We start from the raw sequence: 72089 nt of genomic DNA on the forward strand, positions 1-72089 counted from the left end.
TTTTGAAATGGGTTTGTGGTTCGGTCTCTGCTCTTTGTTCTTGCTTAGCTTGTGGATGTTGTTGATATAGGATGTGTTAATGATAGTCATATTCCTATTGCTCTTGTGCTTAGCTAAGTATTCCTTTCATTTCAATCTGATCTTTGAGCTGTTGAGTTGTTACTATTGGTTCTGTTTTGAGGTTGTGAGTTTTCCTTTGCTAAATTTGCATGTCTTAGATTGTTAATCTGTGGGAAGATTCTGTTAGGCTCAATATATTGTGTGTATGTCATATCATTTCTCCATAATCTGCCTCAATGTCATTTATTTGCCTTCAGGATAGCTTCACCATGTTGTTCATGTGTTTCCTATCCTAGGCTTGGTTTATCCATATGTTTGAACTAAATTGCTTGCTGTTTAAGTATTTGAAGTTCACTTGTTTGGTTGATATCTCTCTCTGTTTACTACATGGTCTGACTGGTTCTGCACATATATTGCTATATGTTGTTGTGGCCTTTTCTGATTGTTCACAGATGGCTCCTTCACCCCAGAAGAAGAAATCTACTGCGAAAAAGGCTGACAAAAGACTTAAGATGGATCCTAGATTGTTTAGGTCAGTTCATCATTTTGAGAGATACAAGGATAACTTCTTGAATGCAGGAATCATTCAAGAGAGATTTGTGGATTTGGAAGATTTAAGGCAAACTTTTATTCCCAGTTGTTTTGAAGGAAGAGGATGGGACAAACTTTTGAGTGATTTCCCTTTGGTGTGTGAACCCCTGATTAGAGAATTTTATTCAAATGCTGTGATAAAGGAGAATGAGTTAAATTGCTGGGTTAGAGGGAAAGAATTCATTTTGGATGCACATGTCATAGATGATGTACTAGGGCTTGAGGGTTTGGATGATGAGGAGTTTATCAATTTCAAGGATAGGAGTGTCTCTATTGAAACAGTTCAACAGAGGATAGGTGGGCAGAGAGAAGGGAAGTGTTTGAATACCACTGCCTTTCCAGTGGACATGAGGGTTCTAACCATAATCATGATGTTTAACCTTTATCCTATTAAGAAGTTGACCACAATCAATTGTGCTAGAGCAATTTTTCTGATGGATCTCAAAGAGAAGAACTTCATAGATATAAGTTCCCACATCTTTGACATCATTGTGGATGAGACAAGAACAACATCTAGACCAAAACTGATCTTTCCCAGTCTCCTAATGAGGATATTTCGAAGGAAGGGTGTTCAAATTCCTCAAGACATCAGTCACATGTCCACACCCTCTGCAATCAACAAACTTACCTGCAAAAGGATCAGTGTTAGGCTTCCAGGAGAAGAAGATGAAGGTGATGAAGGAGAGGAAGTCCCAATGGAGACTGATGCAGAGGCAGCAGGGCATGCATCCACCTCAACACCAAGGAGGAGTGGCAAGAGGTCCAGAGCTTCAACTTCTGCAGATGCACCTCCAGATGCTTTCCAGATCATTCTGGAAAGGCTTGATGGGATCAGGGCAGTCCAGACTGAGCATTCTGACAGGATGAGAGCCATGCAAGACCAGATTGATGTCTTGGCTGCTACACTTGACAGCTTCACAACTCAGCATGACCAGTGACCCTTTGGCCATTCCATGTCAAAAAGGGGGAGAAAGTTCATTGATAATTGAAGCAGAAAAGCAGCTCTTGAGGGGGAGTAATTTGTTGAGGGGGAGTAATTAGTGTTTTTAATACACTGGGTTTTGGTGTATAACTGTTTCTAACTCTTTTCATATACTCTTGGATAAACTTTTATATATGTTTGATGATGTTATTCAGGTATTTGTTGGTTTGTACCCATATGCTTTTGTAAGCTTTGAGGGTTTATGTTTTATGCATAGTTTGTAGGCCTTGTGGTATGTACCATGCTTAAGTGCAGCCTTTATGCTATGTTGAAATCAGTATTTTAAATCTAAATGTTCTGCATTGTGGTTTATGTACTGTCACTCTTGTGCCCTCGTAGGATTGTTCCTAGATGCATATGCCTTGTGTGCTATGCATTGGTTGAGTGTTGTACATACAAGTGTCTTGCCTTGTGCTTGTTAACTTGTATGTCCTTGTGTTCATTCCAAGTGTGAATGAACACTGTGATCACTACTTTGTGGTGTTCACTTGGTTGATCAAGCCATGGTTTGTTTATTAACTCCATCTTTGCTTGATCTCATATTGCCTGTTTCATATGCATTTATAATTTTCTGCTTACAATGATCATGGTGTATTGTTGCGTTTCAGGAGTTTATGTTCATATGATTCAAGTGCTTCACAGCTTCTAGAATTAGGTGTGAGTGAGTTTTGATCAACTGTTCCCAACTCACATGTTAAGTCTAGAGTCTGTTTTAGGGTTTTGTCACGGAATAGCCAAAGGGGGAGATTGTAAGGTTGAATTTATTTAACCATCTAATTGGCTTTATTCCGTGCCAAATTTGCTTGTAATTCAGCATTTAGTAACCCTGTATTTAGGTGGGATTGTTGTAAGGGTAGTGAGTGAGATAGTGTGAAGATTGCTCAAGAGTGTGCAAGAAAACAGAGTGTCGCGGCTGGGACTCGCGGCTGGACTCGCGGCTTCAACCCGCCAGAAGATGCACACGTGCCAAGCATGCTGGAAGATGAACAGTCATGCTAGCTGGAGCACTACAGGACAAAACAAGACAACTGGCCATACGGTTAACTCGCGACTGGAACTCGCGACTTAGTCAAGCCGCGAGGTCAAGCCGCGAGCCACCCCTGTTTTGGAAAAACTTGACGTTTCGCATTCCTCTTCACTCCAGTATAAATACCCTTTTAACCCACGTTTGAAAGAGAGATTCCAGAGAGAATTTTGAGAGAGAAACCCTAAAGAAAAACCAGATTGTTTCACCCACAATCTCTACCTTAGAGTCTCATCAAAATCCCTCACTCTCTTCCTCTCCATTGTCAAATCCTTGAGAGGCCATTATACCAAACCTGGTTCTCACCATTATCATCTCTGTGAGACAGACGTTTGGAGTTCTGGGAAGCAGTTAGGAAGGAGCCAATATTCATTGGTTGATGCTACGGTGTAGTAGCGGAATCCGGAAAGCTAGAAAAGAAAAAGGTTCGGCGCAACCTCGTTGGAGCAAGAAGCTTGGAGGGCTTAGGTGCATTGGGTAGATTAGGCTTGGAGGGTCTATTGCTGTCCTTGTATCCCAACTGTATTTTCTAGTGGATTGATTACCGCTTGGAGGGCGGCGGAGAGGTTTTTCGCCGAGGTCTTCGGTTTCCTCTTCGATAACATATCTGGTGTTATCGCTGTGTTTGCATCTTCCTTCCTCTCTATCTTTGCCTTTATATTATCTGCTGTGATTTTATTATGTTATGGCTTAGATAGTATTTAACCTATTTCACATTATAGCATATGTTAAGTTTCCGCACACTTGTTGTTTAACATATTGCTTGTGTTGGTTAAGTTAATTTTTGGGGGTCTAAACGTTCAAAAGTGTTTTTGTACACGTTTTTGAACTTTCATAGAGCAATGAGGTCTTCAATGACCAAACACACTACAATGGTGGCAAGTTGGAACAAACTTAGATCCATCCAAAACCTTAGATTGAAACCTAAACGGAGGTTTTGGCTTAAGAACCTTTCTCTCCACTTTTTGGTTTCTTTTGTGTGGAAGAATATATACCGATTTGTCTTTAGAGGTAGAACTCATAATAGGCACAAAATCGGGTACCATAACATGATTGCAACAGACATTTTCATCATTTTTAGCAATAGATTCAGCAATCAAATACTTGGCATGCATCTTAAGAGATTCATTTTCACATTTTAGCTCATTAACAAGTTTGTTAAACAAAACAAGTTTAGCATCCAAGTCCACATTCAAACATTCAAACTCCTTTAGTTTTTCAAGAGAATATTTAGCAAGTTTCTTATACTTTTCAACCAATTTGTTGAATTCATTGAGTTTAGCAATTAAATCATCCTTTTTACAAATGAACTTGCTCAAATTCACATGAAAATTCTTAGCCTTTTTTCTTTAAGAGTTTGACATTTGGAATTTTAACGACACCCATAAATTTATGTAACATGTCATCACAATCATGAGGATTAATACTCATAGAGGCATTTTCACAAACACATGGCATTGTTACAATCAACATCATCAAAAACATTCATTGAAGCATACAAAACACTATCCATATCAAAACTCACAAGGGGTTAAGGATCACACTTAGATAATGAAACCAAAATAAGTGTACCCGCTCGGATACCAATTAAAAGTTCGAATATGTGTGAATACACAAAAGCTTGTTTAGACCCCAATTTTATAATTATGGCTAGATTGCTTTTAATCTAACTTATCTAAGTGCGGAACAAGAATAAATGAAGCGCAATAAACTGATAACTACTCTAGTGCATAAACATGAACAACAAAGAATAAAAGTAAAGCACAAAAGTAAGGGAAGAGAGATGCAAACACAAGATAACACCAAGATGTGTTATCGAAGAGGAAACCAAAGAACTCGACGAAAAACCTCTCTAGGACCCTCCAAGTCGAAATCAATCCACTAGAGAATAAAATTGGAGTACACAAATAACAAAAGACCCTTCAATCCTAGTCTACCTAATGTACTTAAGCCTTCCAAGCTTCTGCTACCAACAGACTTCTTGGAGTTATGTCTTCTCTAGCTTTCCGGATCCTGCAATACGCTTGATTGCATCTGCCAAAACTCACTGGCTTCTTTTGGTAAATCCCCAAAACTTCCCAAGCTCCAAAACATTTTCTACACTCTAAATAGGTGTAGGTTGTACTTGGGTACAAATCTCCTCTCAAGGTATGACAATAGGAGAAGGAATGAGAAGTTAGAATGATTTCTCACTAAGAATGAGTAGCTCTCTCTCTCTCTCTCTAAAAGATGGGTGTGTGTATTGTAGAAAACCTATCTAGGATTTTTCTCTCTGAATGGCCTCTCATACTTTTATGGGTAATAAGGGTATATATAGTATAGGTGAAGGGTAAGAAAGTCACACTTAAAAATCCTCTAGACAGAATGTTTCGTGGGTATCTCTTGGGTTAGCTCTTCTCACGAGACACTTGCGAAACTTACAACCTGGCACAACTCTTCAACTTTCAGCATGTGTTTCTCATGTAACTCTTTCGCAGGTTAGCTTCTAGCGAGACACTCACAAAATCCACTTGTTCATCTAATACATGCTCGATTCTTCACCAACTTAATACTAAACCCAATACAATAAAATTTCACAAAATACAATGAATAAAATTAAAGAAAATACAACACTTTTTGTCATGGAATAAAACCAACATAAAACAGTTGTAAATCACAACTTAACAATCTCCTCTTTTGGTTATTCCGTGACAAAACACCCTATAACAAACTCTAAACTTAAACGTGAGTTTGGAAATAGTGGCAAAACTCACTCACACCTAAATTTAAAACCTGTGATGAACTTAGAACAAAATACTTGTAACCTGAAACACTTGCACAAAACGCATTAGACCCTCAAGGTAAATCAAGTGATAAAAAGACAAGTAAAATGTAACAAGTAAAATGCGATCAAGTAAACATGATGTGAAACATATGAGCAACTTAATCAAACACATGACAGTCATATGAAAATGAGTACAATGATCATATAGCAAAGCAAATGATCATCCAAACATGCAATCAATAAAGCACAATCGCATACGGATACAATACATAAACACGATGCGATGAGAGCAACAAAGCATAGATACTAAAAGTAACTCAAAGCACCATAAAGTAACGAGAAAACAAGCATAAAGTAAAACAAGACAAAATAAGATTTTCTCAAAAAAACAGTGTCTTCTCCCCCTTGGTATATGCATCTCTCCTATGGCTTTCTCTCCTTACGAATGTGCACAAGGTAGAATTTCTCCCTAAGAATATGCACATGAGTCATATAGAAATGATGATACACTTTGGTATACTCTCCAGTATAAATTGTTAAAATATTCATTATATATATATATATATATACTATTACTATTTTTAAAAAAATTATGTGCAGGGGAGGGGGGGCCATAGGCCCCCTCAACCCCTTAATAGTTCTATCTATGTTTAGATAGATTACTTGATCTAGCATCCGAGTTTGAAAATTGTGAAGCTTAGGGGTTGTTTGGATTTGTGGGTTTCCATCACTCATCACCCAAAATAAGTGGGTCCCATGGAGAAGAAGCTTGTTTGGATGAGTTTTGGGGTATTGTTTCCATCACTCAGTTCGCACAAATCTGGGTGATGAGTTACTAAAAACAAACAAAAACAAAAAAACAAAACAAAACAAAAAAGACCAAAAAAAAAAAAAACACACACACACACACACACACAAAAGTTTTAGGTGTTTTTGAGTTACAAAAATAGAGTAACGGTGGCATTTTCGTAAATACACACATCATTTGGGCCCATGATCAAAGAGGAGTCAAATTGGGCTCTCCTTTTCGTACTTCCCACCAACGGCTCTAATGACAAATATTGCAGTTCACACGTACAACCACATCACTTCCTCTGCACAACCACATCCATTCCTCAACATAGCCCCATCTTCACATAAATCCCCTCAGCCCAGCCACATCTAGCAAGCCATCTGACCTGCTTCAACCCACAGCAACCATAGCTCAAACCAATGAGAAGGACGACGGCAAGATTCACAAGTTAACCTTCGAGCATTTTTTTCAAAGTTTTAGAAACCCCAAGGTAGATCCACCACTCTCTCTTCCTTGAACAAACACGAATGGGTGCCTAGGATGGAGGAAGGAGGTACAAACGTAGGTTGTGGGTTTAGTTTTAGGGACAAGGAAGGAGGAAGAAAGCCCATCCATCATCGGTAGCATCGGTGCAATTGGGTGAGGATTGAATAGAGGACATTAGAGGTGTTGAGGCGCAAAAGGAAAGTGAAGAGGAAGGTTTGGTAAATTTGGGTTTTGGGGTAAATGGGGTGAGGAGGGGACGGGTAGGGGTTCTGGAGCAATGGTAGCATAGGTCAGAGTGTGGGTCCCACATTTTTGAGTTTTTGGATTTGAAAACATAATCGGGTTTAGGTGCCAAACCAGGCTTAGGTGATATTTGGGGGTTTTTGAGTGATAGGAAATGAGTTATAGGGTGATGAGTAATTAGTGATAAGTGATGATATTTGAATGATGAGTAATGAGTAATGATATTTTTACACCCAAACAAGGCCTTAGATCCTAGATCCCCAAAACATCTCCTTTGTATTGCTGAATCATATTCTCAATGCTATTAAAGCACTCTATTCTCTTACGATCAAGACTCTGAGGATTCTCTCACTTGGGTATACTCTATTGATGGCTTTCTCTCCCTAAAGTCAGCTTATCTTCTGGCAAGGGGTTCAAACCCCTTGAACCTGGATACCATGTCAATGACATGGGTATAGAAGACTGAAGTCCATCCTTGTGTCCAATTCTTTCTCTGGCTATGCATGCACAACAGTATACCTACTAGGGTAGTTCGAGTTCAAGAGGTTTAAATCTCAATCCAATATGTACTATGTGTCACAAAAATAATGAGTCCATTCATCACCTCCTCAGGGGCTACAAGATAGCTCAAAGGTTCTACCAAAATCTAAGATTTCCTTACTGCCTAAGGGATCCTTTTAACCAAACGGTTTGGGACTGGCTCAAGACCACCTGTAAAGCTAGAGTTAATTCAAATTTTCTAGGCATACCATGGAAGATTCTATTCCCAATAGGAGTTTGGCATTTATGGCTGCACCGAAACAACTTTATTTTTAGAACAGGAGTTGCCGATCAAAAGTTTTTCAAGAGTTGCATTAAAGCAGCGCAGAGTACTTCTCCATTGTTGTGAAGGCAAAGGTTCTTAGCTCCAAAACTATTGTCCCGGTATCTTGGAAAAAACGACCAGAGGGATGGGTGAAGTTAAACATAGATGGTTCGGCCTTAGGGAACCTTCAGAAGGCAAGGGGAGGACAATAAGAGGATATGCTAGAGCGCTCAACAACACCAACAGCTTTATGGCAGAGCTGTGAGCCTTAAGGGATGGTTTAATTCTTTCTAAAGAGCTTGGATTGAATAATTTAATTGCTAAACTGGATGCCTTAAGTATTGTGATTCTCATGAAAAATAACTCTATCAACTTGTTAATAGAACATTTGTTATTTAACTGCAGGGACCTATTGAAAACTATCCCCAACAAGTGGATAATGCACATACCGTGAAGCCAACCAATGCGCTAATGACATCAGATATAAGAAAACTAGCTATAATATCACATTAGAATCTATACCACTGTAGCTACATTTTTCCAACAACTAATAATTGATAACAAATAAAAGTAATTTTCTCTTTCACAAAGTTGTATGTTCTTAACAACTAAGTCCACAAATATCTTGTCCATGAATGGCATCCAGCTTGCCCTTAAACGTTCCTGCTTTGGCTAATGACTGGCTTGACTATCCATCTAAAAGTGAAGAAAATGTATTAGAAATCAATAATATGCCAACTAACATAACAGATCAAAAACTTCTTGCTAAAAGGCCAAGATTTTCAGGTCCACAACATATGGTGCTGAGCATATAGAGAAAATATGGTGCCGAGCAAAATTTAAGTCTACAACATAGAGATGCTACTTTTACACTATATAAAATTATAATCTAATTGACATGAAGTTTGCCAATGTTTTCTCCTATAAGTTTGTTTATTGATCATATAGTTTTAACTAGTGAAATTCATTTATCTTGCATCAGGTATTCATAAAAGAGAACTACTCTGTGGGTTCCACTTAATATAAAAATTGGATAAACAGGAGAAAAAGGACACGGTATAAAGCTGACCCCACTGCCTATAAAGCTGGCAAAAATATTGACATAAAACTGGGTGTTAACGGGCACAGTAAAGGTGCCCGTTATCACAACCCTATCCACAAAACTCAGTATTATAATGAAAAAGAAAATTATAAATTTGTTTCTTTAAAACAAAAAGTTCGAATGACGATGTTACATCAAATAAGCGGTACTCCATGCATGACTGGCTTGTCTGCAGTACTCTAAAAGTGGCAAATCTTTCGTTTTATAGCTCCTCGCTGGTTAGATGAAAATGAGGATGCCTCAACATTTACTTTGAGCCTGTTGGTAGGACACTGATAGATTTCATACATAGATAACTGAGGTAATCAAGGCTAATTAAGTGGCTATTGCTGACATCATTACATGGACAAACAAAGGCAAAATTTTAATTCATGAAAGGTGCTAGAAGAGTTGTCAAAGTGATGATTGGGGAAAAACCTTAGATGTCCTGGGCCCCAAATGTAATGTATACATGACAAAAAAATTTCTGAAACCGTGACTCACATGGATCTCATATGCAGAGTCAACAAATTAAATTCAAGTTTTCCAAAGTCTAGGGACTCGAAAGAATCTCAGCCATTGATTACCACTTTACATACAATGATCAGCTTTGTAATGGTTTTAAAAATTAATTAGCCACTATATATCAGCAATAAACCTTCAAATATATCTACCATCATTGAGATAGCATTAAATATAAATAAATAAATAAATAAAAACCTACTAGTACCTGCTTTTAGTACTGCAAAGTAGCAACAGGATCCTGCTACAGCTCTGGTCCTAAGGCAAATATGAGATGTATACTACAACAGCTCGGACCCTAAGGAAAATAATTTGCAATGGCCAGTTTACCCAACTGAGGCAATCACAGTAGACCTAGTGCACACCATAATCTTTTCAGTAAGGACTATCTTTCCCAAAGCATTGAGAGCTCATCCAGTAAATTCGAGGTCCAAAATGAGTAAAATGTTTTCAAAATTTAATCACTTCTGCAGCAAACAACATTCAGAAATCTATATATATAGGAAAAACTGCCCATCAGTTTCATTAGGCTTACTAACCAAAATCCATTTTAGATATAAAAAAGCATCAACAACAACAAAGAGAATAACGGAAAATAATAAATAAGTAGTTGGAAACAGAGGCAATTAAGAACCTCATATCCACTTAATCCTCAACTTTTGATCCCCATATTCCAGGTAATGGCAAAGTTCTTTCCTACAGCAAATGACAAACCCTTGATCTCTACCATCAATGTCTTCACCTTATTTCCACCATCTTCCTGTTCCTCCAACACGTTTTGCTTGGTTGTGCTTAACTCTATGTTCGAAGCACCCGTCACCGGTTTTCCATCAACCTCAAGTGCAGATGCCTGACCACTTCCATCCAATCCCAACACCGTAACCTTCTCAATGTACAAACCCTGAGCTAAAGCAAACTTGCCCTCCTGGACTTCTGACCACACCTTCACAGTTCCCTTATTAATTGTTGCATAAAAATCAATATATGTGGAATACCCATTTCCAAGTTTCATTTCTGGCAACTCATCATCATCAATGAAAAGGTTCCCTTTTGCTTCCCCATCAGGCACCCCTGCTGGGAAGGTCACTATGAGGCTGAAAGGTGTCTTTCTAGCTTCCTTTGAAATCATTCCACCCTGCTGCATTGGTAAAATGGTATTTTGATATAAATGTACATTAACCACATGCAAAGGCGCATCAAGGGTAACATTGATCCCGCCTTTTGATGTGATAGTCTGCGTCATATCAAACAAACTGTACCAAGAACCTGGGGGAAACAGAGCTGTAACCTCTGATTTCCCCTGCTCAAGAACTGGAGATACCATGAGACTGCTCCCCAGCAAGAATTGGGTGCTCAGCCCATAAACCTCAGTGTAAGTTGGGAATGAGAAGAAAAGTGGCCTGGCAATTGGGGCTCCACTAATATGAGCCTCGTAGTTCAAGGTGTACAGATAAGGCAGGAGCTTATACCTCATGCCCAAAGCATTTCTGGCAGACTCAGCTACTGATTCCCATTGATAAAGCTCCTGTCTTGGGGAGTAGTAGTTTGCATGATCCCTTGAGAACGGGTAGAAAGCACCAACTTCAATCCAACGATTGCAAAGCTCTTCTGTTGGTTGTGGATAAAACCCACATATATCTGATCCAACCATTGGCACCCCAAATATACCAAAATTGAGCATTGTGGAAATTGAGTACCTCAAATTCTCCCAAGTGCCTTGGTTATCTCCAGTCCAATGGGCAGCATAGTGGCCTGAACCAACATAAGTCGAGCGAGATAATATAAATGGACGCTTACCCTCAAGTCCTTGAAGGCCTTTGTGAGTTGCAATGGATTGAGAGAAACCATAGAGACTGTGAGCATCATACTCCAAAACGCCATTGTAGTGAACTGCACTAGTCGCTATTGTTTTGAACCCTACTGGTGCCTGCGAACCTGAAGCATTTATCTTGTAAGGAGGATCATCCCATCTTGTCTTGGTAATGTTCTTGCAGTCCAAGCAGCATACCCAGCCAGGTCCTGTCCCAGTGGGACACTGCTTACCCTTTGGGATTTTGCACTTCCCAGAACAGAAATTTGAAGCTTCATTCATGTCAATCCATAAACCATCAACAGGGACAAGCTCGTGAAAGCGGCGGATTTCATCACCCCACCATGACACGGTTTTTGGGTTTAGGAAGTCAGGGAAGTTTACAGCCCCTGGCCAAACTTGAGCTAAGTAGGGTTCACCCTCATACTTGATGAAAACATCATCAGCAATGCCCCTTTGATAAACTCCGTAACTGGAGTTAACAGCAATTCCAGGATCAATAATGACAACATATTTCATACCAATGCTATGTATTTTGTCTAAGAATGCCAAAAGCTTTGGACGAGGGTAATTTTTGGGGTTGAGGGTGAAGTCCTTTTTCCCATCCGTGTGATCATCATCATTCCAAATCACATCAAGTGGGATTTTAGCCTTTTGGTAGTTCTCAACAACGTCTTCAACTACAGATAGGTTATGGTAACCCCATCTGCACTGGTGGAATCCTGTAGCATCAAATATGAGCAAGAAATTAATAAAATGAATCATACTTTCTTAATTTCTTAGTGTAGCTGCTTTGGCTGAATTACATATGCATCATTAGACCCTTTGATTAATCAAAACAGTTGGAAGAGGAACATGCAATGCATAGTTCATGATGCAGAGGTCTGGCTGTTTAGAACAACTTGAGGTGTGATGGTACTTTTATAACAAGAATTGCTCTTGCTTGGAAATTCAGAATTTTAGCCAGCTAGATTATAAGAGAGAATAGGTTAAGAAGCCTAAGAATTAACTCCTATTCCACCTTATTAGCAGGTCATATATCAAGATGATCAAGTAAACTACTTTTTATCAATTGCGTTGTTGCTTTTATTCTTTAAATAAATCTATTTGTATAAGTAAAGAGGCCATTATATTGTTGAGATTTCAAAAGGCTAAAGAAAAAGAAGCCTAACAATTTGAAAAATGAACAAAGAGTAACACAAAATTAGGTTAGTCATAACTTTACATTTAGTTTTATTCATTTTTCTAATTGTAGGTATATTGAGAGTAATTAGCTAAAGTCATGATATACCATAAGCAAAATTGTAGATAGTACCAAAATTCAATCAAACTTTATTAGCATGAAAAGATTAATAGATATTAGATGTACTAAATATTTTTACTGAACAATTAAATTTTTATAATTATTAATTTATTTAATCTTTTCCCTTGAATTAGTTTTAATTGAAATATGTTGCACATATGGCCCCTGGAGTGTAATTCTTGCTCTGCCACTGCTCTACATTTTCCAACTGATTCTTACATGTCAAGATATTAACTTAGAGAAACGAACTTATAACATTGTCCACTAAATATAGAAACATTAACATTTTCACGTGTAAAGTATGCAAGATGAGATGAAAGTTATCTATAAGAAACATTTAACTTGTGCAGATATGCCTTCTCAAAGATAATTTAGAATGGAAGATGTAACCAATTTATGCGATAGATGAATTGGCCCATTTATTGGCATGCCGGTAACCTCTTACAAGCTGACAACACGTTGGCACCCATGTGCTGATTCCAACTTTCAACTGTTCTGAACCCCAAGAAAAGCCCAAGTAATCACAGAGATTTAAAAGAATCACTTTAAGGCATCATAAAATGGAATAATTATCATTAGTACTTTCTAAGTTTCTAGCCTAAAAAGGCAATATGCTTTCTAAGTTTCTAGCCTAAAAAGGTAATAAGCTTAAGTTGCCAAGGGCTTTGTAGCCCAATGGCATGTCAATTCGAAACTAGGGTCCATTTCACTTAAGGTTTTATTTTATAAATAATATAACATTAGATACACTTTTAGAATTGTCATATTTAATGGACCCGTCAAGATAATGATATGCGGCCAAAAGTGTACAAATGTTATAATCATGACAAGTCCAATACACAAGAACACGGGACCCAATCTTTGCCCATATTTTATCTAAACCAAAAAATGAATTCATTTCGAGTTGCTTGAGAGAATCCTAAGCCACACAAGAAAGAAAAGGTTAATTCATAAGTCATTTTGTCTTAAGTCCACCAATTATTTCTCACACCGACATGAGACTAGCTGTAATGCAAGGGGACAACAATTACACGGGTACACATTCCCTACAACCTAAGGCAGTCTCCCTTCACAAGACATGGAAGTGGTAGATGGAAAGTATTGGCCCAGATAGAGGAATGCTGTTGGAAATGGCTGCCTAGAATTAGAATCAAATGGGCCCTTACCACACAAGCATCACAACATTTTCTGATAGAAGTTGGACAATGATGATGATGATGATTCAATTTCCACCTCATGTAGGTGTAGCGAAGATAATTTTAGAAGGAAAAACATTGTATGAAAAGATTAATAATCATGTGCTTTCTGGGGTCCACCAGCTCCTTTGTACAAAAGTGTGAAAAAAAGGTCCAAATTTTTGGCTTTGAAAAGTCGGTGCAAAATGCAAGAAAAATATTAAAATACGTGAGAAAACTAGAGATTCCAACTTTATGTGTGGCCTCATCAGTAGCATGGACCTTAAAATATGAAAGATAAAAGATAAACCCGGTTTTTTTTTCCCCTTGGATAAAATCAAGAAGACCTTTTTGCCTTTTTGGTCTACAAGATCTTGGTTTTATAAAAAGAAAAACATGTTTCCTTAACATGTTAATTTTTGTGATTCTTCTAAAAATGCGTGTTGTGTTCAATGTCAAATATTCGAGCGAAGCATTGTAAAATCTTGTAGACCTAAAAGGTTGTTTCTGAGCATGACCAAGTAAATAATGAGAAGAGAACAAGATAACAATATAGTAAATTAAACAAGGGGGGGGACCAACCCACCAACCTCAATTAGAAAATAACAAAGCATCCCGATCCTATGGCTTTAATCAACCACTAATCAGCATTTACCAACAAACCAAATCAATAGGTGGCTCTAATTCCTTACATATCTTACAAATGGGTTTGCCAATATGATATTATATTTGTCTGTAGCAAGATTTTTTTTTTTTTGATTGCAAGATTATAAATGACATAGTTTACAAAATGACCCAGAGTTTACTAGAACATAGTACTGATTAGAGAATAAATCAATCCACCAAAAAGTACTACTTTTGAGATGGTGAAAACTTTTCCTGTCAGTTCCATCATTTTATTTATTTATTTATTTATTTTCAGTCTTTTGACCAAACTATTCCATTCCTTACACATGATACATGCCAAAAACAACCATTAACCGGCTTCTCCGGTTGTCTATACATGTGTTACCTAAACCTGTCAATTTCCAACACATTCATTGCCTAATCTTCCTTACACACAAATTAATTAGCGAATTAAAACAAGGTTCAAGCCTGTGACATTATTCACCAATAATTCACCAATAAAGTTATGAATGCAGTAAATTAAAGGAAGAGGAAAGTAATGGGGGAGAGAGAGAGTGAATCATACCGAGAGACCAGTAAGGCATTGGAGCTGGTCTGCCTATGAAAGAAGTGTACTGATCAACCACACCTAGAGGTGTAGGGCCAGCAAAGAAGTAAAAATCAAAGACACCACCAATAACCTTGTATGTCAATGAAGTCCCTCTGTAAAACACATCCATCCCATTGCTGTTTAGCAACAAAACCGAGTGTGCATAAGGCCTCCCACCGACATTCCTAAGATCCATGTACACCGGGTGTGACCCATATAGATCAGCATTAAGATTGATAGCCGATATATCAGTGGTATACAGAGTGTATGGATCATTTGGATACAGTTTGATCCCATGTGGCTGTGTGTTCTCTCCCAAGCCGTACAGTGAAGCATCTCCTGGTAACTTAGTGGAAATCTCGAGGTACTGGTCCTTGAACACCAAATTGCCAAATGGGTCTGATTTATCTGAGCTAGAATTGAAGAGGGTTTGCCCATTTGATTTTCTCTTCACAGCGAACCCAAATGGGTCTGAGGTGTAGCTGAAAATGAGCTCAGAGCCTGTGTACTCAGACACTGTTATTGGGCTCTTCCTTGACCTCCCAATAGTCTGCCTTAATGGCGGTGGTTGGTCCCTAGGCAAAAGACTGTACGGTACCTCCCACCTCTGCTTCTGTGCATCAGTAATGTGGACCCTCAATCGATCCTGCGTTTCATGCCTGTACAGAAATCAAGAAACATCAAACGGCTGAGAGGTGCATTTTCAAAAAATAAGAGAACCAGAGGAAGAGTAGTAGGGGATAACATACTTGACAAAGAGCTGCAAGTGAGGAATATCAGGGCCGTAGACATTGTTGTTCTTGATGACAACGAGGTGGCCCACAAGGCCTCCATCAGGGGTCTCCTCAATGGAGATGAGACGGTAGCCTTGGCCAATCTTGGTTGGTGGGTTGGACTTGGAGGATGAGTTTACTACAGAACTACTACATAGTAGCAAGACTAGTAGAAGAAGAGAAGAGAGAGTTAATAATGGAGGAGGAGTATGAGAAACCATGGCTTATATTAGTACTGTGAGTGAGAGTGAGAGAGTGTGACACTGAATAACTGTTGAAGGTTGGGTTTTGATATATAGAGCCGAGTGATAGTTGTGATTTGTGAACTAAAGACTAACTAAAGAGTCATTGGATACACGTGTGTAGTAGAAGATAACACGGTGCGTGGTAAATGATGATGATGGTCATTGGTCAGTGGGGTCTCCCTTGTCTCACTCAATTTCTGACTGACAAGACAAAAACTTTAGATCTGAGTAACTGAGAGATTCCAAGAAAATCTCATGATTTGGGAAAAACTCAGATCGAGTTTGAAAACCAAATGAAGAACTCTGCATTGCATTGAAAGATAGAAACTTCGAATGTGACCGTGGAACTGGGAATTTTGCCGAAATGGGATAGGATTATAGAAAATTGAATTACACAAGAGTGTTGCACAATTAAACTTCTAGACATACGAATCTAAAGTGAGAGCATTCAGATTGTATTCCTAAAATTTCATTTCTTCTCCATTTTTCTTTTTTTTTTAACTACCTAAGTGTTTGGGAAATCAACAATGTTCTCTATAGGTCTATATATAAGAAAGCAGTCAAAGCACGGTAACAAAATGATATTTTAAGGAATGATTAGGAAACTAATTATAGCATTTTTTAGGTTTATCCCCTAAATTGGTTTTTTTTTTAATCCTATTTTAGAAAGATGAATTGGGAATGTTGGACAATGTTAGTATTGTTGTTTAAACAACAGTTTTTGTTGTTTAAACACCACAACACGTATTTGCACATTTCCATAACACTTAAACAATGTTACTAGAAATTTCTTACTAAACAGACCCTAAAAGATTACAAAAGGGAGCCATAAATCTCATCCTTAATAACATAAACAAAATAAGGAGGGCTAAAACCTACATCAAAAGACCCAAACATGTTGTTCCTCGAGGACCAATTGGCTAAGGCCCATTTGCACACCCAGAAGATACAACAATTTTGGATTTGAGACTTCAAAGCCAAAATATCCGAGTAGATACAAGTAATTCTCCATGGAATTTCCATACTAGGGGAGGATAAGGCATCAACACAAATTTTAGAATTAATTTCAATACAAATTGCTTCAGCATCTAAATCTAAGGCCAACCAAAGAGTCCATTTGATTGCGACTTGGGGATAGAACCTCAAATTGAACTTGATTTCTAGTCCTCCAAACAACATCACAAACCGCCACCCCAAATAAAAGGAAATCTTCTTTGTTATCTTGACTCAATTTAACACCAGTAGGGAATAACAAAAATTGAATAAATGGGAAGAGGAGGAAAATCTTAGCCCATCAAACCTTAACCCCCACTTACTTTTAAACCATATGGCTCTTACCCGAGGACATTTGATATGATCTAATTAGGTAACAAAAAACATGACCAATTTCACCAAACAAGTTATGATTGATGCATAATACAAGTGATATCATAGTGTTTCATATGAAAGTGAAATTCTAATATGTCACTTCATATCTTATAAAATTTATTTTTTTGCTATTTATATCTTATGAAATTCGTTTCCATATATTGACCCCAAAAAAAAAAAAAAAAAAATTACTATGTCTTTAGCATGAAAGGGTGTTTATTCTTATCTATGATGGGTTGTTCAACTGAATATGGACATTAATTTTTACATAAAATAATTTAAAAAATTCAAAATATATTTCTAATATATTCTTTTTGCCTTTTTTTTTTTCTGAATAAATTAAACACTCAATAATAAATAATACATAAACCACTTAAGTTTATTGATATTCACTTTTAATATTTCACTAGTCCAATAATTTCACAAGAAAATATGTACAACTATCCTATATGAAATTTGAACTAAAGTTAAATCACCCACAAGCATAATTAATTATAAAAAGCTTAAGAATAAAATATAACATGATATTTAAATAAATATTGCGTGGGGGCAAAAAACCGAGGCCCAATGAGGGATTGGGCTTAGATCGAGGCCCAATGGGAGATTGGGCTTAGATCGAGGCTGACTACAATTAATTTGCAAAGATGAGAATGCAAACCAACACTGGGACTTCTTATCTAGCGGGTAAAAGTCAAAAAACGTGTATAGATAGAAAAACGTAGTCTTAACAAGTTAAAGTTAAGTGTAAATAGTTATATTAATGTTTCCTCTGGCAGTTGAGGAGCCCTACTACACTTAAGGTATTATAAGTTAATGAATGATTTTCCCTCTCTACTCTATAGGTTTCAATCCTTATTCATTGGGATTCTTCCTCCTTTTATAATGGTCTTCTTTTCATCCTGATACTGGATACTTGTCCCATCCCATCTTTGGAAGATGTGCTGAGTGAACTACAAGTTGTCTTGACACTGTTTAGATGTCATTCAATCATAAATGTGGTTGAAATAGTTGTTGCAATGTATTCAATGCAGAGGTGATAGATGCTTCCCTAAGAAGCTTTCCTCCCCCCACCCCCCCCCCACCCACCAAATCCACAATTGTTACTGTTGCCTCCCTCGGTTTCCTGCTTTCCAACCTGGTGTGGACTTCAGCTCAACCTCTTCTAGTGGTTCATGTCCGATGGCCTTCCTTGGGCTATCCAGATTTGTCCACCAAGCTCCTCTTCTAAGTCATCTTGGATTACACAGGTCAAGGAAACTATCCATTACGCTTGCATACTCCTTGGGCATGGCCCAATAAAGGTGATACTCTCGGATCCCACCCGCCCCCCCCCCCCCCCCCACCACACACAAAAATAAATAAATAAAAGGTAAGAAAAATTATAATGAAGAGTTAAAAAAAAGAAAAAAGAAAAAAAAGAAAAAAAAGCACTCAATCATAATAGTAGAACCAATGTAGTAAATATTTGCAAATGTGAATTATCCATCAAGTTTATGAGTTATATCATTAATATTTTTATCTACTATATAGAAAATTTTGCATACTGACTATACACTGAAAATAGATCAATAAAAAAAATTAAAATAGTTTAACAAAGACTTAGAAAACGGGTCATTCCAATCCAAGTCTGAATCTAGCCCAGTTGAGTTGGATCAAAATCAAGTATGAGTCTAGCCCGGTTGATTCAGATCAAAATTGAGTACTTGCCAAAAACTAGTCAAACTAAAATAATGTGCTACTCTTATTATCCATATCATTTTTTGGGGTGAATCAATAGGTTCAATTTTGCTAGATCTATTTTTCCATTGCCATTTAAACATAATTTGATAATAAGTGACAATATAAATTGCATGCAAGTAAAAATTATGATATTTTTTTTTATTACTTTTAAAAAATCAATATAAATAATATCAAGGATGACACAAATAATGAAGATGTGAAACTGGTAAATAATTTATATGAGCTATTTTTTTATCCCAAATTTTAAGGGAGGGATTGTAAGGCACAAAGGGGGATATTTCTTCTTAAGAACATCTATTATAAATTTTTAATTACTTAATAGTTATGGGTTTTATAATTTTTTTTTTATTAACAATAGCTATGATTATTTTCCCCTCTTTAAATAATAACTATTATAACTAATAGTTAGGCTTTTATAAATTTCTTCTCTTTGAAAAGAACATATATTGTAGTTTTTTTTTTTTTTTTTGTTATATCGATAGTTTGGAGGAGGGGGGATTTTAAAATGTAGATATCTCTGTTGGACACACCATATGTGTCAGACTAGTTAAGTTTCAAGGGTCTTGGAAAAATCTATTAATTATTAGGGTTTTTATAAATTTCACCCTTGCACTTTGATGTAGGGTTTAATTCCACCAATAAAATTTTAAATTTAAATAGAGGAAAAAACACTTCCCCCTCTATGTTTGAGGTAGTTCACAATTCTTGGCCTTATTTTTTAAACCAACCAATTTCCTCCTATATATTTGGGAAATAAGCAAATACATTCAATTTGTAACTTTCTTAGTAAAATCCAATGAAATAAGCAAATGTTTTTTGAGGATTGCATTGTTATTTTGTTGGAATATTGCATTTGTAATCATTGTGATTCCATTGGATTTAACTAAAAAATAACATATTGGGGGTATTTGCTCATTTTTCAATCATAGAAGGAGAAATTGGTCAGTTTCAAAGATAAAAAGGGGGAATTGTGAACTATCCCCAACATAGAGGAGAGAAAATATTTTTTCCCCTTTTAAACAATTAATTCCCTCAACATGAGGTTTGTGACAAATCAAATTTCTAGTAATATTTTATAGTGATTTTTAAAAATATCGTCCTCGAATTTTGGCTTGGCATTTTGCACCTAGAGAGGAGCGGTTTGATTGATAACCCCAATAAGACCCATGTGGTACATGTGGTATTACCCATTGCTATCACATGTTATGGGGTCGATGAGCCCACACTGGAGACCCTCTTTTTTATTCAACAAAAAAGAAAAAAAAAATGCCAATTTAGTACTTGATTTTAGATTTGAACAATCAACTCCATGAATTTTAGTATTGTGATCAATCAAATCTTTATTTAAAATTTTTCATTAAAATATAAGGAATTTAATCTCGTGATGTACACAAGTAATAATATCATTTTAAAAATTAGATTATGTGGTAGAACCATGTACACATCACATGATTAAATTTATAAATCTAAACTGAAATCACTATCAAAATTCTTGTATTTATTTATTGATTTAAACACTAACAAAATTCTAATAAAAGGAAAGATCTAAATTTACACTCAAGTTAAAGTCCAAGGGTGTTATTTGTAAAAGAAAATAATTCATTAATTTCATTAAAATTGAATAATAAAATAGGCAACAAAAATAAAATAAAAACCATTTAAAGTTTTTGACAAAAGCATACAGTATAACACCTAGTTTCTATTTAAAAAAAATATTATTTTAAATGAGTAAATAATTTAACATAAATCATGGTAATTCTTTATAAAATATGTGAATTGTTTTAGGATATATTCATTTAGAGTAAATCACTAGTAATTAACAGGTCATATGGTAAAAGCACAATGTACCACGGTCTTTTAAGTGTGTTAAATAAAAGGCCAAAGTCCCCCAAAAAAAATTAAAATAAAAGGCCAAAAGGATTGTACACAAAAGGAGAAAGCAAATACCTTTTTTTTTTTTTAGAAACAAACAAAGATACATGCAAGAGATACAAGAGAGAAGAAAATAGATTTTAACACAAAAACACATCATAAATTTCACTCAAAAAAGTTATAGTAACTTTTAAAAGATCGTGAGGCAAGTTATATTATACACAACACACTAAATGCAATTACAATTTATAGATGCAATTTTTATCGTATAATATATGATATATTTTTTTAAGACAATATATCCAAATGTTTTTTTTTTTAGATAGGATAAAACTTCAACTTATGGCGTGATTGGTGTCCACTCCATATGGTTGTTCTCATCAATCATCATTTGACTAAGATACTGATTGGTTTTTTTTAAAAAAATATAGACGATATTTGAATTAGAGATCTCTTATTTGATAATAAGAAACTTTATTAATTGAGTTAACGGGAACCTATTAATAAATCCAAACTTTAGTTTGTAGAGTTATATGCAATTCATCTTTCGTTATTTAAATCATATTTGAGTATTTTCCAGAAGTAGAAAATGATTTTGATTCCATATCTCTAATGATGCCGCAACATAAGATACCATTCAATCCGTCTTGTGTAATTGCTTATGGAAAAAGCAGCAAGGATACTCGGAAACAAGAGTCAGTGTTCAAAAAATCCAGATAGCAAGAAACATGGAACATGGTCCCATAAATGCATTGACATTGGGCAATGAAAGCTATGTTTAAGTACAGACAGAAACAAGAAACTACATATATAAGAAGATCCAAAGTGTGATTTTGTCTGATATCGTATGGTCTCATGACCTTGCGATCTTCATCTATATATATATATAACCGAAACTTCTAAAATTCTCATAATTTTCCACGTCAGCACAATATTTAAACAAAATTATCATTTTATTTAAATAAAATTATTTTTTTACTCCAAACTTAATCAGGAGTGAAACTCTATCTCTCTAATAAGTCTAACTTAAACTCAAACTCATCATTATCATTTTTTTTTTTTAAAAATAAAATTATTTTTATTTAATCAAAACTTAACAAGAAGTGAAACTCTATCTCTCTAATAAGTCCAACTTAAACTCAAACTCAAACTCAAACATTGATAATCTATATAAAAACAAAAATTATGATAGGACTCAAAAAAAAAAAAAAAAGACACATTGATAATCGTGGGTTTGGTTTTGGGTTGAAATTTCTATTAATTATTTTTTTATTGTACATGGCAGATAAAATATCTTTATTTTTTTGGAGAAAAATCAAAGATGCAACCTATGTCTTCTAGTCTAGGGAAGGATAAATTTTTATTTGATATGTTATATATAAATTTGTTAAATTTGGTTTGGTTCTAAAGTAGAATTTGGGGATTCTATAAATTTTGAAGTTTTAAGTCTTGGGGTTTTTGGCATTTGCGTCTTAGTGTGTTGATCTTAATTCTTCACTTTAAATACTTTTTATTTAGGTTCATGTGATTTTTTGTTTTCTTATTAAAAGCCATATTTTTGGTTGATTAATTATTATTTTTTATTTTTTTTCAGAATGTCTATTTACACATTGCTGGATTTTTTTTTTTTTCAGAGTCAATAGTTTTTCCATGTATCGCATGAGTTAGTGACTAGTAAAATATATACCTCTTCTTTCTTCCGTGTTTTTGAAGGTATATATCGTATAAGACATCTGATTTATTTATTTGTTTTGTTGTTGTTATTATTATTATTATTATTATTATTTTTGAGAATGATGTTATAGAAGCCAAATCGGCTAAGAATACAACATTGAGGTGTGGAGAAACATTCTCTCTCCACACAAAAAAAAAAAAAAAAACCTATGACATGTATAACATGTCTAGCAAGGTTAGAATTGCCTTCCTCCTGACGTGTGAGAAAAGCTAAGCTAATATGGTGAATCGACTTTGCTTCAAAAATCAAACTTCGTAAATGGCTAAAGAATCATCTGCGTCCTTCAAGGAGTTAATTGTGGTCTCCAAGTCACCTTCTAGAACAGCTGTGGGAATACCAATTTCAGATGCAAAGTCAAGGGCCCACATTGCTGCTAAAGCTTCCACTTTAGCAATATAATTAGGGAGTATCAAATTTTGTTATCTAATAGAGACTTACTTGGTCAAATTGGATTATGGTCCACAAATCCAAAAGTAACTCTCTCATCTCAAATCCTAATAAGTGACAGGACAAACCCAAAAGCAATTCTCTCATCTCAAACCCTAATAAGTGACCGAACTTGGAGTTTGAGGGCAGCTTTACTATTAATTGTGTGTTGTGTGTGGTAACTCCAGCTTTTGACTCTACTACTTTATCACTAAAGATTTAAAAAAAAAAAAAAAAAAACTTTTTAAATAACCAAATTGTTTGTTTTGGGTAAAATAGATTGATTAATTTTTTTTAGCTTTATTATTGGTAATTTTTGTTGTTGGACTAATTTTTTGGGACTTGTATATTTTGTTTTAGTTTTAATCTATTAATTTTTATGACCTTTAAAATGTGAAAAATGCTAAAACTACAAATTTTTTACAAATTGCTAATGTGATAAGTGATTATTGATAAATAAAAAGTGATACATGTGTGCGAACTAATAAGAATTTGCTACCTTAATAGTTTGTAGAAATGTTGTAAAAAAGTATGCGACCAAAACATTACTCTTAAAAAAATTGGTGACATTGTTAAGGGGATAAAATGTAATTTTATTAAACAAAATTATTAAAATTAGTACCTATTAATATACTAATATTTTTTTAAAAGGCATTTAGGGAGGCCATTGGCCCCTAGTCAATATATAAATCCATCCCTGATCCCACCTAACTAAAGTTTAGAGGATAAAAAGAAAAGAGAGGAGGGGATGTGCTAATTAGTTGAAGTTAGGCAGGCTAAGATACATACAAAGATGAAAGTAGTCCTGCTTTCAAGTTTCAACAGCAAAGGCATGTGCATGTTGATGTAATGAATAGAACAATGGAATAGGGGGAGAGTGGTGGGAAATCGTATTCTAATTTCTTTTTCCCTAATTTCAACAAGTTTTATAATGGTCTTTTTTTATTTAATATTTTATTTAATCTTAGGTGAGTCATTAAGTTTGCCAAAATATTAATATTAAACTAATGCTATTGCTATCCCTATCACGATACTTAATTAAGGTCAGGTGAGTCATTATTCTATCTGAACGGATATGTGTATTAACTAGTTAAAAAATTTAATATTTTATATTCGTTCAGATAGATTTAGAAATTTTTAATTTGCAATGGGTTTTTCTTGGATTCGATTGTATAATATTATAATGACAAGCTTGATTCGCGGCTATGGGGTTTTTTTTTTTAAATAAATTTTTTTTCCCAAAAAAAAAAAAAAAAAAAAACATAGCCGCGAATCAAGCTTGTCATTATAGTAGCACGTGTGGAGGCAAATTTTCTTTAGATTTTGCGAGGGTCATTATATATTGACTGCCATACACTTAATCTAAAAGGAAAATGACAAAATTTAAAGTTAACAATTTAAGTCTAAGCTGTAATTGGCATCGCTATTTGGTGACATGTTCTCAAATCGCAATTTTTCCAATTACAACTTTTTAAAAGCTTTTGTTAACAATTACCATCAGGCTTTTGTTAAGGAAAAATTGATTGGGTCCTATTGCATTGGGATGCAATAAAAACAAAAATAAAAAAATAAAAAATATTTCTTTAATTGATTGAAGTGCGATTGCACGATAAATTATAATAAACAACTTAATATTAACTACTTCCTCCAAGAACTCATTAATCAAGTTTAAACTTCACATATAGCTTTTTCAATCAATCTCATCTTCAAAACACTAACACAAATAAATGTTATCAAACTGAGGCACTAAGTCACCGTTTGTGTCTGACTTGTTTGGTTACCTTTTTTTAAATCCTTTAAATCTAACATTTTCTCACTTTTTCAAAGTACAAATATATTTTAACATACTTTTAACAAAAATCAAAAAGCAAAAAAAAACACTGAATAAGCTGATGCTAGTCATACACGAAGTTACAAAAGTTGATGAAACTTAGTTCACCTCATCACTTCTATACCTCTGAATCACTGATAATGCAAGGCTCTGATTTGGTAGTATTTTAGGGATGGACCAGCCTAAAAAAATAATGGGGTTGAAATTTGGCAAAAATGGCCCATTACCATCAATTTTCAAAATAATTTGCCCAGAAACACTGTTTCCAAACTATATAGCAATATACCACTTTTTTAGGTACTCGAGCATGCCAAGCTCGAGTACCATGTTTTTTTAATCCACTATCGCCCCATATTCAAGGAGCCCTATAGTGGCGTTTTCAAGCCCTATAGTGACGTTTTCGGGCCCTATAGCGGCGTTTTTCTGCAAAATTTTTTCATAAGTCCCCATATCAGGTTCAAAGGGCCCTATAGTGGCGTTTTTAAACCCTATAGTGACGTTTTTGGGCCCTATAGCGGCGTTTTCCTGCAAAATTTTTTTTGTAAGTCCCCAGAACAGGTTCAGGGGCCCTATAGTGGCGTTTTTTGGCCCGAAAACGTCACTATAGGGCTTAAAAACGCCACTATAGGGCTCCTTGAATATGGGGCGATAGTGGATTAAAAAAACATGGTACTCGAGCTTGGCAATCTCGAGTACCTAAAAAAGTGGTATATTGCTATATAGTTTGGAAACAGTGTTTCTGGGCAAATTATTTTGAAAATTGATGGTAATGGGCCATTTTTGCCGTTGAAATTTTCTATAAAGACATCTTAGCCCAATATATATACTGCTAGAGAGATCCAAACCGATTGAATAGGCCCTCCAATGTGGACTCTAATCAAATGTATCACGGCAGAAAATATGAGCAAACTGACAAAAATTTAGCAGCCCAATCTTTCAAAGAGTTCACGTGAGTCGAGCTTATCCCCATCCACATCATTGGATTTCCCAAGATGCTATGATGGGTATACAACAGTAACAAGATCCAATTATTCCAATGGTCGAAAAGTTCTTTGTTTATACATGCTATTAGGTCACTGCATTTTAAATTGGTTCATACATAGATGTTTTGGACTTACACAGAGATATGGACTTATAAAGACAAAAGTTAAAATAAGAAAAAAGAAAAAAGAAAAAGAAAGAGATAAATTATTAATTTGGTTCTCAAGTAAGTAGAAAAATATTAATTTGGTTCCCAATTTAGTCTCCCTAATAAATTGTATTTAGTTGTTTGAAAAATTATTGAAGCCTTGTTGGCTGCCTGTAAGAGGCTAAAAGACAGCAAGTTGTGATCTCGCATGAAATTTTAAGGCTAATAACTTATATTGATGTGCTAAATTAGAGGTCTTAAAAAATAAAAAAAAAATAAAAAAAAAAAGAGAGGAGAGTGAATGAGATTCTAACACAAATGAAGTAGTGTTGGAAAATATTTCTTAAATATTATAAGAACCAATATTATATATGTGGGTACAAATTATAACTTCTATAACTTTTATAAATATGTGTTTAATTTGCGATTATAGAAAGTATGTATTTCACGGATCGGATATAAATGTTTTCTCTTTTAAAGCATGTGCTTCACATTTTGTGGGGCTCACACACTATGAAAATGATGAATATATCCCATATATAAGATAATTATTGTGAGAGAAGGTTGATTGTACATGATTTCATATAATCATATTTGCTGTTTGGATCAAACAACAATCCTCATACATAACTTTTCAATGAACACACGTACCAATCCATCACTCCCAAAAAAAAAAAAAATGTACTATTAGTTAGGAATCACAGACCTGGGCTTGACCATGGACTAAATTATAACAGAAATGGGCCTCTGATGGTTGGTTCTAAGAGGAAAATCAACCAACAGCTTTATTTCTGGTACAATTTATTCAAGCGAATTAAACTGTTTTTACTTCCCCAAAATGAAACATCAAATGGAAATACCATTCAAGAACAAACCAATGTGTTCAATTTCTCCTTTTTTTTCTTTTTGTTTTTTGTTTTCAAAAAATTATTTTTATTTTTATTTTTTGCGTGTGAGAGAGAAGAAGTGACCACCGTTTAAGAATATTAAGAAAGACATAATTTGAAAGTTTAATTTTGGGTTGCTAGTAGCTACATTTTAAGATCATGAAAAAGCATAAAAAACAAGATAAAGAGAATAACAAAAAATCCTTTAACCAAAAAAAAAAAAAAAAAAAAAAAAGAGAGAATAACAAAAAATCCTACATAATCCTCTTATCCTCAACCTTTGGTCCCATTTTCCAGGTAATGGCAAAGTTCTTTCCTACATCTAATGACAAATCCTTAATCTCTACCATCACTATCTTCACCTTATCTCCTCCACCTTCCAACACATTTTGTTTGGTTGTGCTTAACTCTATGTTCGAAGCATTCGTCACCGGTTTTCCATTAACCTCAAGTGCAGATGCTTGTCCACTACCATCCAATCCCAACACTGAAATCTTCTCAATGTGCAAACCTTGATCTAAAGCAAACTTGCTCTCCTGGACTTCTGACCACACCTTCACAGTTCCCTTACTAACTGTTGCATGAAAATCAATATATGTGGAATAACCATTTCCAAGTTTCATTTCTGGCAACTCATCATCATCAATGAAAAGGTTCCCTTTGGCTTCCCCATCAGACCCTGCTGGGAAAGTCACTATGAGGTTGAAAGGTGTCTTTCTAGCTTCCTTTGAAATCATTCCACCCTGCTGCATTGGTAAAATGGTATTTTGATACAAATGCACATTAACCACATGCAGAGGCGCATCAAGGGTAACGTTGAGCCCGCCTTTTGATGTGATAGTCTGCGTAATATCAAACAAACTGTACCAAGAACCCGGGGGAAACAGAGCTGTAACCTGTGATTTCCCTTGCTCAAGAACTGGAGATACCATGAGACTGCTCCCTAGCAAGAATTGGGTGCTCAGCCCATAAACCTCAGTGTAAGTTGGGAATGAGAAGAAAAGTGGCCTGGCAATTGGGGCTCCGCTAATATGAGCCTCGTAGTTTAAGGTGTACAGGTAAGGCAGGAGCTTATACCTCATACCCAAAGCATTTCTGGCAGACTCAGCAACTGATTCCCATTGATAAAGCTCCTGTCTTGGGGAGTAGTAGTTTGCATGATCCCTTGAGAACGGGTAGAAAGCACCAACTTCAATCCAACGATTGCAAAGCTCTTCTGTTGGTTGTGGATAAAATCCACATATATCTGAACCAACCATTGGCACCCCAAATATACCAAAATTGAGCATTGTGGAAATTGAGTACCTCAAATTCTCCCAAGTGCCTTGGTTATCTCCAGTCCAATGGGCAGCATATTGGCCTGAACCAACATAAGTGGAGCGAGATAATATAAATGGACGCTTGCCTTCGAGTCCTTGAAGGGCTTTGTGAGTTGCAATGGATTGAGAGAAACCATAGAGACTGTGAGCATCATACTCCAAAACGCCATTGTAGTGAACTGCACTAGTTGCTATGGTTTTAAACCCTACTGGTTTCTGCAAACCTGAAGCATTTATCTTGTAAGGAGGAGCATCCCATCTTGTCTTTATAATGTTCTTGCAGTCCAAGCAGCAATCCCAGCCAGGTCCTGTCCCAGTGGGACACTGCTTGCCCTTTGGGATTGTACACTTCCCAGAACAGAAATTTGAAGCTTCATTCATGTCAATCCATAAACCATCAACAGGGACAAGCTCGTGAAAGCGGCGGATTTCATCACCCCACCATGATACAGTTTTTGGGTTTAGGAAGTCAGGGAAGTATACAGCCCCTGGCCAAACTTGAGCTAAGTAGGGTTCATCCTCGTACTTAATGAATACGTCATTGGAAATTCCCCTTTGATATACGCCATAACTGGAATTAACAGCAATTCCAGGATCAATAAGGACAATGTATTTCATACCAATGCTGTGTATTTTGTCAAGGAATGCCGAAAGCTTCGACTGAGGGTAGCTGATGGGGTTGAGGGTGAAGTCCTTGTGTCCATCCATATGATCATCATCATTCCAAATCACATCAAGTGGGATTTGAGCCTTTTGGTAGTTCGCAACAACGTCTTCAACTACAGATAAATTATGGTAACCCCATCTGCATTGGTGGAATCCTGTAGCATCAAATATAGGCAAGAAATTAAAAAAAGAATCACACTTTTTAATTTCTTACGATAAGCTTGAATTAAGTATACATCATTAAACCCTTTGATTAATTGAAACAGTTGGAAGAGGAACTTGCAAAGCGGAGTTCTGGCAGTTTAGAGCAACTGGAGGTGTTATGGTACTTTTATAACAAGAATTGCTCTTGCTTGGAAATTCAGAATTTTAGCCAGCTAGATTATAAGAGAGAATAGGTTAAGAAGCCTAAGAAAAAGGTCATATTCCACCTTACTTATTATTAGCAGGTCACATATCAAGATGATCAAGTAAACTACTTTACAAGAATTGTGTTGTTGCTTTTACTCTTTCAAAGTTTCTAACCCAAAAAGGTAATAAGCATAAGGCGACAAGGACTTTGTAGCTAAGTGGCATGTCAATTCAAATCAAAGGTTTTTCATCCCTTATTGTTGGGAAGTTGGAACAGGATTCTCTTGGTTCCACTTGAAACAGAAAGAGTCCATTTCACAATCAAGGTTTTATTTTCTGGATATCATGTCATTTAAAAATTTAAATGATGTGTTACTAGAGAAATTTTTAAATTTATTCATTTCAAAAGGAGAGATCCTAAGCCCCACAAAAAAGAAAAAAAAGAGTAGTTTACTTTAAGTCAACTTTTCTCAAAGTCCAATTATTTCTCACACGGTCCCACCGACATGGACTAGCTGTAATGCAAGGAGACAACAATTACACCATACACATTCCCCAATCCCCACAACCCAAGGCAGTCTCCACTCACACTCAAAGGAAAAGGAAGTGGTGTATGGAGAGTATTGGCCCCAGATAGATGAATGCTGATGGAAATGGCTGCCTAGAATTAGCATCAAATGGGGCCCTATCAGCTACTTTGTACAAAAGTGTGAAAAAAAGACAAAGATTTTTGGCTTTGAAAAGTTTGGGCAGAATGCAGAAAAATATTTAAATGCTATAGAAAAACTAGAGCTTCCAACTTTACATGTGGCCTTATCTTTAATATAGGCCATAAAGTATGAAAGATAAAAGATTAAAAAAAATTTCTTGGGATAAAACCAAGAATATCTTTTAGGCCTACATTCTTGCTTTAAAAAAAAAAAAAAAAACCATTACGCCAAAACAGGTTAATTTTTTGTGATGTTCAATGTGAAATATTCCTAATATCCTATCAAACAAAACAGGATCTTTTGAACCTAAAAGTTGTTTATGAGAATGATTTAGTAAACAATTAGAAGAGAACAAAATAACAATAAAGTACATTAAATTATAGGGGCCCACCCACCAATTAATTAGAAAATAACAAAGCATCCTATTCCTACAGTATCATATGCGCCTTGTGACGGTGCATACAGCCAAATGACCAACACCAATCAGCACTTAACTCACGGGTTTGCCAATATGATATTTTATTCTGTTGCATGATTATACATGACAGTAATTTATAAACGACAGAGTTTACTACAACCTAGTACTAATTCAAAAATAAATCATTCCTCCGAATTTCATATATATATATATATATATATATATAAAATTTGCATATAAGGCAATAACACTGCTCACTTATTAGCAAAACAAGCTTTAGACAATGACGATTTCTCCACTTGGATCGAAGAGAATCCTTGTTTCATTTAACAAGCTCTTTACCAAAAAAAGAGAGGATTCATTTCACTATATAATGGTTGAAAAGTCAATGTTCTTTTAATAATTACATAGCCTTCTTAATAAATTATAACATTTGCAATGTTCTTATGAATCATCATGTAATCGGTTGGAATAGTTTTTATAATTCCGTGCCAGAACAGCCAAAAAATACCATTTGGGTAATGTAAACCAGAATTAGAAACCTCAATTTTCCACCTCAGATGAAATTCCAGGTCATTCCGACTGAAATTAAAGTAGCCTATTTTCAGTAAATTCTTGCCAAAATTAAACTATTAACTATATGACATATTCACTAAACTATATGGCATTAAAAAAAAAAAAAAAAAAAAACCAATATGTCACATTCAGTAATAAAATATTATTATGCAGTTTCCATAAATAAATAAAAATAATAATCTTATGCAGTAAAAGAAAGTGATGGATAAGGATGAAAAGTGAGTCATACCCAGAGACCAATAAGGCATTGGAGCTGGCCTGCCAACAAAGGAAGTGTACTGATCTATCACGCCCAAAGGTGTAGGCCCAGCAAAGAAGTAAAAATCTAAAACACCACCAATAACCTTGTACGTCAATGAAGTCCCTCCGTAAAACACATCCATCCCATTGCTGTTTAGCAACAAAACCGAGTGTGCATAGGGCTTTCCACCCACATTCCTAAGATCCATGTACACCGGGTGGGACCCATATAAATCAGTGTTAACATTGATAGCTGAAATATCAGTGGTATACAGAGTGTACGGATCATTTGGATACAGTTTGATCCCATGTGGCTGTGTGTTCTCACCCAACCCATACAGTGACGCATCATTAGGCAACTTAGTGGAAATCTCAAGGTACTGGTCCTTAAACACCAAATTACCAAATGGGTCTGATTCGTCTGAGCTTGAATTGAAAAGGGTTTGCCCATTTGATTTTCTCTTCACAGCAAACCCAAATGGGTCTGTGGTGTAGCTGAAAACGAGCTCAGAGCCTGGGTAATCAGTCTCGGCCACTGTTATTGGGCTCTTTCTTGATCTCCCAATCGTTTGTTTTAACACTGGGGGTTGTTCTCTAGGCAACAGATTGTACGGTACCTCCCATCTCTGCTTCTCTGCATCAGTGATGTGGACCCTCAATCGATCATGGGTCTCATGCCTGTAGATAATAAAAAAGTGTAAGATTTAACATGATATAATGACAATGTAGCATGTTGTAGTGGTGGTAAGAGCATAGGGGATAACATTACTTGACAGAGAGCTGCAAGGTAGGGATATCAGGACCGTAGATATTGTTTTTCTGATTGACTACGAGGTGGCCCACAAGGCCTCCATCAGGGGTCCGCTCAATGGAGATCAGACGGTAGCCATTGCCAATCTTGGTTGGTGGGGTGGAGGATGAGTTTACTCCAGCAGTACATAGAAGCAAGACTAAGAGAAGAGAAGAGAGAGTTAAAAATGGAGTAGGAGAAACCATGGTTTGTTACCGGCGTGAGTGAGAGAATGTGACTATGAGGACTGTGAAAGTTGGGTTTGATATATATAAAGGCCGAGATAGTGTGATTTATAATGACCGCATATAAATTGTTAGAAAAAATATTAATCTATTATAATTTGACATTTCAAAAAAAAAAAAAAAAGAAAGAAAGATAACTTTAGAGATAAGTTATAATGATAATTTCTCTTTTGAACTTAAAAGGGAAAAATTTTAAATAAAATTTGTTATTTGTTATTTGAAACTTATGACCATATTTTTAAAAAGGGGTGTTACGATTATAACAATTTTATAACAAATTATAGGTGATAATAAGTTATTATTGGTTTAAATTTGAACCTAACACTAAGATTATTTTTTTTCCCCAATAACAACAACGGGTAATAACCTTAAACTTAAGATTTGTTATAAAAATATTGTGAATAATTATTAGTATACATGAATATTTTTGGGCCATGAATGACCACTAATAAATAGCCACCTATGACTATTTTTTGGGCAATAATGACCACATACGACAATTTTTGGGCAATGAATAATCAAGTTCAAATCTTCTATTACATCTTTCTTGCTTTACTCTATATGTCACCTATAAAAAATTGTCAGATGAACACCTATTTATTTCAAATCTAATTTTCATATTTTTATTGTCTGAGTTTCTTAAATTAAATAATAATAATAAAAAAAACCCAAACCATCCCCACCAGCCACCACCACCACCCTTCATTGGTGCCACTGGGAGGAGATTGCTGGGGCCATCAACAATCAAGCACCACCTTTGGCCAGCCACCCATTAACTCCTGTCGTTGGTTGCCAATAAAATAAAAATAAAAATAAAAAGAACCCAACACTCTCCGACCACCCACCACCACCACTAACCTTCACCTGTGCCACTAGGAAGAGATATCTGATGATATAACGGTCAGCCACCATCAGCTCCTTGTCTTCAAATCCATGACTAGCATTAGTCTTGTGGTGTCTTGCTTATGGGTACCCATAAGTGCGTTTCTTCTTTAAACCCATGAGCAGTAAGGGTGACATCATGGGTTCTTTTTATTTTTTATTTAGAAAATTTTCAATAAACTATCCTGAGAAACTACCATGTTGAGAAGTAAGGGCGACATTGTGGGTTCTTTTTATTTTTTATTTGAATAAATTCCAATAAACTACCTTGAGAAACTACCCTGAGGTTTAGGTTAATACCAATTAAGTTCAAGACTTTTTAAAAATGACCAAATTCATCCCTAAACCCAATTTAGGCTTTGAACGCTGTTTATTCCATTACTACCTTCTCTTCTCTCTCCTCTTTCTCATCTCAAAACCTTCTCTTTTTCCACTCTCATATTTTCTTTGAATTCTATTCACTATGATTACACTGATATGAGCATGCATTTTATGCACAAATCATACTACACAACTGCACAAAAACATACACACATAGCCATACAAATTCTAAAACCTAAAACCCCAAAAATCCCAGATTACCAAACATACACACGGATTCATATGCAAACACCAACAAAAACACCATATTAGACTCATTTTAAGACAAACTCCAAATCAAAAAATACCCGCAAATCTGCAAATGACCATACCCAAACCCACCTTTCAAACCCAAATAAAAAATCACCAGATCATTATCACCATAAGAAAAATCAATCCTTAAACTGACAAAGACCCAAATAAACAAAAACCAAAATAAAAGAGATAAAATAATAATAATAATAATAATAATAATAATAATAATAATAGAACACAGATAGAGGAAAAAGATTGACGACCACTAGTAGTGGTGGCGGAGCTCATGGGTCTCTGTCAAACGTTCCTTTGACATTTGGCACACAAACCCAAATACAAATGGAGACCCAAACCCAGAAACAAAAGAAAAGTTCTCTTCCATGGTTGAGGAACACCAACTGCCTCCATGGCATTGATTCAAATAGAGAGTGCAAGATGGTAGTGGCAAAGAATGAGTTTTAGCCATGAAAGAGGGAGTGTGAGAGGAGAGAGCCAAAAGGTCTGAGAGAGGAAGAAGAGAAGGGTCTAACTTTTGAGATGAGAAAGAGGAGAGAGAAGAGAAGGTGAGAATAAAGTAACGGGATAAATGATGTTTAGGGTTAAATTGGAGGGACCAAATTGATCATTTTTAGAAAGTTTTGAACCTATTTGGTATAAGTACAAACCTCAGGATAGCTTATTGGAACTAACCCATTATATTTTTTTTGGTAAATGATGACTGGTGGTGGTGGCTTGTTGGCCGTTGATGGCTCAGCAATCTCCCATGGCGCTGACGAAGGTTGGCGGTTGTGGTGAAGGACCAGCAGTGGTGGCTAGTGGGGATTGTTTAGGTTTTTCTATATATATATGGTTGGTTGAGCCGTCTACCCGAACGCTTGATATTTCGTGCCCATTAGAAACATAAACAGAGTGAATTAATAAAAATATGAAAATTAGATTTAAATTAAATAGGCTGTTAGGACATATGTGAATTATGTTAGGAACATATGCCATTATAGAATTGGCTAATCCTTTGACAAAACGTACTTTATTTGTAATTTGGTAAATCTAAGATGTGTTTAATACTTCAAGGAACAAAGTCTCAAGTTCAAGTGTTAAAACCATGCAAGTATGTCCAAAAAACAAGTGAAGAAGTACTGGATTTTAAATCTCGACATCTAGTATCTATCGAGGTTTAAAAGGCTGTTTAAGCCCTATACTCGACAGCTGCTCAATAGATAGGGTATCTATCGAGATTTAAGAAAATTAGATTTTCAGTTTTGATTTTCATCCAATTTGTGTATAGATGTTTGAGTTTTCTTTTCTCAAAACCCTAAACATATATAAGGATTATGTTAAGGGCCGTCACAGTGGATGCACCTCAATGCATAAGTTTTTCACAAGCATATTGTGAACCGGAGACATATGCCCTAGTTCATTTCTCTCTCTTCAAGAAGCTGCTGTATTTGTACACCATAAGGTTTTGTAACCAATGAGCTTCGTGATCTTCATTGTGTTGATGAACTGAAGAATTTTGCAGCCAACATCCTTCTCAAGTTGGTGTGTAAGCCACATACTGGGATCCACGCTTCAAATTGGTTAGTCACATACTGAGAGCAGTGCATTGAAAGGAGAGATTATCATTACATAATAAGTCTAATTGGGTATTGGGGTAAGGGTTCAATTGTAGGTTGGTATAAGGTACTGAGATTTCTTTACTTGTAATTGCTTGTTGTGATAATAGTGAATTCTCAGGAGTGGTAACCTTAAAATCACCCGGTAGAGATTTTTGCCATGTAGGTTTTCCCTATTCGTAAAAAAATTATCGTGTCAATTTATTTTCCGCTACATTTTAACTTAGTTGGTGATTTGTTTGTTCTATTGCACATTTTGCATGTTAATTGAATTAATTAATTAACTTGGCTAATTAATTGGTTAATTCATCACAAAGGGTTAATACATTCTTGGCCTATCATAGGCGTCCATATGGAATTTTTTTTATTGGTGGACATACAATGGAGTAGGAAAGATAGGGCAAAAGATTTGAACTTTGAATAACTAAGTAATTATAGAAACCCATATACCAAATAATTATATTTCAGTTTGATTTGAACTTAAATCAACATTTATATTCTTTTATTTTATATAAGAAACAATGATATTCATATTTGAGTAAATCAAATCATTAGAAAAAATATAAAAATAGAGAAAATAATAAAACTCATTAGAAACTTACTTCGGCTAGAATCTAAGCCTAAGGTGTTCATATATATTGGGAACAAGGTTAACTTGAATGTAACCCCTTGAAATGATCTCTCAACTTTAGAATGGAAAAAATATGTAATTAAAAAAATGGTAATAGAATTAACAATAAGATTAATAATCAAATTTACAAATGAATTAAAAATCGAATTTTGTTCGAAAAAAAGGACAAAAAGGAAAGATATGCAGATATAATCTTGAAAAATTAAATGAAAACTTGGCATACGGCATACCTTCACTTTCCCATGTTCGATTGCTACATCCTAAAATTGTCCAGCATTTAAATCATCTGAAGTTTACGTGTTATATGGGAAAAACCAGTTACTCAAAGAAAAATGAAAATAACAAAGGCATTTCATAACCATGAATTAAGAAAAACCATTCTCATTGTAGTCCACTAAAAACTACTAATATTAACTAGCATTTGATCAAGTTGTACAAATAATTTTTTTTCTTTTTTCTTAAAAAAAAAAAAAAAAAGAGAGAAAAAGGCACCAGTAGTTTGTTTTTGCCTAAATTAAAAAAAAAATATATATCCATACATTGGCGAAGGGCAGGGAGGGGGCCATGGCCCCTCTTGGTTTTGAAAAAAAAAAAAAAAAAAAAAAAAAAACCCTCCTCCTTACAATTTTTATGAAAAATAAAAATTTTATATATAAATTTTTACGCATTGGCCCCCTTTAAGAAAATAGTCTGGTTTCACCATCATATATATAGTGGTGAAGCCAGACTATTTTCTTAATGAAACTCCGTCTTATCATAATTGTTTTTTGTAGACCCCAAAAGAAAATAACGTCCTTTGATTCTTCTCCTATCCCTAATTTAAAATAGGCATTGATCCTTCTTCTATCCTTCATATGGATCCCTTTTTAATCCTTTTCTTCCAAATAATCACAAGTACGGTTCTGTGTGTTAAGTTTATAGATGTATATAGTGCTACGGTACAATTGAAGTCCTATCAACTTCAACGAGGCTTTGTCTTTGTTAGAGATATGCTAAGTTCAATAGACTAGGCCAAGACAGTCCTGCTTCATATGCAAGCTAAGAATAGTACTTGTATTACAAGTCAAATAAATATAATGAATGTGTGTTTAGTCTAGGATTTAACCTCCTTTAAAAACCCTAGGATTGGGCTTGCAAGTGAAGAATACTACTTTACAATCAACCCTATGTTGGATTTATACAAATGCAGATGCTAGAGGTCTAGAATTAGCCCTAGACGAGCTTTATACTAAATTGGGACACTTGAGCCAATACGCAACAACCGCAATTAGGGATGACAATTTAAACCCACATTTGCGTGTATCTGTCTCACCTGCTCTTAATGGATGGGTTTTACTTGCCTCGTATAACAAATAGGGCGAGAATGGGGGTTAAGATTTTCCCCCGCTCCTATCCCATTTATATTTAAATAATTAAAAAATATTTTTATAATTTATTATAAGACATACATATGTGTTTTTAGACTTCTAACTTTATATTTATGATGTTTTATTATATTGTATTATTGAATTTATACTTTTATGTTTAAATATTTACGTTTTGTATATTTTTTAATTGTTGTATTGCTATGTTTGAATTTTTTTTTTTGTACTTTTTATTATTTGAATTGTTGTAATGTTATGCTTTGAGAAAGTTTTGTAATGTTAGAATTTTTTTTTTTATTATAAATATTTTATGAGTTTTAATTTAATGCATTCAAAATAAATTTTTAATAAATTATTATATAAAAAATTTGGGTGTAGCAGGATGGGTACCTGCGGGCACCCGCTAGAACAGGACAAGACAAAAAACTCGCTCCAAAGACGAAGTGGAGTGGGGAATAGGAAACCTGCTCCATTACCTGCCTTGCTGCTATTCCTAACCACAATAATATTATTTCTAATAGTCTTATCAAAAGAAAATACGTTCCTTCAACTCTCCTCTTTCTCTCCAAACAAAATAGGCATCAATCATTCTTGTCTCTTGCGTCCGTATTCCTTAATTATTCTTTCCTCTCAACAATCGCACATTCGCACGTACGGGTTCATGATGCTTAAAGTGCTATAAAACTGTCGTAGAGCACCGTGACTATTGATTTCTCCCGACAAATAATGCAAATTATCCTCTCTTTTTTCCTATCAAAGAAGAAGCATTTCAAGAAACTAATTCCTAAGACATGTCTGACAATAGCAGCAACTCCAACAATGCTCCTATCATCAACAAGGAACTCGGTATGTTTTATTGTTTTCTCATCCTGTTGTTTTCTTTTTTTATTTATTTCATTTTCAATAATTTTAAAACTACATCATTATTGTCATTTTTTACTGCCGACTTTGGAAATCTTTGATGGCATATGCTTAAAATGTATGAAGAGGATTTTCAAAAAAAAAAAAAAAAAAAACAAAAACAAAAGGGAGCTTCAAATTTCAGAAATATTTTAATATCCATAGTTGTTTTAATTTCTCAACTACTCTTTCAAAAATTTTAAGTATTAATATAACGGTGATTTCTTGACTACTTCTAGCTAAAGTGGGCATAAAGAATGGAAAAGTATCATCATATTATTATGATGGAAATTAAAGGGTATTATTTTTTTTCTGTATTTGTTTTTGTCTCTCTTCCAATAATGCATGTTACAGATTATTATTTACTACCATTTGGGAAATTAATGGAAGGCTTGTCACAACCATACAAGAACATAAACATTTAGCAAAATTACAAGTTATATCTTTTCAGTTTGTTGAGTACTAATTTTTGTCTCATAAGTTGTTTTTATTTTTATTTTATTTTTTAACTTTAGTCCCTAAAGTTCACAATTGTTACTAACGTTGATCTTTCTGTCCAGCTCTATTTTGCCATGAAAAGAGGTAGTTTTGGCTTCTTCTTTTTCCCCAGTTTTTTATACTAGAAATTTTATTCACATTTTTTTATTTAAAAAATACAAAACTCTCTCTCTCTCTCTTTGTAAGTTTCTTTTGTAATTTTATTTCAACAGCAAAATCCACCTCCCGAAGCTTCCAGAAGCCTCCACCACATGTACCCAACCTAACTCATTGATAAGATGTTCACAACTAATTTTACACCCATGTTTACAATTATCCTATATAGCATATTGTAATTGGATATTTGTCACTTTCATATAAACCGATTTTTTATTTATTTTTTTTAATACTAACACTCGTCCACATCAAATAATTATAAAAATAAGTGTGGAACTGGTTGTGATCCTAAAATTTTTCCTCTTATTTTCATTCATCAACCCCAGAGACCAAGAACTACAAAAATATGGTCATATACTTGCACTCGTATGTTGATGAAAGCTTGATATCTTGGAGGCACAATCCCAATTCCTATATTTTCTAAAGTACTTCGAATTCTTTTCTGATCATGTTAGAAAATGGTTGGAACCCCTTTCCTCCCTTTTATAGAGAATAAATATAGTTCAATTTAATTTAGGACTCTCATTTCAACGGCAACATCCTTTAGATGATTCATATCATTGTATTTGAGGAAGTATCCTTTAAACACGAGAGTTGATTTTATATACCAAGTCTCAAGAGCTCTAGGGTATAGATTTATGCCCTTTCCTTACTTGTTGGGTCCCAAATAATATTATCAATAATATTATCAATTTCAAATAGCAATCGCACACAAGAACACAAGTTTTTACGTGGAAAACCCTTTCTCCTTGAAGGGAAAAACCATGAGACAAACTCTGAATAATTTCACTATTATCAAATCAATTACTCTTCGCTTTTTCGCATACTCTCTTTGTGTCTCGAAGGCAGCAAAACTTTGCTGTCTCCTCTTTGGCTATCTTCTCGAAGGCAGCAACACTTCACTCTCTCTTCCTTAGCTATCTTCTCGATGGCTGCAACACTTTGCTGTCTCCTCCTTTATTATCTTCTCAAAAGCGGCAATACCTTACTCTCTCCTTCCTTTTGCATTCCTCCTAAGCGAAAATCCATTTTTTCTCTTTTGGTTTCACGCTCTATTTTCCTCTCCCCAAATGGAGGACCCTTGGACCAAAGCCAAAGCCAAAGCCAAAAAATTCTTTGTAGCATTGTCTATTTATAAGACTCTTTTCCTATTCTTTCTTAAACTAGAAATACATTACTTCTTTAACAAGGAATAGACTTCCTTTCCACACCAAGGAATAGTCTTTCCTTTCACACAAGGGAATAGACTTTTCTTCTATACCAAGGAATAGACATTCCTTCCACACAAAAGAAACCCAAATTAATTTTTCCTTCTTCAACTAAAAAACTTAATTAATTTTCCAAGTCACAATTGGAATTTGAGACAATTTCCCAACAATCTCCACCTTGATTCAAATTTCATCAATTGTCTTATTTTTTCTTAAGATAGCTCTACCTTAATCAAGTAGTCTTCTTTTCCTCTTGGAATAGCTCCACCTTAATTAAAGCAATCCCTTCTCTTCCATCTTAATTCACACAAAGAGTCATCCACTAAATCAACCAAGCTCTGATACCACTGTTGGTCTTTTCTTTCATAACATTGTGCGCAATTGATCTTGATAGAATTAATCGAATAACTCCTAATACTTATCTATCAAGAAGATTCCAGTCTTCATCCTTCATATTTTCAGGTTTTGTACCCAAAAGAGGCAAATGCAATTTCTTTCCATAGAGATAATCTTCAATTTGTATCTTCTAGTACCCAAAGTCTGTTCCATCAAACTTCTTAATTCTTGAAGCCTTGCCTTCTTCTCCGCCATTGCTTCTACTCAAACTAGGGGCGAAGCCAGGGGGGGTCAAGAGGGGGCACTTGCCCCCCCCCAGCCTCACCCAAAAAAACTGTTAATATTTACTTAACTTGCCTAGATACATTTGAGGTAAAAATATAGAACTATTACTAATGAAAAGTTATAAAATCGTAAACAAATAACCAGCTGCTTGCATGAGATGATTAGGAGCATAGCCCACTTTTGCCATCTTAAAATATGTTAGGACATATGTGATTCATATTAGGAACATATGTCAACATTTTATGTAATTGGCTAATCCTTTGACAAAACGCACTTTACTTGTAATTGGATAGATCTAGGATGTGTTTAATGCTTTGAGAAATAAGGTTTCAAGTTCAAGTGTTAAAGCCATACAAGTCTGTCCAAGAATTAAGTGAAGAAGAGTCGTTCATTAAATCTCAATAGCTAGAATCTATCGAGGTTTAAAAGAGTTGTTTCAGCCTGAGGCTCGATAGCTGTTCGACAGATAGGGTATTTATCGAGATTTATGAAGTTCAGTTTTTTAGAGCTGATTTTCATCCAATCCGTGAATGCATGTTTGGGCTTTCTTTTCTCACAACCCTAAACATATAGAAGGATTATTTTAAGGGCCGTAAAAGGTGATGATGTTGCACAAGAGCACAATTCTACAAGTGTGAAGAAAAGTGTGATTGGAAACCTTGTTTGCCCTAGTTCTTCTTTCTTTTGAAGAAGCTGCTGTGTTTGTACACCATAGGGTTTTATGACCAAGCAACTTCATGATCTTCATCGTGTGATGAATAGAAGAACTTTGCAGCCAACATTATTCTCAAGTTGGTGATCAAGTCATGTACTGGGATCCGCGCATCTATTGGTTAGTCACGTAATATTGGTTAGTCACGTACTATTGGTTAGTCACGTACTGGGAGCCGTACATTGAAAATGAGAGATTGTCACTACAGAACAAGTCCAATTGGGTATTGGGGTAAGGGTTCAACTGTAGGTTGGTATAAGGTACTGGGATTCCTTTACTTGTAACCATTTGTTTTGATAATAGTAGATTCTCGGGAGCGGTGACCTTAATATCATCCGATGGGGTTTTTGCCATATAGGTTTTCCCCATTTGTAATCAAATCACTGTGTCAATTTATTTTCCGTTACATACTTTAGTTAATTGGTGATTTGTTTGTGTTACCATGCGCTTTGCATGTTAATTTAATTAATTAATAAACTTGGCTAATTAATCAATTAATTCATCACAAGGGGTCAATACATTCTTGGCCTATCAAAATATAAGCCCATCCTATATTAACATAACCCAATTCTATTATTAAAAAGAAAAAACAAATAGATACCTTGATGTGTCTAACTTATAACCTCATATTGTTTGATTTTTCTACTCTCTTTCTTTGGTAACTTTTAAATGCATTTCTTGTATTGTAGTATAAATAAATGGTTAATAAATAGGATGGTTTTTCAAAAATAATTTTGCATGTTAAGCTAAAATAAATAGACCTATAACATATAGCTTTACAAAAAATAATAGAAATTTACCTAAGTTGAACTTTATGTGTATCTAACAACTAAAAATCTTTCAATTCATAAGTAGAGTTATAACTTTCTTTTATAATTAAAATTTTAAAAGGATTATTCATGTCAATAAATTCCTAAATAGATAAATATAATTTAATGAATATGTTATTTTATCGAGAGTTTTCTTGCATTTAAATACGGTTTAGCATACACATGAGTGAATTGTTATTTTGCAAATTGATCTCAAATACTATATGTATATATTTGCTTGCACGTGTATAAATGTTCTTGTCAAATGTAATTTTTGTCGCCACTTAAGTTAGATCTTGGCTCCGCCATTGGGTCTCAAACCTTAGCTCTGATACCACTTGTTGGGTTCTAAATAATATTATCAACAATATTATCAATCCCAAATAGCAATCACACACAAGAACACAAGTATTTACGTGGAAAACCCTTTCTCCTTGAAGGGAAAAACCATGGGAGAAACTCCGAATAATTTCACTATTATCAAGTCAATTACAATAATTCTTGTGTATGTCTCACGGCGAAAGAAAAACCTTCTTGTTTTTCTATGCTCTCAAACACACTCTCTTTGTGTCTCGAAGGCGGCAACACTTTGCTCTTTCCTCCTTGACTATTTTCTCGAAGGCGGCAATACTTCTCTCTCCTCCTTTATTATCTTCTCGAAGGTGGCAATGCCTTACTCTCTCCTTCCTCTTGCGTTCCTCCCAAGCGAAAATCCCTTTTTTTTCTGTCTTGGTTTCACACTCTATTTTTCCTCTCCCAAGGGAGGACTCTTGGGCCAAAGCCAAAGTCAAAACCAGCAAATTCTTTGTAGCATTGTCTATTTATAAAACTCTTTTCATATTCCCTCTTGAACTAGGAATACATTACTTCTTTAATAAGGAATAGACTTCCCTTCCACCTTAAGGAATAGTCTTTCCTTTCACACAAGGAAATAGACTTTCATTCTACACCAAAGAATAGACATTCCTTCCACACAAAGGAAACCCAAATTAATTTTTCATTTTTCAACTAGGAAACCTAATTAATTTTCCAAGTCACAATTGGAATTTGAGGCAATTTCCCAACATTAGTTACCAGCCAAATAAATTACCAATTATTCCAAAAGCTTAAGTTGTTTGGTGATAAATTTTAACATTCAACTATAATTATGATATTTTTACCTAGTTCATATTGGATTCCTTCATACTTATACTCTTCTACCAGTATTCATTTGGGAAATGTTGGAATTTTTTTTTTCTGACTCTTTATTTCCCAAATATTATAGATTTTCGTCTTTCTTTTTGAAAAACTACTCCAGTTTTAAGCTTTTTGTAACACATTTAACATAAAAGTTATCAAAATAATAAACTATGTACAAACAAACTACCTTAAACTGACGCTTTATTTTGTAATTTTATTGGTGGAAGAGTTATATGGCATTTACTAATGAAGATACAGCCATGTCCGAGGTAGTTTAGGCTTTATGCCTTTTTTTTTTCTGAGGTATCCATGGGATGTTTGGTGAATTATCTTTCATTGATCTTTCTGTTGTCCCCTGTATATTGAATTTCATGCTTTGCTATCTTTATCTTCTTACACTTTTGCAGAGAAGGGGGACGATTCTAATGTTTTGAAGCCAATTTCCACGTCCTCAAGTGTGTTATCCTTTAAGCATTTACAACAAATTCCTCCCGAAACAAATGAATCCTCAAGCAAGGGAAAACAATCATCGTTGACTGAACGAGAAATTCAAATTGAAGATAGGAGTACCAAGTCCAAAGAACAGCAAGAGAAATCACTACAAACTGAATTGACAGAAAACTTGGAGGCTTTTTATAAGCTCTTAGAGAATATCTCTAAATCTCTAGATGAACTGGAAACACTAATCAACTCTACCTCTTCCTCTTCTAATTCCACAGCAGAGTCCCTTGTAGATATTAAATCTTTCTTCAATAAATCGGTTGATGATGTTCTTTTGAATGATGCCTGGTTATCCAAGTTCAGAAAAGCTGCTGCCCTCTTGTTTGACAAAACCAGTATCCTTGGAAAGAACAAGTGTGACCTTTTAAAGAACTTCAATGTTGATCTAGATAGGGAAGTTAATCGTTTTAGGACTCTGGTTGAAAAAGACAAAAAGAGAGCTGAACTTTTTAAAAACCGAAGCAAATATGTTGAAGCTCTAGACACTTGCAAGACTGCACTTCAACCCTGTCGAGATGAGATGCAAATGGTGGCTTCCAAACATGAAGAAATGAAGAAAAATCTTCAAGAGTACGAAATGATTATGATTCAGAAGATGCCCCCTTTCCAACAAGTGTATTCTCAACAAAGTAGCATCGATACAGAGATCAGTGGTTTACGAGTGAATGAACAGCTTTTACAACAAGAAAACCAAGAAATTGACAGCCTTCGTAGAGAACCTTCAATTCATTGGAGTGATCTGATTGCTGCATTTTATAATTAACTTTTCAGGCTTTGTTTTCAGCTTATCACTGTTATAACTATTTCTAAATTACTATTGAAAAACCTGTACTACTATTAGTCTTAATATATTAATTGGTTTGTATAATAAATTTTATTAACAAGGATCTCTTGTGTTGTGGATCCATTTTATTCATACTTGGCTTGTAATGTTTCAAATATTTTTCATTTATCGATTCAAGATGTCAATTCCTATCGATATGCATCAACTTGTATGCATTTCCACCAGTTACTTGACAAATCAAGTATGATCCTTCCAAATTTGGATATCATTTTTCAAAATAAGGGTTTTTAGTATCATGTGGAAGGATAACTTTCCATACCACGTCCCCAAATCACCCTTCTCATAAATAAATAAGTAATTAAAAAAAAAATAGAAAAGTTTTTATTGATCATTTTAATTAGAGATATTATATATAATAATAATCTTTCATTTTGTTAAAATCAAGTTGTAAAATTATGTAATAATAACTCATTTAGTTATTACTTCTAATATATATATATATATATATGTGTGTGTGTGTGTGTGTAAATTCATGACTAAATACGTGCAATGCGCAAGACTTTCACTAATTATATACTTAATTGGCTACCACAAAAAATAAATTAAAATTCTCTCATTGATAGCCTCTCTCTCTCTTTAGCCCCTACCTCTCTCCATAGATCGATTTTTGATTGCCATTAACTAGCTGTTGATCAGCTATTAAGATTTTTAAAATGCAATTTTAGGGTAAACTATACATTTGGTTTCTATAATTTCAATTGTGTTAATTTGGTCACTAACTTTTTAGTGCTTTTAGTGCTGTGTCAATTTAGTCTCTATTGTTATCTCTTGGATGGAAATTGCTGACGTGACAAATGGTAAATGTAAAGTTGTGATTTCCAACTATGTTATGTTGGCTTTAATTCTGTGCCAAATTTGATTGTAATTTCTCCAATAATTTTTTCCTTGTATGTATGTGAGTTTTTAATTGTAAGGGATGAGTATGAGAGATTGTGAAGGCTCAAGCTTAAAATGATGAACAAGTGGATTTTGCGAGTGTCTCACGAGAAGCTTACCCGCAAAAGAGCCACTTGTAGAGCACATGACTAGAAGATGAAGAGTCATGTCAGGCTGGAGGTTTTCTCGAGTATCTTACGGGTAAGGCCAACCCGCGAGATTCGCGAAACTCTTTGTTTGGCAAAAAGTTATGTTTCGCTTTACTAAGTCTTTCCTTACACTATATATACTCTCATTACCTACAAATTGAGAGGAGTGCTTTTCAAAGAGAAAACCCTAGAAAATACACTTGAGTGTTAGAGATTGGTATACCCACAATCATCTACACATTTCCTTGTGGTTTTCCTTAACTCCTATCTCTCCATCTCTATATCCTTGAGAGGTTGCTAGCCCAAACACTTACCACACTCATTTTGAGTGTAAAGTGAGATTTTGGTGATGTTGGGGAGCATTGGAAGAAGCCATTCATTGGTGGATGCAATTGGGCTGAATTGCAGGATCCAAAAATTTAGAGAAAATAAGGCTTTGAGAAGTCAGTTGGTAGTAGGAACTTGGAGGACTCAAGTACATGAGGTAGACTAGGCTTGGATGGTCTTTTGTTATTTGTGTACTCCAACTTTATTTTGTAGTGGATCGATTTTGACTTGGAGGGTCACAGAGAGATTTTTCGCCGAGTTCTTGTGTTTTAAGTTAGAGTAAAATCTATCTAGCTGTAATTTTAATTTGGGGGTCTAAACAAGCTCTTGTGTTTTTGCACAAATCCAAGCTCTTCAGTTTCCTCTTCGATAACACGTCTTGGTGTTATCTTGTGTTTGCATCTCTCTTCCCTACTCTTGAGCTTTCATTATATTGTCGATAATGGACGAATATGGCTTAGGGTAGTGATAACGGTTATTTGCGCTTATTTACTCTTATTCTGCATTTAGTATAAGTTAGAGTAAAATCTATCTAGCTGTAATTTTAATTTGGGGGTCTAAACAAGCTCTTGTGTTTTTGCACAAATCCAAGCTTTCAGTAAAAAAAAAAGTAATGCTATAAGTACAAACTATTTTATAAATATTTTACAAATTGCTGATATAGCATTATACACGTCTATTTTATAAATATTTTACAAATTGCTGATATAGCACTATACACTTCAGCTTTTTAAAATACTAAAATACAGATAAGATAATAACAAGTCAGATTTTGAGTTGATTATTCATTAAGATTTTAAAAATACTTAAACTAAATTAAAACACTATATCTATCAAAAAAAAAAAAAAAAAAAAAATTAAAACACTATAAAATCTTCACCCAGTTTTCACTGCCAACATCCCTTCAACCTTTTGCTCTCTGGTGACTGCCCACCCACTTGTCTATTGCTTTCTATTCAACCAAAACTTTTTTGCTTGGAGAATACATCTACATATACAAGTAAGCTATTTACATCGAAACTCATATCTATCTTTCTTTCATTCTTGTTGTTATTTAAGGTTTTTTAAAACTCATGGATTCTTCTTCAATTTCATGATAAAGTTTTGATCTGTTGGGTATTCTGTGCAGAGGAGACATGCTTTTTTTTTTTTTTTTTGCTTGGAGTGTAGGTGCTGCACTCTTTAAGTACGAAGAAGAAAGTCTTTGCCAAGGCAACTATTCATTGGCTTGCCATCATTGCAAAGGAGTAAGAATAGCAAGTGGGTTTGTGTATTGATAGAATTTGAATGGCAAGGAGAAGGCTTGGTGCCACTGGAAGAGAGAAGGCACTGCCGAAAGGGAGAAGGCGCTGCTGGAAGGGAGAAGGCGTTGCCGTCTTCACGGTTGGAGATTTTGGGTTTTAGAGAGATAGAGATTTCGAATTTTAGGGAGATACATAAATTACTCACTTATCTGTTTGTTTTTATTTTAGAAATTATATTAAGATTATGCTGACATGTAAGTTCAGGTGGTAGGCAATGTGGCAATAAACTAATTTTTTATTTTGACTGTTTACAATGCCAACAATTTCTATCAAAGAGATAACAGCAGGAATTAAATTAACATAGCACTAAAATGTTAGAGACCAATTAACACAATTAAAAGGTTATGGATCAAATTGAAATACAGTGTAAAGGATAAATTAAAAGGTTATGGATCAAATTGAAATACAGTGTAAAGGATAAGAAGCAAATATATAATTTACCCGAAATTTTATGTTTTGAACAACTCTTTTTTCACATTTAGTTTTTTTGCTTATATTTCAAATTTCAATATTTTTTTTCTTCATTTGAGGCATCCAAATGGCCTAACAAATATAGAATTCTTTTCTATAAAGCGTTTATTTTTTGATTGAAAGTATTTTTTTTTTATATAATTATTTGGAATTATAAGAAATATTAATAATATTTTGTGCAAGTCAAACAATAGAAAAAAAAAAATTTGGCTCATTTTTAAGTTCACAACTAATCACTAGAAACAACTTATTTGGGAGAAAACATTTTCAGTTCAAACAAATGGATTGAGAGTTATCCTACCATATAAGGGATATTTAATATGTGAATGACCTAAACAAAATGCTAAAATTTTCACTAATTTTCATTATAAAAATGTACAAAATAACATAACAATGAATATGATTAATGTAACATTAAAATTATTATTATATATATATATATATAGAGAGAGAGAGAGAGAGAGAGAGAGAGAGAGAGAGAGAGAGAGAGAGTAAGTTTAAGTTACACCTAGAGTAAGTTTAAGTTACACCTAGTGTAACTTGAAGCAATGTTATACCATCCAATATTTTTTAATTAAATTTGAATTTTGATAAATCTACTGCTAGATTACATTATCTTCGTATATTCTCTATACTTACAAAATTTAAAGATGATAAAAGATCAATAGCTATGTCATCAATCGATTGTTCAAAATCAAGTTTTTGTAGTTTAAAATAATGTATAAAAAATGAGTTTATGAATCGAATAGTAAATTATATCTAATTGGCATGCATATTAAGAACATATTGAACATATAATTCAACGGTTGAATTTTCAAAATATGAAATCAATAACAAGTTATTGAGTGTTGTAACATTGCTTAGAGTTACATCAAGTATAACTTGAACTCAACCCTCTATGTGTGTGTATATATATATGGTATTTAAAAGTGGCCGGACACATTACTTTGTAAGAGTTCTACAATAAGATTCAGTCAAAAAGAGTTCTACAATAAGATTTGTAATATGCTAAACATCAATGTCGAACCTAGAATTTTAACTCGGGGATAATATAAAAAGAAAAACATATTGAAAGGAAAATATAACTGTACCATAACAACCAAATTAATGAACTAAAAATTTAATTATTGTATGAATTGCAATGTACTTGTAAACTATAGTTTAGATTAGACTTAATTTTTTTGTAATCTTTAACAAGATTTAAAATATCCACCTCGATACTAGTTTATTTAAAAATTTATTGAGGTTCATTATAATTCATTAGGTTCATGTTTCTCCACAATCTCAAATAAATATAAGTATATTGTATATTTGATATAATTAAATATAAATGTTGGGTTGTAGATTGACCCTAGTTAATTAATTCCATTACTCAAGTTGATTAATTAGGTCAAATTACATGCAATATCGTGTAGGCACCAATAAATTACAATTCTAATCTCGAGTGTAGCGGAAATTAAATTTGACACAGTGACTTGTTGACTAATGGAGAAAACCTTCACAAGGCAAAAACCTTATTGGGTAAATTTCAGGTTATCACTCCCTAGAATTCACTGATAAAAAATTAAGTGATTAAAAGTACAAGAAATCTTCCCTTCCTGGCTTATCCCAAAGTACCTACCTACAGTAGAATCCTTACACTAATCACCAATTAGACTTGATCATGTAGAGACTTCTTTAATTGCGTAAATCTCGAATTTGTGACTTACTCCTAACAACTTGAATCTTATTGTTGGATGCAAAGTTCTTCACTACACATTGGTAGAGGGGAAAGCAACTTAGTTACAAAACTCTAAGGCGCATAAGAACGCAGTAACATCACAAGAAGTATGTAGATTCTTGGTGTAAGATGACAGCTGTAGAATAAAGTTTTTTTATAATCTAGTAGGTTAGAGAACGAATCCCTAGAAAAGCCAAGTTATCATGGGCCGAAAATCATATTTGAGAATTTTGGATCTTCAAAACTCAATAGATCAAAAGGTATCAAGTCTCATTAATTCTCAATAGATGCAGGTATCGAGCCACCAGTTTTTAGCTTTTCTACACTTGTTTCTTTGTGCAGTCTTCATACCTTCAATAGTACCACTTGGAAAACCTTTTGAGGTACTTCAAAATATTCTTGAATCCACTTAGATCTACTCAAATACATATAAAACGCATTTTTTCAAAGAATATGCCCACTACAATATAAATATCACCCTAACAATAAACATAAATTATCTATATATAATCATTAGCATATTTTAACTTAAAACTTAAAAGTTTCATTAAATTATAGTAAATTCAAACAATATCACTTAAACAAATAAAGAGTAAATTGAGACAGTAAATTAATGTATAATAAATTTAAACAACACCACTTGGATCCGTAAAGACTGCATTGAGAAAAGAAAATTAATGTATGTAAAGTTGTGTTTTACAACTATGTTTTATGTTGGTTTTAATTCCATGTCAAATTTGATTGTAATTATGTTCAATCATTTCCCTATATTTTTGTGAGATTTAATGTAAGGGTTGTGTGTGAGAGTTTGGTGAAATGACTAGCTTGCGAGTGCCAACCCGCGAAACAAGCCATATGAGAAGCACATGCTGGAATTTGAAGAATTTTTGACAAGTTGGATTTCGCAAGTCATTTGCAACTCAGGCCAAGTCGTGAGAGACTCGAAAAAATTCTTTGCCTGATTATTTTGAGTGTGCCTTTTCTCATACCTTTACCAACACTATATAAACACTCATTACCCATGAAATTGTAAGAAGAATAGGGAGTCTTTACGAGAAACGTTTGAGAGAGAAACCCTAGCCAAACACTTGAGAGTTAGATATTGTTTACCCACAATCCTCTACATCATTTCTAGTTTCCATTACTCCTACCTCTCCATCTACACATCCTTGAGAGGTTCTTAGCTCAAACACTTACCTCAGCCATTCTAAGTGTTGAGTGAAGTTTTGGTACCTATGGGAAGCATTGGAAAAAGCCATTGAGTGGTAGATGCAATCAGGCGGAATTGCAGAATCTAGATAACTAGTAAAGACAAGACTCCAAGAAGTCCGTTGGTAGCTGGAGCTTGGAGGGCTCAAGCACATTGGGTAGATTAGGCTTGAAGAGTCTTTTTGATGCTCGTGTACTCCAACTTATTCACTAGTGGATCAATTTTGGCTTAGAGGCTGTAGAGAGGTTTTTCGCTGAGTACTTCGGTTTTCTCTTCGATAACACATATCGGTGTTATCTTGTATTTGCATCTCTCTTCCCTATTCATTAAGATTTACATTTATCACCTATTGTACTTGCTTATGCATAAGAGTAGTGTTTCGGTTTATTGCATATCTTTTACTCTTGTTCCGCACTTAGTTAAGTTAGAGTAAAAGCAACTAAGCTGTAATTTAAAATTGAGGGTCTAAACAAGCATTAGTGTTTCTACACTAATTGAACTTTCAATTGGTATCAAAGCGGGTATAGTTTTTGGATTTCGCTATCCTTGTGTGATCCTATACCCCATTTGAGATGGATAGATCTCAATCCCTCAATGCACCTCCTTTCTTTGATGGGAGTAACTATGCGTTTTGGAAAGTATGTATGCGTGCTTTTGTATGTGCTATCGATGAGATCGTTTGGGATTTCATTGAGAATGGTTAGGTGAAACCAACAACACCCAAGGCCGAGTGGGACAAGGCTGCCCTTGCTTTGGCAATTGCCAATAGCAAAGCTATTAATGCAATTTTCTATGGTGTTTCAAATGACGAATTTCACAAGATCTCTCACATGAAGATTGCTAAAGAGGTATGGAGAATTCTCGAGACTACCTATGAGGGAACCAAAAAGGTCAAGGACACCAAATTGCAAATGCTCACTATTCAATTTGAGGAAGTGAAGATGAGAGAAGAGAAGTCATTTGACTCATTCTATGGTAGACTCAATGAGTTTGTCATTGCCAAGCTCAATTTTGGAGAAAAGATTGAGGATGCCAAAGTTGTAAGGAAAGTCTTAAGATCCTTGCCTGAAAGCTTCAAAGCCAAAGTCACCGCCATTGAGGAGAGTAAAGACTTGGATGAGATCAAGATCTAAGAGCTTGTCGGTTCTCTTCAAATTTATAAGCTCGGCTTGCCCTCTCACAAGTCTAGCAAATCACTTGCTTTCAAAATTATAAATGAAAGAACCAATGATGCCTCAGATAAGGATGATGTTGAGAAAGAGGTGGCTTATCTTGTAAAGATGAAGAACAATAGGAAGTCATTTGGCAAAGGAAAATTCTCATCCTTTAAAAATGACAAGAAAGACTTCAAAAAGAAGGATGTAAGAGAGTTATGACCACCCCAAGGGATTGTTTGCTATGAATGCAATGGACATGGGCATTTAAAGGAGTAGTGTCTAAACTATTTGAGAGGAAAGGGTAAGGTGCTAACAACTATCCTTAGTGATTCGGAGAACTCACATTTAGATTCTGAAGAAGGTTGTGATGATGGTAACTACTTTGCGTCTATGACAATTACCTTGGATAATTCCAAAGATGAATCGAGTGAATTGGTTGAGGAACTTGGTATACACTTCGATGTTGAAGAAGATGAAGTTTTGGATGATGAGGAAGTGTACCTTAATGAAGGTGATAAGAAACTTCAAGATGTTTATTAAGCATTGCTTGAGGATTGTGGAAAGTATGCTAAATTTGCTAAGAGTGCGGTCAAGAAAATGAAGAGAATTGAAAAAGACCATAAATCCACTCTTGCATAACTCAAGGATGCCAAATGTGAAGTTGAAGACTTGAAGGAGGAGCTACTAAAGGCTTACTCAAAGATCAAGTTTCTCGAACTTGAAGTGATTCAAGCTAATGTTAAAGTGGAGCGCATCACAACCAAGAAGCTTGATAATGTTCTTTCATCTCAAAAGCCTTTCTTAGACAAAACCGGACTAAGCTACTCCGGTGAAGGAAGTTCGAGTGTAGAACTAAGAAGGGAGATGAAGTTCATATCGGTAAAGGATGTCGAAAAGCCCAAGATTGAGATCCCTATTGTTGAGAAGAAGGACATTGAGCCAAAATCAAAGGCAAAAGGAAAGTTATTGCCTAAGAGTCAAAGGGGACCTCAAGTGAAGCATTTTTGTCACCATTGTGGCATTTGAGGGCACACAAGACCAAATTGCTTCAAGCTTCAAGCTCTCAAAAGGGCTTATTCTCTGCATGCTCAAGGAAATGAAAGAAGAATGCCAAGAGGAAAGCAAGCTAAGGGATAAAATGATGGTCAACTCATTGGAGATGTCATGGAAATGCTTAAGAACGTCTCATCATGCCTACTAGCTTCACCCCAAGATTTGAGAGTTATGTTGGTCGTAACCCTCCATCTAAGGATCTCACCCAAAGCACCTATACAGTGTGGGTGAAGAAGGATACTCGTGCATAATTCATCCACTATGCCCATACATTAATACTTCCAATGTCTTAGGGTCATAGTATCATGCATTATGCCATATGCACTCTTCTTACTTCAATGCTTTTTCCCTAGAATGTTTCTTTTAATTTTTTGTTTTGTTTAATAGGTCGTTTTGTTTGTTGATTGTACTTTATTGCTTTTGTTTTGAGTGAGAAAAAAATCCAAAAACTCATAAAAAGTAAAAAATTTCAAAAAGTTTGATCACTTGTGTTGTGTCATATCACATGTGAGTTGGCCTAGTAACTCCGTACTAATGGTGTAATGTATTTACGAGCTTAGCTTGTTATGTACGAACATATTAAGTGTGAGTGAAATCTAGAAATCTGTGTTTGATTGTTGTAAATAGATCAATCTTGTCATGAATGTTTAGTCAATAGTCTTGATTGATCTTGATACATGTGTAGACTTGATCCTATATATCTCCTCACATTTACTTTTATGTCAAAAAGCTCTTCAATCATCAATCTCTTAAAGGAGAGAGAGCTGAAAAAAAAAAAGCCTTGCTTCGAAAGCTAGTTAGACTAGGAAAATGTGGAGCAAAAATGTATTCAAATTGTATGATGCCAAAGCCAATGGCTTATTCCTAAAAGAAATATAAAAAATTTCATGGCAACGTTACTCAAAAAATTGAGTTGTATTGATCAAAAAGTATGAAAAATGGAAGCCAAATGAAAAGCTTTCAATCATTATAAACACTTTGGTGAGGAGTCATATATGTTCATTTCTACTAGTGAGATAGGTCACTTGACTTCATGTTATTTGTGTATGACTTGATTGAATTGATCATTGAAGTTTTATACTAGACTGTGGACTAATTCATACTTGATACCCACATGCAACACACAAGTCTAATGTTCAATGAATATCTACTTCATTTGTGTGATTGTACGTGTTTAAATGTGATGTGTGTATGCTTAATTACTTGATGATCAAACCCACAAAGATTTTAATATTTTATTTGTTTTTGGAAGTGATTTTTATCACTTTGATGTTGAAATTTTTTCTCAAATTGTCAAATTCTTTGGGTTGAAAAACTGTGTTTGGCCATTTTGAGACTGCTTTTGCAAGTAGTTCCAAGTCGTGAGATTTTTAAGGAATTCCAATATCTTAAAAATTTTAGGTAGAGAGTTTCGCGGCTCCCTCGCGAGTAGTTTGCGACTCAAACTTGACGTGCGAAATTTTGCCCTGTGCATCTGCACATTTCGTGAGTAGACTCGTGATTGGTTCACAAGTCACTAACTTGTGAAATGCAAAAAAAAGAAAAGAAAAAAAAAAGGACAGTTTTAAAGGGCTCGAAAAATTAGTTTTCAAAAACATTGTCTTTTTGCACTCCGCGACTTCCACCCTCCAAAACTCAACCTCTCTTGCTTGGATTTCATTTCTAAGACTTCTCTAACCTTTTTCGTCTTTAAATTCCTTGTTTTTGTCTTAGATTACTTAAAAATTATGGTTGGGGTTTATTTTTGTGTTAGGTTGGGAAATCTTAATTTCTTGCAAATTTTTTCAATTTTATTGATTGGGATTAGTCCCATTTTGTTTGTTGATGTTTATGTTGGCCCCATGTGGCATTTTGAACATGTATTTTAGGCATATTTTATAATGTTCATGCATTTTTCATCATATATGTTTAGTTCATGCATGCTAAGTGTTTGATAAAATGCTCCTTATGTGGACACAAGGGGTTGGAGTCGCTACCTAGTTTTTGTAATGGTCTAGGAACCATATATATACGTCCTCTTGAGGAAGGACCTTTTGATCTTACTACCAGAGTATGGATTCGAAGTTTAGGTATGCTCTTGTGAAGGTCTTAGGCACCCAAGATCGCCCAACCCTAAGGTTGGACTTCTATCATGGTGTCTTATGTCTTAACCCTATTAAAAACTAATTCAACACTTTTATTCTAAACTCACACACGCGCGCACACACACACACACACACACACACACTAATAATGCATCTAACATACAACATGGAATTTTTATCCCTAAACAAGCATACTTATCTATCCATAAAGCAAAAGAGAGCCAAACACACACATATCCAAACCCTAGCATGTTATCATCCTATATATCATCCACCTAACATTCATCTAGCTTCATATCATATACCTCATCCAAGGCCACAACATGTAGACATCAAAGGATCACATTGGGAACATGAAGATCATTAAGAACACGTTGTTCGACCAAACACATCCATGCTCATCATCAAACCATGTTATTAAACAATATGCATGTATATGTGAATGCATGACTTGCCTTTACTTACCTCATTGCATCATGGCACATATAGGATCAATGACTGGATATGTGAATGAATGACATGGTATTAAAACTAAAGAAAAAAGGATAAACCCTAATCTAGTATACAATGACAACCAAAAAAAGGTTTAAAAAATGTATAAGCATGTGAGAAGCATTATAAAGAGTCCAAAACATGTGAAACAAACAAACCAAGCAACATAAGAAATCTAGATTAGGGTTTCTGGGTAAGTGCCTGTGTGCACGGCCAGAGGCCAGCGTACACAGGATTTAACTTGCATATGCATGCTCATGGTATGCGTGCATAGGACTTGTTCAGAACCCTAACCTAGAAACGAGCTAAGCAGAAAATAGAGCATGACCTAAAACCCTAATTCTAACAAACAAACATGCATTTTTATCATACAAAAACTTAAACCTAACCTAGAAAAGCATATTAAAACATATTCTAACAAACAAACAAAGCAAGTAGTAAGATTTAAAGGGGCATAAAATAAAAGGAAGGAAAAAGAAAAAAAGTTTAAAAGAATACCTTACACAAAGCTTTCCAAGCTTGATTTTGACTGTTCCCCTCAGTTAAGTTTATTTACAAACTAACAAGAAAGTGATTAGCAATGTTAAACTAAAAGGATTGGGGCCAGAAAAGGTCCTAATAAAATAAAATTGACTTGTGGGTGTTTTGTGAAAAACTTCCTTTTTGATTCACTATTTTCTAGTGAATCTTAGGTTTTTCCCTGTGGGATTTCTGCGTGTTTTGAAAATGTACCATGTAAGGCTTTATATAGTGAAAAAAAGGGGTTTGGAGTGGCTCCTAGATGATGTGAGACTCATTCCAAACCTCAGTCACTATTATAGAAAACTTGTCCTTCTTCTGCTTCTGAAACCCTAGTTACATACATAGGAATGTGCCTGCAAACACATGCTTTGGCCCGTGTACACAGGTCGTTGCCCACGTACGTGGGCCGAGGGCCACTTTGGTCATTTTATTTCCAAAACTAGATTTTTGCTCATTTAAAAGGTTATTTTTTTTCCATTTTAACATTCCTCAAGTCAACTTAATATTTGATTGGGCTCTAAACTGGCCTTAGGCCTTAGAGTTTGAGCATCATTGGGGAATGGGGGCCTGAGTTATAAGGGGTATAAAATGCAGTGTCTACACCTTAGGCATTTTTGTACTCTTTTGGACTTTGATGAGTACCAAACTTTAGGAATTGCCACGTTTACTTAATTGTAACATGTTTCTATCATTGCTTATGTGTTTTACACACTTTTCCCCATGAGTGCTTGTTCATGCTTTGGTTTTGCATTGCACATGCACAGTTGGTGCACATTTAATGAAGACAACCTATCACAATTGACATGTCATGCTCTTTGTCTAATTAGACTTCTAGCATTGTTTTCATGTTTTTTTGTTCTAATGTGTGCTCTTTTACTTAGTTTTTAAGAGTTGTTTACTTATATTTGTACTAACTGTTGATACCGTATTTTGGCTGCTCTTGATTTACGTGTCGGACCCCCAAAAATCCAAAAATATTATTTTCTCTCCATGGGGCCATAAGGACATCCATAATGATGTGGCATAACCCGTTCAGATGCCGGGGCACCTGAAGTGCCTTGAATGTTCAAATAGTGTGTAAAATTTCTATGAACGCTTAGACCCTCAATTTACAAATTACCAACACAAGCTTATAATCAAAAAATATATGTGCAGATTATGATAATAAGCTAAATCAAAATTGGTAAAACAATCTAAACCAAAATTAATCACAACCATAGCAGTAATTAAAAGGCAAAGATTTGTTGACATCCTATTTTGCAACTCGTATTTAACCTCACATGGAGGGTAAAAGGGTAATTTCACATTGGAAATATGTATCTTGATTCTGGTCATTAGATCCTTAGTCTCATTTCACCAAAATGATCTTGATGTTATAACGATCAAATCGACTGGTCATGAGCCGTAATCGGATCATTATATTGAAAGTTATCATCAAATCAAGTTTTAATGGCTGAGATGCACTATTTCAAATTGAGTCCGACTACATGTGATTATGAACAATTGATTTCAATTGGTTATAAGTATAATCAATTTGAGATTGATGATATGTCATAATTTGATTGGTTAGGACTACATTTTATGGTAGGGTTATACACACCTAATTAACTAGATAGTTAAACATTAATTATTCAATGAGTAATTTATGCAATTATCTTTTAATTAGAGTAAATTTGGAATCAATTAAGTCTGAAATGGGAGTGATTGAAGCCATTTAATGTTAATTGGGAGCTAATTTGGGACCTATTAATGTTAATTGTGCTGAAACCATTTTCTAACAAATGACCTCTACTCACCATTTCATCGATATCTCTCAGAATATTTTGAATCTGTGAATGAGGTTAATTTTCCCAGAAATTAGACATCTGAGGCTTCAATTTGAGTACAAGAATGAGATAATTCCGATCATAATTGAGGTAGATATGATTTTTCAAAGTTGGCTCTACAGGCTGTTATAGCAGCTACGGGAAAACCAAACTTTACTTGCTCTTCACTCTCATCAATCTCCACATTTAATGCACCAGATTTCCCCAAAGGTTAAAATGAGATCTAGGTTCATGATTCTTTGTCAACCCTCATTAAATGACATTCCATTCATATTTCCTCCACCATTACTATATAAACCCCCTCTCTCCTTCATTCCAGAGTACATAAAAAAAATCCCCCTCTCTTCTCTTCTCTTGAGTTCTAGTGAAGTTAAGTAGTATTGTCATATCTTGGTTTTCCTGAGACTCAAGGTATTGAGTGAGACTCACTCTCCCTCTCCTGGCTCTTTTTTTCCTCCATCCTTAGGACCTCCATCAAAAGTCCCCTCATCCATTATATGGATCTTGCATGAATGTATAATCTCCTTCCCTAACTGTTTGTTTATATTGCCATGATGAGAATTTAAGATTAAAGCATGATAATTCCCTTGAATATGTTTGAATGTTCTTAATTGTTCTTATGTGTTCTTCACATGTTTTTAGTTGTTCATCACATGTTCATGCATATTACTAGATTTAATCTTAAATCCACATCAAAAATATGAAAAACATGTTTGTTTAGTAATTTTTTCAAATCCTTGAATCTAGGTTATCATTATCCACACACATTCACTAGAGTTTATTTTTCAATCCAAATGTCATGCTTAATAAATTAAATTAGGGTTTATCACATGCACACACATTAAATTCAATATACAAATTGATTGACATATTGGATGATATGATACAAAACATGTTTGTTTAGTAATTGATTCAATATACCATAGTCTAGAAGACTGGTTTCATCGGGCAAGGTGGGTGTCTAACACCTTTCCACCTTGTAACATAGACTCCGAGATTAGATCAAGGGTTAGTAGATCAAATGCTTATCCATGTAATTTTTGATTTTTAGATTGTAACTAGGAAACAAACCCATGTACTTTATCTTAGATTGTATCTAGGACTAAAGCAATGTTATTTTCCTATGATCAATGTAAATTCAATTTCAAATTAATAAAATGAGAAATTTTTCATTCATGGTTTTCTTATTTTTCCAATAATTAAATAAGTGGCGACTCCATTGTGAAACCCTTAATCTAAAGGGAAAAATATAACAAGTCGAATCTCCATTTTGAGAGGCAATAACTCGACTCCACCCATTCACGTGGGTTTGGCCCAACATCCTATAAAACGGGCCGGGGGCACGGTCTCTCACAAGATTAAGGGAAGAGAGATGCAAACACAAAGACAACACAACGATGTGTTATCGAAGAGGAAACTGAAGTCCTTGGCGTAAAATTTCTTCGCCGCCCTCCAAGCGGTCATTAATCCACTAGAGAATAAAGTTGGGATATATGAATAGCAAAAGACCCTCTAAGCCTAATCTACCAAGTGCACCTAAGCCCTCCAAGCTTCTTGCTCCAACAAGGTTACGACGAACCTTGTCTTCTCTAGCTCACCGGATCCCGCAATCGCCCATTGCATCAACCAAAATGAATTGGTCCCTTCTTAGCTGCTTCCTAAGCACCAAAAAGCTTTCTCACAGATATGGGTATGGTGAGATAAAGATTTGGCTAATGTATCTCTCAAGGATGTATCAATGGAGAGGGTGAGAGTAGAAGAATTTGGAGAATCAAAAGATGAAGATTGTGGATGAGTCAATCTTATTTTTCTCTAAGGTTTCTCTCTAAAATTTCTCTCTGGAAGCTCTCTACATTTCATGGGTATAAGGGCATTTATAGTAGGGTGTGACGGAATGCGAAGAGTGAGTTTCAACCAAATAGGGTGTTTTGGTGACTCGGGCTCGCGACTGGAACGAATTGCGAGCTAACTACCTTGCCAGACTGGAGGTTTTGTTTTGTAGTGCAACAGCTGGCGTGACCCTTTAGCTCCCCTGTATACTTCACACGTGTGCCACTTTTGACGACTTGGCAATCGCCAGCCAATCGCGAGATCTAGTCACAAGGCTCTTCTTAATTGCACACTTTTGAGTTTTTCTTCACATTCTCACACACACTACCCTTATATGATTCCCACCTAAATACAGGGTTTCTAAGTGTTGAATTACAAGAAAATTTGGCACAGAATAAAGCCAACAAAATGATTGAATAAATTCAGCCTTACAATCTCCCCCTTTGGCTATTCTGTGACAAAACCCTAAAACAAACTCTAGACTTAACATGTGAGTTGAGAACTGTTGAACAAAACGCACTCACACCTAACTCTAGAATCTGTGAAGCTCTTGAACCATACGTACAAGTATTTCCTGAAAACAACAACACAATACAATCATTGTAAGCAGAAAACTTGAAATGCATATGGAGCAAGCACAATGCGATTGAGCAAAAGAGTTTAAAGCAATAAAGCTTGACTTGACCAAAAACGAACAATCACTATAAAATAGTTACCACAATGATCATTCACACAAGGAATGAACATCTGGATATGCAAGCTAATAAGTTCAATGTAAAGTATCATTTGCATATCCAACACTCAACCGATACAACAACACAAGGTAATTGCATCAATGATATAAAATCCAACAAGGGCATAAGAGTGATGTACTTAAAGAAATGCATAACATTAACAACAAGTACTAAGCTACAAAGCATGGGTACAAAGCACAGGTACAAAACACAGATACCAAAAGCTTTAAACAATAGCACAATGTAAATACCAAGAGTTATAAAAACTATAAACACATAAGCACAAAACAAGTCAAAAGTAAAGTATGTGTATACGTATCAGTATTCTTCTTTTGAGCTCACACAACTCCTCTTTTTAATATGCACACTTCCCATTCTTGTGTTGCTCTCCCCCTTGCTGTATGTTATCATCCAAACTTCAACAATGAGTTTGCTCTCCCCCTTTTTGGCACGAATAGCTAAAGGCTATCCTCTAATTTTTGTTGAATAGCATCTAACTGTGTCTCAATGGTTATGAGACGTATCTGAACTTGGTTGTTGGTGGAGTATAGAACTTTTTCAAATTTGGAAATATGCTGATACAAACCCTCAATCAAAGTGGTCATTTTGTCAGTTTGAGAGCTAGAAGGTAGAGGCTAAGTGCTAGTTGTCTACAACACAGGAGGGTGAGGAGATGCAATCTCGATATGCACAGGCATAGCTGATCCATGACCGAATGAAGTGGCATGAATGAAAGATTCGCTCTTACATGCTTTAGAGGAGTGACTCTTACTTGCTTGAAGAGATATCATGGATAATGGTCGAAGACGTGCCAATAGTGTTCCATCTGTTGGTGGATGAACACCTTTAAGAACTATGATCTTCATGAGAAGACTACAAAAAGGAAGACATGTTCGTGCTATTGTTCGAGCTGCTATTTTTCCAATGGTCTGAAAAATGTGGGCACAGATGTCAATCTAAACTCTGGTGATAAGATCACATAGGAATTGTGCTCGGCCAAGGTTAATGAATGTAGTGCTCGAGAGTGGATAAAGGTTGAAGAACATGATTAATTTGAGAATCGTTAGATCAGTTGGAAACTTTGCAGTTCCAATGGACGTGCCTTTGGATGAAATCTTATGATCTGGCCCAAGAATTTGAAGAATATCTTGTACCTTAGGAAGTCTATCATCATATGGAGTGAGGTTTACATTTGCCGGTCTATTGATTCGAAGAACCTTCGCAATGTAGTCTGGATTGATGCTAAACTCCTTTCCTCATACCCAACACTTCAACTCAACTCCGGTGTATCTAGCATTTAATAGAACTCCTTAACCAATTCATCAATCGGGTCCTCGAAGTTCTCAAACAGATCAGCCTAATCTTTTGCTTCAAAGATCCTACAGATAAATGTTGTTCTCAAGGTATCAAATTTTACAACCCTTTCTACCACAGTAGAAGCATCTTTAAAAATGCTTGAGAAAGTCTATTAATCGAGGGGAGTCCTGAATCTCCCACTGTTAGAAGCTTGAGACGAACGTCGAGTCTGTTTTGAAACAGGGGATGATGGAACATCAGTTACAGGCTATTTTCCTCGAGAGGAACGATGAGACATCTACAAAATAACATACACAGCAGAGAACCAAGTGCAAAACCACAAGACACAAACTTAAACCTGATTAGATCCAAGTTAATCCATGAAAACAACACATAATGTTATTTAGAAAGACATATCACTTAAACATGGTAAATGCACCAAGTATGCAGCATTTAAGCATGTAGTTAAGAATGTAATTAAGCATGAGCAACACTGGTGTGTGTGGTGTGCAAAAGTGATGAGTGTGCACACACAACTAAGCACAATGAAATTTATGAAATCCACAGAAACGCAAGTAACTATGAGCATGATTTGCACAACACAATACTATCATGATATACTACTAAAAAACGAGAAGCATACACAAAACCACGTATATCAAGCATCATATTCTCAATGTCAACAATATACATTTAACAAACGCAATCAAATATACCCAAACCATATTCGAAACACAAGTTTTTCAAAACTCAACAATAACTCAAAAATCAAGAAATCTAAGGTTATAAACATGAAATACTTTGAGAAAGATGAAAAACCCAAACCTTTTCTTGAAGTTTGAAGGAGATAAGATTATGAAAATGGTGGATTTTTTAGTGAGATGAACAGACAAGATAATGAATAGTTAAAATGAGTGAGGGAAAGACTAAAAAGTTTTTAAAAACTGTCCTTAAAATGCAAAACACGTGATTTTCACGACTGGATTGAGTCGCAAACAAGTCGCCAAAAACCCACAAGACAAAATTTTGGAAAAATTGTCTAAGTGTTTTTTGCGATTGGAAGTTCCACCCACGATTAAGTCGCGACGGGAGTCGCCAAACTTTCTGAGTAATCCTTGCGACTGAACCTTCCACTCGCGAACAAGTCGCCAACATGAGTTGCGAAATTTTCAAAAACCTAGATTTTTAAAAATTTTCTAAGTCTTTTTTGCGACTGGGACTTTGACCCGCTTGAGAGTCGCAAAAACCTTCTGAGTAAGCACGCGACTGGAGGCTCGCAACTGGCTTGACCCGCGAGGCAAGTAGCCAAAATAGGGTTGCACTGTTTTTGAAATTTTTGAAAATTTTCGAAACAAAAATACTTTCCAAAAACAACTAAAACACTCAAAAACCTTTTTGTGTTTAATCAATATATAATTAAGCATGTGCAACTTATTTAATCAAGTACAATCACACAAATGAATAAGGCATTCATTGAACATAGACATGTGTGATGTGTGTGGGTACCAAAAATGAGATAGTCCTTAATTTGATGTGAAACTTCAATGATCAATTCAATCAAGTTATACACAATTAGCACGAGGAAAAGTGACTAATCTCAATTATAGAAATATGCATATATTACCTCTCACATAAACTTGATTACATAATTCTGAAGCTTTTCATTTGGCTTCATACACAACATATCATTTGATCTTTTTGAATCAATACATCTCTTTTTGAGATCGATGCCTAAAATTTTGATATTTCAATTTGATAAGCAAGCCTTTGACTTTTTGGGCATCATACATTTTCCTAAAGGTCGCTTTCCCTTTTTCCTAGTCAAATACTAGTATGTGCAACGGTTTTTGCAGCTCATTATTTCTTTTCATTTTGAGATTTACATTTGTTGAGCTCTTTAAGCAAAAAAATAAAAGAGTGGGAAGATATATAGGCACAAGTCTATGCAAGTTTCAAGATCAACAAAACCATTGACTCGTCATTCATGACAAGTTTGAAGATCTATTTACAACAGTCATATAGATGTTAAGATTTTTCCCACAATGATACGAGTGCATAAAGAACAAGCTATGCTCATAAATGCACAAAGCCATTAGTACAAAGGTACAAGGCAAAACATGCTTGAGACAATACACAATAATGCCGATCAATCTTTTTGGATTTTCTACTTTTTATGTGTTTTTGGATTTTTGACATAAAAGCAAGAAAAGATTGATCAAAAGACAATGTAAAAACATTTAACATAAATAGCAAACAAATAAGCAAAAACTATCAACACTTGCTGGAGAGATAGCACAAATCACACAACCAAACAAAGTCACAAAACATAGGAAGTATTAATGCATGGACATGTTATAATGCTTATGCATGAGTACCCCTCTTCACCCACACGACACTTGTGTCCATTGTTCTGACTTTCAAACCTTCTAGTGAAGCTTGTTAAACAGGTAGTGAAAGTATCAATCATCTTCATTATATCCCTCATTCCGGGATCACTTTCTTGACCTTTTGATTGCTCAGCAATCCAATTCCCTTTTCCATGTCTTGATCCTCTAGACCTTTAAGCTCTTGAATTCTTCAATGCTTGAAGCTTATGACAATTTGGTCTAGTGTGACCTTGAATTCCACAGTGATGGCAGAAGTGTTGGGTTCTCGGACCTCTTTGTGACTTTGGGAGTGATTTCCCTTTACCCTTAGGTTTGACCGCTGATTGGTTAGGAGGCTTAGTCATAAACCGTTGGTCAGTCACATTTCTCTTCTTTTCTGACTTCACTTTCTTAGCATTCGTGGTAGCTACCATCAGTTCTTTGGCTTTCACAAACTTCATTTCCTTGGATATATTCGCAGCCAAATTGCTTTCTCTGGTGTATCCTAACCCGCTTCTATCGGAGAATGGTTTTTGATGAGCAAGCAATTCATCAAGCTTCTTGGAGGAGACTTGCTCTACTTTAGCATTAGCTTGAACCACCTTAAGCTCAAGAAATTTTATCTTTGAGTAGGCTTCGATCAGCTCTTCATTCAACGTCTCCATTTCACATTTAGTCTCCTTGTATTGCACTAGAAGACTTCTATAATCTTCCTCTGCCCTTTTCATCTTTTTAATGGCTGCGTTAACCAATTTTGCATATTCACTGGTCTTCTCAAGGAGAGAATTGTAGGTCTCTTGCAGTCCCATTGTTCCTTCATCTTCCTCATCATTAGATTCCTCAACTATCCCAATTGACTCCAATTCAGTGTGCTCACCAAGCTCTTCCACAAGCGCACCCAAATCATCCGAAGATTCCATAAGAGCAATGGTCATGAATGCAGAGAAGTTTCCCTCTCCATCACAGCTTTCATCTAAATCTGAATTAGAGAAGTCTGAATCACTTAGAGTAGTAGCATACACTTTGCCCTTCGCTCTCAAATAATTGGGACACTCTTTCTTGAGATGTCCATGTTCGTTGCATTCGAAGCAGGTGATTCCTTGAGAGGATTGAGAGCCCTTCTCATCTTTCCTCTTGAAATCCTTTTTCTCCTTTCCAAAATTTGGAAATTTTCCCTTCTCAGCAAACTTTCCATTCTTCTTGAACTTTAAGAACTTTCGAAAATTCTTCACAAGATATGCCACATCTTTATCGACCTCATCCTCATCCAAAGATTTGTGAGCTTCCACCCTCTCATTAATTGTCTTAAGCGCAAGGGATTTGCTCTTCCTTTTTGATGGCAACGACATCTCATATGTTTGAAGTGAGCCAATTAGTTCTTGAACCTTGATATCATCAAAATCCTTACTCTCTTCAATTACTGTAACTTTTGCATGGAAGCTCTCCGGCAATGATCGAAGGATTTTCCTCACTATCTTTGATTCCTCTGTTTCTTCACCCAAATTGAACTTAATCAGCTTGCTATAGAATGAGTCGAATGACTCATTTTCACTCATTTTCGGCTCTTCAAATCGAGTGGTTAGCATCTACAACTTAGTATCCTTCACCTCCTTCGTGCCTTCATAGGTGGTCTCTAATATCTGCCATACGTCCTTGGCAACTGTTACGTGAGAAATCTTGTGCAACTCATCTAGAGAAACACTAGAATAAATAGCGTTTAGTGCTTTGCTATTTGCATTTGCAACCGCAAGAACCGCCTTATCCCATATGGATTTAGAGGGCCTCCGGCCTAGTCCATCCTACATCTACTGCATCCCAAACAATTTCATCAATTGAACATAAGAATGCCCTCATCTGAACTTTCCAAAAGGCATAGTTGCTACCATCAAAATATGGTGGAGCATTTAGAGATTGAGATCGATCCATCTCAAATGGGGTCAAGGATCGCACTAAGGTAATTAAACCACAGCAAGTGCACCTGCTCTGATACCAATTGAATGTTCAAATAGTGTGTAAAACACCTATGAACTCTTAGATCCTCAATTTACAAATTACCAATACAAGCTTATAATCAAACAATGTATGTGCAAAATATGATAATAAGCTAAATCAGAATTGGTAAAACAATCTAAACCAAAATTAATCACAACCACAACAATAATTAAAAGTCAAAGATTAAGGGAAGAGAGATGCAAACACAAAGAAAACATAGCGATGTGTTATCGAAGAGGAGACTGAGGTCCTCGGCATCAAAACCTCTCCGCCGCCTTCCAAGCGGTCATTAATCCACTAGAGAATAAAGTTGGGATATATGAATAGTAGAAGACCCTCCAAGCCTAATCTACCCAGTGCATTTAAGCCCTCCAAGCTTCTTGCTTCAATAGGGTTACGCCGAACCTTGTCTTCTCTAGCTTACCGGATCCCGCAATCGCCTATTGCATCAACCAAAATGAATTGGTCCCTTCTTAGCTGCTTCCCAAGCACCAAAAAGCCTTCTCACATATACGGGTATGGTGAGATAAGGATTTGGCTAATGTACCTCTCAAGGATGTATCAATGGAGAGGGTGAGAGTAAAGAAATTTGGAGAATCAAAAGATGAAGATTATGGATAAGTTAATCTTATTTTTCTCTAGGGTTTCTCTCTCAAAATTCTCTCTAGAAACTCTTTACATTTCGTGGGTATAATGGTATTTAGAGTAAGGTGTGTATGGAATGCGAAGAGTTAGTTTCAACTAAACAGGGTCTGGTGACTTGGGCTTGTGACTGGAATGAATCATGAGTTTGAATCGTTAGCTAACTGCCTTGCCAGACTGGAGGTTTTGTCCTGTAATGCAACAGTTGGTGTGACCCTTTAGCTCCCTTGTATGCTTCACATGTGTGCCACTTCTGGTGACTTGCCAATCATGAGATCCAGTCGCGAGGCTTTTCTTGATTGCATACTCTTAAGCTTTTCTTCACATACTACCCTTACATGATTCCCACTTAAATACAGGGTTTCTAAACGCTGAATTACAAGCAAATTTGACAAGGAATAAAGACAACAAAATGATTGAATAAATTCAACCTTACATGCCTTTTTTAGCTAAAGGACCAAAATGCCCCTAGTCAACCTAGGGTTTGACCAAAGATCAAACGAGGTCAAAACCCTCATAAAAAAAAACACTTTTCATAGTTTTACATCAAACCTGAGCTTCTCGGAGATTTTTGGAAACTTTGACCAAGTTTGACCCATAATTGACTCCCATTAGGCCCTAAAAACCCTAATTTTGATCCGGCCGACAAAATGGGTTGAAACCAACGCCATTGCGAAGATTATAAAATTTTCATTCCAATGACTATTCATGAATCAAAATCGGAGTTAGAACGGCCGAGATATCATGAAAACTGGGTTAACACACCAATTGATGCATAGCTAACTTCCTGAAGCCATAACTTTTGATCCGATTGTTGGATTTTTAAGTTCTATACCTTTTTAGAAATTGGAAGTCAAGATATTTCCAGGTGGTTTCAAGATCAACCCCATCCAAGACCATTTGAAGGTGGTGGCCCTATAAGGGCTGTGGCCTCGAAAATCGTGCTGAGGCTATAAAAGGCCCCAAGAACCCTTCAGATCAAAAAAGAAGTGTCTCCCTGGGTCCTGCTCTCTGCCTAGATGAATTCTGAGTTCTTTTCCTCTCTTTGAAACACAAAAAACACATCAAAGCCTCTTGATTCTTATCTCTTCACCAAAAACACAAGGTATTGTTTTTATACCCAATCTTCTTTTCCTTGGATCTACACTTTGGATTTGGGGTTTAAGTGTGTGGATGTAGCTTTTTAGCTACTATCCACACCCCTAACTTGCTAAATCTTTTTCTAGCATTTATCTTGCTCTTTTTGCTTGAATCACATGATTTATTGCTTTTTTTAGCATGTTGCTTGCTTTATTTGTGCTTCTAGCCTAAATCTCCTTGCTTTTTATGCCTTATGCCATGTTCCATGTTTAGATCTACATCCTTACATGCTTATATGTTTAAATCTACATGTTTTATGTTTTATGCCATGTTTTCCTGTGCTTTGTTCCTCTTTTTGTTCTAGGATGATGTTTGGGTTACATGCTCACATGCTTGTATGATGTTATTGGCTATGCCTTGCTTGGATCTATGTATCTACATGTTTATTTCCATGATATATGGTTAGATCCTTGTCTTCACATGCTTATAAGCTTGGATCCATGTTCTTCCCTGTCTATGTGCTAGGCTTTTACATGCCTACATATTTCCATGCTTATATGTGTAGATCGATGTGTTTACATGCTTAGATCGATGTTCTTTACATGCTTATGGCATCATCTATGCGCTTACGTGCTTCACGCCTTGTTTATGTGCTTAGGCCTAGACCTAGTTTGTCATGCCATGTGCTATTGTAGCCTTCTCATTCCCTTTTATCACATTTTCTTGTGTTTTGGCCTAATGGTTAGGACCTGATCTAGACCTTGTGTTAGCCTCTCTAGTTCTAGGCTTTGCTACACTTGACGCCCTTAGTGAGTTTGTGGTTGTATGGTTGCATCTGACGCCCGTGAGGCCTTGTTTGGATGTAACCATTTGGGATGCATCACCTTGATGCCGGTTGCTTTGTGCATACTTTTCCTTTTTTCCGCTCCGCGCGATGCTATGCTTACCATGCTTGTTTGTGCCACCAGTTGGCTTTCTATGCATCTTTAACCGCTTGCTTACATGTTCATGCATGAGTCTTGCTTGCTAGTGTGTTGTCCATGCTTCAACGCTGTTGATATCGTATTTTGTCCACCCTCGATTTGCATGCTAGACCCCGAAAAATCCAAAAATATCATTTTCTCTCTACGGGGACATGAGAACATCTAGTACGACATGGCGCAACCCCTTTGGGTACCAAAGCACCCGAAGTGCCTTTTTTCTCTAAAATGACCAAAATGCCCCTGGTCAGCCCTAGGTTTGATTGAAGGCCAAACGAGGTCCAAACTTTCTCAAAACATAATTTTTCATAGTTTTACTTCAAACCTGAACTTCTTGGAGATTTTTAACAACTTTTACCAAGTTTGACCCGAAGTCGATCTTAAGTTGGCCCAAAAACCCTAATTTTGATCTGGCTGCCAGAATGGTTTAAAACCAATGCCATTGCGAAGATTATTGAATTCTAGTTCCAACAAATATTCATAGGTCGAAATCGGAGTTAAAACAGTTGAGATATTGAGAAAACTGTGAAAACCGCGTTTGATAACTTCCCGAAGCCATAACTTTTGATCTGACCATTGGATTTTTGAGTTCCATACCTTTTTAAGAAACTGAAAATGAAGATCTATCCAAGGATGTAGGAGATTTGAGGCTGGTGGCCCTACAAGGGCCCCCACCTCAAAAAACGTGCCCGAGGCTATAAATAGCCCCAAGCACCCATTAGACAGGACACATTTTATTTTATTTTTTTATTCTGAAATTCGCCTTCTGCCTAGCCTCTCTATACATTTTCTCTCTCTTCTAAACACCAAAAAACACCCAAAACACACATCAAAGTTTCTTGATTCTTCTCTCTTCACCAAAAACACAAGGTATTATTTTTATACCCAATCTTCCTTTCCTTGGTTCTGCAGTTTGGATTTGAGGTTTAGGGGTGTGGATGTAGCTTTTCTAGTTGTCATCCACACCCCTAACCTTATAATCTTTTTCTAGCTTTTATTTTGCTTTTATGCCTTAATAACATGATTTATTGCTTTCTTTAGCATGTTTCTTTGCTTTCTTTGTGTTTCTAGCTTAAATCTCCATGTTTTTTATGCTTTTTGGCATGTTTCATGCTTAGATCTACATCTTTACATGCTTATATGTCTAGATCTACATGCCTAGGGTTCTATGCCATGTTTTCCTATGTTTTATGCCTATTTTAGCTCTAGGATGACATTGGGGTTACATGCTCACATGCTTGTATGATGTTGTTAGGCTATGCCTTGCCTGGATCTATGTGTCTATGTGTTTATTTCCATGCTATATGGTTAGATTCGAGTCTTCACATGCTTATATGCTTGGATTCATGTTCTTCCATGTCTATGTGCAAAGTTTCTATGTGTTTACATGTATGTTTCTATGCCTATATGTCTAGATCTAGGTTTCCACATGCTTGTGTGCTTGGATCTATGTTCTCTACATGCTTTATGCCATATCCTATATGTTTGTGTGCTCCATGCCATGTTTGCACGCCTAGGCCTAGGCTATGTTTGTCATGCCATGTGCTATTGTAGCCCTTTTGTCGCTCTGTCTTTCTTTATTGTGTTTTGACCTATTGGTTAGGACCCGATCTCGACCCTATGGTCTTTGTCATCGTCCATATACCTTGGCCCATATCAATGGGTTTGGATCCCCTCATTTTGCATGTCTATGCTCGTTTGCTTCCATGCTTTATGTTCGTGTTAGCCTTTCTTGTTCTAGGCTTTGCCACGCTTGACGCCCTTAGAGGGTTTATGGTTGTGTGGTTACACCCGATGCCTATGAGGCCTTGTTTGGGTGTAACCACTTGGGATGCATCTCCGGATGCCGGGTTGCTCCGTGTGTGCCCTTCCCTTTCTCGCTCTGTGCGATGATATGCTTACCATGTTTGCTTGTGCCACCTGTTGGCTTTCTTTGCATCTTTACACGCTTGCTTACATGGCCATGCATGAGTCTTGCTTGCTAGTGAGTCGTCCATGCTTCAACACAATGAAGTTATGGACATTCCATCGAAACCTACATTTGTTCCATGTGGACACCACCTTTTGTGTGCTTTCTTGCTTGTTTTCCCTTTTGTTTGTGTGTTTGCTTTCTCCCATGCTATGCTTGCCATATCTTTGATTTTTATTTGCTTCATGCCCCTTTCTTATGCTCTTTACGCATTTTCCTTCCATTGCTTGTCTACTGGTTTCCTGTCTTTGCCTTTGCATGTACGCACATGGTATGAGGATGCTTAAAGCTAGGGCACGGTCTCCCAGGCTCAAGCAAAAAGGGTGTGGGCGCGAGCATGTCGATATGAGTTAAGCGACGATAACCAGTAGGTTTAGGGGTTTAGTTTTTCCCATTTGGTTATGTATTCATTTAAACCCCTCTCTTCCTCCTCTCTTTCTCTCTTAGATGGGTTGTATTAGGTATATTGTGTACCATTCGACCTCATCTCTAGAGAATGGTGACCCCTGCTTACTTTCCTGCACTTATATTTTGGGCCATGCTTTAGGGAGGTAGGCATTTACTTTCTTGCTCTGCTTACTTGCATTGTGCATGATGTATGTATATATATACCTGCTCCCCCCTTTCGGTGTGATCGTCACAATCCATGTCACCTAAGGCGAGCGATGCCTAATTTCCGCTACGAAAGCAAGGTGATATGTCGCCAAATTTTTGCTATGGAAATATGGCATTTTGCTCGAATGCCAAAGGAAAGCCTAGATTGGGACCACACCCTTTCAAAAGCCAAACCTCAAAGCCCCTAGGCATACAAAGCCCTGAAAGCCAGTGCCAAGATCCTATTTTTACTAGCAATCTCAAAAAATTAAGGCTTTATCAAAACATAGGACTGTCCTTGCAAGGAAAAATGCCATTTTTCTTAGCCGAGGATCAGTGATAAAATAAACTAGAAACAGGTGACCAATCACACCTTAGAAAAAACCCAATGATTGGTGGCGACTCCACTTACCTTTGGTAATCACCTGAAATTTGGCCTAGATTCCTACTATGATGCCGAAAGTAGACCTACCTTCCTTCATTGAGAAAGAGAGAGAGCACTCGAAGCTCTGCACGAACACACACACACACCATATATACACATTTCAAGAGGGGGCCTCCAATAGGGCCCCACGCTTGTGGGAGCTGTCGCCATGGCGAGTGGTCGAACGAAGGTCCGCGACGACGGCGATGGTTTTTCCGCCCTATTCTGATCAAGGTCGGGCGTCGACAAACACAATGAAGTTATGGACAGTTGATCCAAACC

At 35.5% G+C, this 72089-nt stretch overlaps 4 protein-coding genes across 4 annotated transcripts; 1 reads left to right on the plus strand and 3 right to left on the minus strand.

Moving 5' to 3' along the window:
• Window positions 1–9787: 9787 nt before the first annotated feature.
• On the minus strand, window positions 9788–16386 carry LOC126723128 (alpha-xylosidase 1-like). Its single transcript, XM_050426418.1, has 3 exons — window positions 15605–16386; window positions 14832–15514; window positions 9788–11883 (listed from the first exon to the last, which is right to left on the minus strand). The coding sequence occupies exons 1-3, from the start codon at window positions 15847–15849 to the stop codon at window positions 10004–10006; spliced, it is 2808 nt and encodes a 935-aa protein (XP_050282375.1). The 5' UTR covers window positions 15850–16386; the 3' UTR covers window positions 9788–10003.
• A 10570-nt stretch (window positions 16387–26956) lies between these two features.
• Window positions 26957–32195, minus strand: LOC126723130 (alpha-xylosidase 1-like). The gene is made up of 3 exons (XM_050426419.1): window positions 31911–32195; window positions 31131–31819; window positions 26957–29001 (listed from the first exon to the last, which is right to left on the minus strand). The coding sequence occupies exons 1-3, from the start codon at window positions 32135–32137 to the stop codon at window positions 27116–27118; spliced, it is 2802 nt and encodes a 933-aa protein (XP_050282376.1). The 5' UTR covers window positions 32138–32195; the 3' UTR covers window positions 26957–27115.
• Window positions 32196–37868: 5673 nt separating this feature from the next.
• LOC126723131 (uncharacterized) lies at window positions 37869–44763 on the plus strand. Its single transcript, XM_050426420.1, has 2 exons — window positions 37869–38127; window positions 43772–44763. The coding sequence occupies exons 1-2, from the start codon at window positions 38073–38075 to the stop codon at window positions 44626–44628; spliced, it is 912 nt and encodes a 303-aa protein (XP_050282377.1). The 5' UTR covers window positions 37869–38072; the 3' UTR covers window positions 44629–44763.
• A 19557-nt stretch (window positions 44764–64320) lies between these two features.
• LOC126722253 (uncharacterized) lies at window positions 64321–65682 on the minus strand. Its single transcript, XM_050425410.1, has 2 exons — window positions 65315–65682; window positions 64321–65257 (listed from the first exon to the last, which is right to left on the minus strand). Exons 1-2 carry the CDS (start codon window positions 65680–65682, stop codon window positions 64321–64323), a joined length of 1305 nt encoding a protein of 434 aa, XP_050281367.1.
• Between the last annotated feature and the right edge of the window lie 6407 nt (window positions 65683–72089).

Source organism: Quercus robur, chromosome 4 (genome assembly GCF_932294415.1).
Source record: "Quercus robur chromosome 4, dhQueRobu3.1, whole genome shotgun sequence".
In the NCBI taxonomy this organism is placed as follows: Eukaryota; Viridiplantae; Streptophyta; class Magnoliopsida; order Fagales; family Fagaceae; genus Quercus; species Quercus robur.

Bases quoted from the DNA above. Each gene is read 5' to 3' on its own strand.
- LOC126723128 (XM_050426418.1), bottom strand. From the start codon at position 15,849: ATGGTTTCTCATACTCCTCCTCCATTATTAACTCTCTCTTCTCTTCTT. The intron at 15,515-15,604 runs GTATGTTATCCC...ATTTCTGTACAG, and splicing joins CACTTGCAGCTCTTTGTCAA to GCATGAAACGCAGGATCGAT. The intron at 11,884-14,831 runs GTATGATTCACT...TTGATGCTACAG, and splicing joins AATGCCTTACTGGTCTCTCG to GATTCCACCAGTGCAGATGG.
- LOC126723130 (XM_050426419.1), bottom strand. From the start codon at position 32,137: ATGGTTTCTCCTACTCCATTTTTAACTCTCTCTTCTCTTCTCTTAGTC. The intron at 31,820-31,910 runs GTAATGTTATCC...TATTATCTACAG, and splicing joins ACCTTGCAGCTCTCTGTCAA to GCATGAGACCCATGATCGAT. The intron at 29,002-31,130 runs GTATGACTCACT...TTGATGCTACAG, and splicing joins AATGCCTTATTGGTCTCTGG to GATTCCACCAATGCAGATGG.
- LOC126723131 (XM_050426420.1), top strand. From the start codon at position 38,073: ATGTCTGACAATAGCAGCAACTCCAACAATGCTCCTATCATCAACAAG. The intron at 38,128-43,771 runs GTATGTTTTATT...ACACTTTTGCAG, and splicing joins TATCATCAACAAGGAACTCG to AGAAGGGGGACGATTCTAAT.
- LOC126722253 (XM_050425410.1), bottom strand. From the start codon at position 65,682: ATGAGTGAAAATGAGTCATTCGACTCATTCTATAGCAAGCTGATTAAG. The intron at 65,258-65,314 runs GTTTGCTGAGAA...GGATTTCAAGAG, and splicing joins AAGTTCAAGAAGAATGGAAA to GAAAGATGAGAAGGGCTCTC.